The sequence below is a fragment of the Sorghum bicolor genome, chromosome 7 (genome assembly GCF_000003195.3).
Source record: "Sorghum bicolor cultivar BTx623 chromosome 7, Sorghum_bicolor_NCBIv3, whole genome shotgun sequence".
NCBI lineage: Eukaryota > Viridiplantae > Streptophyta > Magnoliopsida > Poales > Poaceae > Sorghum > Sorghum bicolor.
The window spans coordinates 59942624-60013331 of record NC_012876.2 but is presented as its reverse complement, the minus strand read 5'-3'; the positions used below and the strand labels follow the sequence as shown (position 1 = coordinate 60013331).

The following is a 70708-nucleotide window of genomic DNA, read 5'->3' as shown; positions in this document are numbered from 1 at the left end:
TCCCTTCCACTCTTGGTGTTTCTCGCCGGCCCATCCCCAGTACAATGTATCCGGTGCTAGCTAGGAGGCCCAATCGAGTCGGCATGGATGCAGACGTGGCCCAGCTCCGGACAGGAAGCTTCACAGGTGTAAAGTTTGTTCGTGAAGCCAGACGCTTCAAATGTTGATACTTTTAGGCCTTGTTCAGTTCAGAAAAAACCCCAAAATTTTTCGAGATTTCCCATCACATCAAATCTTGCGGCACATGCATGGAGCATTAAATATAGATGAAAATAAAAACTAATTACACAGTTTGCCTGTAAACCGCGAGATAAATCTTTTGAGTCTAGTTACTCCATGATTCGACAATATTTGTCAAATAAAAACGAAAGTGCTACAGTACTCCGAACCAAAAGTTTTCGCGAACTAAACAAGGCCTTATTGTCTAATAACTAAGAGTTCCGTAAATGTTTTCGATATGATGTTGTATATGTTTGGTTTGTTGCTCCTCCTGGTAGAATTTGTACTGAGCATCTCTAGGAGACTAGATAAAATTATATTCTAAATTATAAGATTTAGCTATTGTATAAAATAAAAAACTCACTTAAAGTATAGGGTTCCACAACAGCTTTTGTATAAGATAACTAGTGAGAACGACATGCTACATATGACAAACAAAAATTTAGGAATAGCAAGCTTGCTATTTTAGCAAATCAGATAGCATATCTGTTAGATTTTAATTTTTGCTTTAAATATATAAAAATAGTCTAAATAACATGAATAATATATATGTTGGAGTTGCTTATTTTGATGAATAAAGAAGGATGACGCTTTGTTAAAACAAATATAGCGCATGAGAACAAAAAAAAAGTGGCAAAATACATGAACTAATGAACGTGGACATTAAAAAAAGAATCATTGTTTATTCTCAATTAATTTTTTATTTCCAAAGTTTATGGATCATGGGAAAATCTTCTCTATAACATTGATAAAAAAATTATATAAATATTCCATGAAATTATAAGTTATTACTTTATACAAAGTTTATGTATTTGCAGTGATACATCATGACATATCAATACTAATAATACTTTAATTGTAAGCACCTATCTTTGTTATAAACAATACTATTACATATAATTTTTTGATAGAGAAAATTCAACATCTTAATTGCATCAGGCTAAAATGGCCATTTAAGCCATTGCAGTAAATAAGAGCGGAGTCTAGAACTTAGAACCCTTTTTAATAAATATATAATAAACACTATAGTTTGACCATAACACTTGATAAATTAATTGTAACAACCAATAATAAGATTAAAAGATGAAAGATAAAGTAGAGATTCAGGATGTCACAAAAAGATACAATAAAAGCTGCTAGAAATTAAGCAAAGGATTTCACTCTAACTTTGCTATTTTTCCATTATACTCTTTAACACCTAACTAATGTACTATAATGTAGTTAAATAGTAAATGGTCACCTATCGACATCTGGCCTCCTCTCCCTAAACCTACGTCCTGATTGACTTCACCACTAACTATATATATTCCCTCTATCCCAAAATAGAGATCGCAATGGGATGCGTGTAGAATTTTTCTAATCTTGATTAGGTTTATAGAAAATATGTACAACAGTTATATCTCTAAATAATCTTATTATAAAAGTATATTTAACAATAGTAATTATGTATTTTTAAATATTAAACTCTGATCAAAGTTAAAAAGTAACTCAAAAAATGAGAATGATATTTACTTTGGGACAGAGAGAGTATTATCTAAATAGGTATTGGGTTAGTAAATGAATAGGGAGAATATATAAAGATAATCAATTTTGATTAGTAACTTCGAACACTCATCTAATATAAGATTCTACGAATCTAGCAACTCGCGGAAGAGCATCATGACGTACAAGCTACTTCGAATTTACTAACTACTATATATACTACTATAATATATATTTTCCTTACCTGATTGAGCAGGGAGACTACAGTAAATTAAATATAAACTAGCTCTAGCTAGAGGTTAGGCAGATGGATAGAGAGCTAGTTTAAACAGAGGTTCGAATGGATTCTCAACGGTGGTGATGCATTTGCATTGGTATACAGTAGTAGTATAGTAGTATAACGTATAGGGCCGGGGGTGAGTAGTCCACCTCCACAGTCCCCAATTACATTGGAGATACCGTCCGTCACCCGTATGATCAAACTAATATAAGCCTTGTTTGTTTACCCCAAAATCTAAAAGTTTTTCAGGATTCCTCGTTACATTAAATCTTTAGACACATATATGAATAATTAAATGTAGATGAAAATAAAAACTAATTGCACAACTTACTTGTAATTTACGAGACAAATCCTTTAAGCCTAGTTAGTCCATGATTAGACAATAATTACCAAATATTTTCTCCATGTTAAATTGTAAGTCATTCCAAGAATCTTGTAGAGTCAAACTATCCTAAATTTGACCAAATTTATATGATAAAACAATAGTTATTATGATATCAACTAAGTATCATTAGATTCTTCCTTAATTATATTTTCATAGTATACTCATTTTATGTTACAAATCTTAGTATTTTTCTCTATAATTTTGGTCAAACTTGAAAATTTTTTGACTCTCTAATTAGAATGACTTACACTTTGGGATGGAGAGAGTACCAACGAAAATAGTACAGTAGCTAAATCCAAAAACTTTTCCCAACTAAATAAGTCCTAATAGAGTTTCCGCTGCTCCTCAAGTTCTCTCATTGACCAATTAGGTGTCGATATTGTTCGGTCTGTTTAAGAATACATGTTATATTAGTTTTGTTTAAGATATAATTTTACAATTTTATCCAGTTCATTTGGAATTATATTAACACCGCAGTACTAATTAAATAAATTATATCCATTTGTTTCAAATTTTAAGACATTTGGCTTTTTATTTTTTTTCTCTTATGTTGTTATGTATTTAGACATAGTGTACGTATAAGGACATTACAAAAAGTATGTATTTTGAAAAGCCAAAATATCTTATAATTTAGAATGAAGGGTATAGTATATATAGAAGTCGTATGGTTGTAGTTTTCTATAAAATTATATTAACATCCACGATACTAATTTAAGTTGGGTTCAAGTTTTGAAGTGTCGTCTGTTTTTTTTATACTCGATGGCTTTTAGGAGGCATTGTGTTGAAGTTTTCTTTTCATTTCTTTCTTCCATTTTCTTCCAATTATAGCTTCTCTAGGCTTTCGATCCAGCTATTGTACTCCCTCTATGCTCATAAAAAAAAGCATATTATGTTCTAAGTCGAAACATCGTAAATTTGACCAAATTTCATAAAAAAGATATCAACACAGATAAATAGATTTATCATGAAATATATTTTCATTGTGTATACTTTAACCTTAGTCAAGTTTAGGATGATTTAACAAAGAATAATAAGGGGATGTTTGGTTGGGGGTGCTAAAGTTTAACATGTACTATAGCACATTTGTAACTATATAGTAATTAGTGTCCAATCATAAACTAATTAGATAAAAAATCATCTCATAAATTATTCTCTAGCTGTATTTTTTATTTTATAAATAGTATATATTTAGTACTCCATACATATGTCCAAACATTCAATGAGATAATTGTTAGAAAAAAATAGCCTGAACCAAATAGGACCTACGTTAAATGACTAGGAGAGAGTCACCAATAAAATCATGCATAAATTCTCCATGGCAACTACTTAGTTTTTTTAGCTCCACAACTCAGCTAACTCTGACGATATTCATATGGGGCTGAGGGGCTCCTGCAGTAGGATGGAGAGTCGCATGTCTGCATACAGTGGAAATTAATTAAAGTATCAAAGTGTACACAAGTTTTGGTCGTACGGCAAACTGAAAAGCTAGTTTACCTCATGTAGTCATGCATGTTCTTTGTCCATGTGCCCATGAGTATACTTTATCAATTAACAAAGATTATTTAACCGCTGTCGCTGTGTGTCCTTTATTAATCTCAAAGATCTAGCATTCCATTCGAGCATCAGTGTTAATTAGTTTGCTGTGATGCATGGGCCGCCCGCACCGTACCGCGCGCGCATGCATGCCACTGTTCCATTTTTTTCCGTTCTAAAATGATAACATGTACACATGCATAGTGTGGATCTCTTAAAAAGGGCACCGCTTATATATAGTATCTCCATTGAGTAATAACTATCCTTTTCTAATCCATTATCAAATATAAACAAGAAGCTATCAGAGATGTACTAAAATTTCCTGTGTAAACATATGTCAACTTGTAAATTTGTCAAGTGGTTTTGGAAAAATAAATTTAGTTACCTTCGTTCTTCAATATATATAGGCACACACATAATATACACAGTGGCCATCGGCCAGGGGAGAGAGAGAGATGTGAAGAATGAAACATTTGCTGACATTTTAATTAATTAGCAAAAAAATATAGGGATGTCAGGCAGGTTGTTCGTGAACCCACAAATATATTATATGTTTAATTTTGCAGGTTACCCGCAAGACCCCAAAAATCAAGTCAACCTGCCTTGCATCCCTAAGAAAACATATCAAATACCTGTGAAGAATTAAAAGTTTGTAACCTAAATGTGAAGAATTAAACACACATGTGCTATACGTGCACATGTTATTAATTAACAACAATCATATAAATTGTCGATCTGTTTTATTATATGACTATACATATATCCATATGGTATGTGTTTAATTATTTGGAATATCGGTGCAACCTTTGAGAGCATATATATATATAGACATGTAAATATGAAGAAATCCCTCCCACATATAGTGTGTTCTGTTCTTTTAGTTTGTGGATCGGAGGTTGTTATTTTCTTCAGCAGGAGCTTGCATTGGTTGGTTTTATTACATTGTAGATGAAAGAAGTTTTTATCCCGAATCATTACATCATCCAACCAAGAGAAGCTATACCTCAGTAGTGCACATGTTATATACGATAGCCTAGATTTAGCATTAGTATATAGCAGTGTAAGCATTAATTGGCAGAAAACTGAGCTGATGATGTGTTTTCATCAAACAAATTAAGAAGGCTGCAGCATGGTGGCATATACCTCTTCCAGGGATTAAGCTAACAAAATGCATACACGAAGCCAAAGTTCATTACAAAAGAAATGCATTTGAGCCCTATATATATAGATTTCCTTATTGCCGGGACATGTACCAAGACATGAAATAATCTTTCTATAGAAGAGAGGATGCCTATTATGAATTAAAACAACGGTAGGAGCACCATATATAACAAGCAGAGGGGTGAAGCTATATTGTAATTAGGGGGGCGCACCTCCTAAAAAATACATATAAAAACAGTGACTTTAATTTAGCAAAATATATGTATCTCTATGACACAAGTCTATAAACCCACAAGGTAATTAAGTGGGATTATTCCCTCTTATTTATTCTACCTTCGCCACCGATAACAAGCATGATTAAAACATGTACCACACAGCCATTAAAACATATATATATATAGCAGACATTGTTATTATGTATATTAACCCCTTACGAGAGCTAGCATTTATAATCATCGCTGGCATGCATCCATTCACAAAAAAAAACCATATATACTGGGAATAGTAAGCTAGTTTGATATGAAGTTCATTTTTACCAAAAGGCTTCATTTTGTACTTCACCAGTGTCAGTATATATTGGCATCATATATATAAGACACAATATAATTGTTTGAAGTGATAAACAACACCGACACAAAAAAAAAAAAAAAATCTCACATGAGTGCATAGTAGTTGAGCTGATCATCTTAGCGGCAGAGTTTTGCACAAGAGAGAGATCAAAGAGACATACAGTATATAATAAGCATCCACCATCTATTTATCATGCTGCATCTTCTAATTAAATCAAACATCACAATGAGGAAACAATATATGCAAGCAGCAAGAAGCTCGATCGTATCTTGCGCTGACATTTGGCACATCCACACAGTCACATGCATGCAGTTTGCAGTAGCAGTATAATATATATAGTACTAGTGTAGTTTACCTTCTTCGCAGATTACTGTATTAGCTAGAATTGATCAATCGAAGAGCCTTTTATTAGCTCCTGGAAGCATGCTTAATTCGATCTTCAGTTCTAGCTAGAAGTAACTATATGATGATGAGTCGCAGTCGTCGTCGTCGTCCTTGAGCTGTCGGTGCAGCGATGAACGATCCTCCATTTCTACTTCCATTCCTCGGTCATGGCATGGAGATCCCCCTCCTAGTACGGCGGTGGCCGTGCATGAGCCCATGCAAGCCCCTCGTGCCCGAGCTGCAGGCCCGCACCGGAGGCGGCGCCGCCCCCTGGCATGAGGCTTGGCGGCACGCCGCCGACGCTACCGCCGAACATTGGCATCGCCGCCGAGGGATCGGCCATCCCGCCCATTATCAGAGGCGGCCCTCCGCCCGGGCCAGGAGGCAGCTGCGGCGGCGGCGCCTGCCCGGCGGGCTCCTCCTCGGCGTCGTCCAGCGGGAGCCTCTCGTAGGTGGCGTTGGCGAACGTGGACGCCATCACCATGACGGGCCCCGCCGCCGTGAGCGTGCCGACGACGCTGCCGCCGACGACCTGCCCCTGCCCGCCCGCGAGGTACACGGTGAGCCCCGTGGATCCCGGCGGCGCGGGGCCCGGCAGGAACGTGCCGGTGAGGGAGAGGATCTCGAAGCGGCCGCGGAGGGCCACCACGGCGCCCGGCGCGGCCGGCTGGCGGAGCGCGACGTCGGTGACGGTGCCCGCGCCGCTGAGCACGCACACGCCGCGCTGCCTGCGGCGCGCGAAGTGGGCGATGGACTCGGCCACGTCGGCCCCGCCGGCCACCTCCATCACGTGGCTGCGCAGCGCGTTGGGGCTGTCACGTGTCACGAAGATGGGGGGCTTGGGCTTGTTCTTGGACCCCGGCGGCCGCCCGCGGGGCCGCCGGTTGCCCGTCACCACGGCGCCTTCCTTGGGCTCGCCCGTGCCGTTCTCCCGGTCGTCGCCGCTCCCGCCGCTCGTCGGCTGCTCCGTGGCGCCGCCGTCCTTGGAGGAAAGTGCCATTTCTTCTTGGTTCTTGCCAAGGGATGGCTCCGGCAGGCCGAGCCGCCCCTCGTCCCACCACCTGTTCGCCAGCTTCAATTCTCTTCTACTCCTAGCTAGCTTGCTAGTAGGGTTTCGATTATCGAGCTGCTTCTTAATTACTTTCTTAGAACAGCCGGACTAGACGGATCCTCGATCGACTTCTTGCAGATTCTTCAAGAAATCTCTTGCTCCCTGCTCTACGCCTTTGCAGATGCAAAACAAAATATAAGAGAAACATATTAGCTAGCTAGCTAGCTAGTCGACCGCCATGTGTCAACTGTCAAGCAGATCCAAGCAGCATGTTTGGATCAAAAAAATATGGGAGCATATGAGTCTGAACGAGAAGATAACACTAGCGTTCGATTTGACCGAAGAATTGCTGGATTAAGGAAGCAAGAGCAAAGATCATGGAGAAACTTTTACCATGTGTTTTGCTGAATCCACCAAGAGCTGACCTCGAGAGAGGCAAGAACGAAATCAAAGGAGACTTGCCCCCTCCATCCCCTCCTCCTCCTCCCTCTTGTAATTCTCTTTTGCTACTTTTCCTTTGAGGTTTGGTGTGTATTCCCTCTGCTATATATGGGGGAGAAGACTTTGTAGGGAGAGGATGATGTCAGGGTGCAGTGGATTATATATCTATTTTCACTTGCCCTATTCCAAGTTGGTAGACATATGTAATATGTTTGTATGTGTACACAGGCGCATGAAGCACCATTTAAAAGAGAAGTAGCAGGACAAGAACGTGAAAATGCTATGGCCACCCTTGCAGAACTACACATATAAGTTGACTGGTGAACCCATGGGAAATATAACCTCATCATATATATGGTTTCATATGCATATGGACCACACAATGTAGTTTCTGAAAGTTGTGTTCTTAATTAGTTCCACGTAGACAACTTAGTGCGTATGTTACACTAAGATATATAGCCAAAGAAGTCTTTTTACCTGTCAACCATCTGTTGTCGTATACATATGGTTCAGATTTAATTTTAAGGTATGTGTCATAGTAACGTACCACCTAATCGAATGTGCAATATATTTTTATCTTATATACCTTCGTCGTCACCTAAGAGATGCGATCCTTGGGTGGTGCTTATCCAAAAGGAACATTACTTTTCACTTATTTGCAGTGTAATATTTCTTCAAACCAAATGAGCTTTAATTAATACGTATAAAAATGGTCAACAAAAAGTCATAGCTCAGGTTTAAAGAAAATATTAATGCAGCATGGTGAAAATCTAAAACAAACCTAACTGTTCCTATTTAACTTTAATTTGGTGCATCATGCATCTTTTGGCAGCATAAAAAAGAATTGCAGCATATTCGATCATCAATAGGTAGTGTGCAGGAGTCATGCATGGATCCCTGCTTCAGATTATTATTATAAGATGCTTTGGTGTGTTGCTGGTGAGGCATACTTTTACCTGGCAGCTGTGCTTTAGGTAGGATTTAGGACTCTGGAGGTTAGTATGTGGGAGACCAAGGTTCCTTATTAGCTAGCGTATGTGTCGTCGCATGCATAGGGGCTGCTGGGTGTAGGTGAGGTTAGCAAGTAATTCCTTTCTTTCTCACAAAAATTCAGTAGGATGTATATATATAGGGTATCTCAGTTTACACAGAACAAACAAAATCACAACATAACACCTGTAATATATATCCGGTTTCATTTTGTAGATGTACTTTCATGAAATATATATAATATGCATGGACAGCAGATGTTGCGGTCAATGCATACTTTCAAATATCCAACCTCTGTCACTAGATCCATCTTCTTGTAAGTCATAATAACCCTTCTTGTGAAATTTGAGGCACTTTATATGCATATGCAGGGCAAAAAAGAAAACAAAGTAAATGTCTATATTTGGATGTTGCATTTTTTAAATCCCTCTTGTCCTTCATTGAAAATCTTCAACAAATATGTAAATTAATAGAAAAGAGGATTAAATTTTAAAGTACATGGGGCTTGAACAATGGTGAGCTTATGGAATCATGTGTTTGTCTTCGAGATCATACTGCATTCAAGTTATTTAGGGCATGTTTGGATCCATTCGCTGCTAATAGTTAGCTAGCTAATAGGTCTGCCTATTATTAGCGGTTGTCGTTACCTACTTTTGGTTCAACTAGTGAAATACTAGTTGTTTTGTTACTATTAGTTAGACCAATTTAGGACCTTATTAGCTTGCTTAACAGCGCAGAAAGGGAGAGTTGGTTTAGGTACGGACACATTCAACTTGAGGACAGAGTGAAGAATTTATTAATTGTCGACTTGTGGATATATAAAGCATCCATGGATCATGAATAATAGCCTTTTCCTTGAGGCCCTTAATTTGTGTTAGAAAAATACAGAGTTATATTAGTGAATAAAACTAATACTCCATGAAAAAAATATTAAGATCCAATCATCCGTACTGCTGGATCGGATGGGATGTCAAACCATACATAACGGACGGAACCTTTGTTTTGCATTGCTTCAGAGATGCATGGCTTTGTCTGGTCAGTGGTCGGATCATATGATACATATATGCTTGTATATATCCAAAGCATCCATTAGCGTCCAAATCACTTGAAAGAATCTTAATTTCTTAACTGAAAATTGTTTTTTAATCAGCCTCCGACGGCTAAACTGGGTTATTTTTCTACTCCTACTTCTGAGCAAAAAAAGGAAAAGGACAGATTTGAGTTGAGAGGACCAACTGTGTTCAAGTTAAAAAATTGTGTTTTATGTATGGATAATATGAGGTTTGCAACTAAAGGTCATGTAAATGTGGGTACCCCAAAATTCTATACGTACTTGCTATGTCGACTTGTGGATTGTCATGCATGGAACATGAATGGCCTTTTCCTTGAGGCCCTTAATTTGTGTTAGAAAAATACAGTTACTTGATAAAACTAATGCTTCATTGGGGAAAAAATTAAGATCCGGATCATCCGTACTGCTGGATCCGGATCAGATGTCAACCCTGCACAACGGACGCAAACTTTGTTTTTTACTTCAAGAGATGGCTTGTCTGGTCGGATTCATATATGATATATAAAAATGCTTGTATATATATCCAAGCATCCGTCCAATCACTTGAAAGAATCTTAATTTCTTCACTGAAAATGTTTTTTTTTTATCAGCCTCCGACGGCTAAACTGGATTATTTTTCTACTCCTACTCTGAACATAAAGGAAAAGGACAGATTTGAGTTGAGGACGGACCCACTGTCCAGGCTAAAAATGGTTTCTGTATGCACTACTGGAAAATATTTTTTTTGTCGGGATTCGAAATTTTCTATCAGTTTTTAAACACACAGGGTTATTCTAGTTTCTAGTAGTGATGGATAATATGAGGTTTTCAACTAACGGTCTTGCACTGTACGTACGTGTGCGTGGGTACCCCAGAATTTTACTTGCTGCGTCGTTAGTGATGACAAACACCCCAACCCCAGGAAAGAAAATACAGTAATATATACTAATATATTGGGTAGTTTATAAAGTTCTGGTACATCTCCAAGTACTCTTATTATTAGCCCTAGTGTAGTGTAGGAGTACTTTAGCTAAGTTGGATGGATTATATAGGACCACATATACATCGGCGCCGGGGCAGCTAGCACAAATATATGAGATGATGAGAGAGCAAAGGGCAACAACACGAGGTGAATGATTAGTTTAGTGGCAACAGCCCATATAAAGCTCCTAATGATGCGTGAAAGGAGATCAAAGACGTGTTAGTGATCTTTAATGACAGCAGACAGCTGCGTGCTCATCATATATAAAATGCGCACAGATTCCTGTAGTGTGTGTGGCTAATGGTGGTCCATGCATATATATGCACAAGTTGCGCAACAGTACAAGCTGCAAGAGGGGTCGTCGGAGACGATGATCCTGCTGTCACGCCTCCTCCCCTTTCAGCTTTTAACTTAATCCCCCCTCGGATTAGATAGATTAAGATAAGCACCAAGCTCCGTTGGCACGACACGCGTACGTCAAAAGAAGCACAAATCCAACTACATCTAGAGCTGCTGCTCTGCTACTACTATACACATGTCTTCCTTTTCTTTTGTATTTTGTATATTTATATATATAAAGTAGCAAGCGAGTAGTTTTAAATTTGGCGATCTGGTGTAGATAGAACTAGCTAGTGTCATGCATGTTTAAATATGACATATATTTTGTGTTATATGTCTTTTTTTCCCTTCTAATTTACTCCTAGTAAAATGATATCTTAAGTGAAAATCTAGCTATCACACGATTCATTTTTTGTACTTGAGATCATGTCATTATCCAAAAACGTCACACGCTTTGTGAGAGTGCGAGAGGGAATGCATGGTTAGTGCAAGGCCACAGTACTACAAGATAGCTATTTCTTTTTTTCACGGTGCTGGGTGCTGTTGTTTCAGTGGAGTTGCTGTCTGTCTTGGTTGTGCAGCATGGCGTCAGTTGGAGCCTCAAGGTACACCGTACACACAAGTGCTCCTTTCACGGCGTCGCTTTTATTAAGGCCTTTGGATTAGGATAAGCACAAGTAGTAAAATTCATCTTCCCTCCCCGGGCATGCGATGTGTTGCTTTGCATCATCAAAGCTAATTTAACCCTTTCCCAGTAGTCTTTAGTTTTGAGACTGCCAGCAGTCATGTACAGGGAGATGGGTGCCTAACACATGTACACAGTAGATGTGCTATTTAAGGTTTGGTCAAGGTAGCCTAACACACAGCAAAACTTGCATCTCCTGCAGCCTGGAGTCGTCTGGTTAGGCGCAGGTTACACTACTACAGTAGCATGAATGTCTAGTCGCAATCACAGTGAAGGGGAAGGCAAAATGCTCCTAGGCAAAACAACACGGCATCGCCACCAAAATGCTGGTTGCGTCAGAGGAATGCATTAGACAAAACCAGGTTCAGGTTCAGGTTCGATTCACTCACCGCGCCAAAGTCAAATTTGGGATTTCTGCACCCACTTGCACCTTCTACAGTCCTTCGACAGGCTGCATCTCCGGCAGAAAAATCCGATGCCAGATACCCGAATTCCCAGCAGGAGCACAAATGATTACATGAAGTAAAAAAACAGAAAGAATTTGGTACAAATGCGGCAACAACGATGGTAAGTCATCGCATATCTTTTGCGGTTCACAAAGTTACGCAACATTTACCAGCCCCAGGTGGCTTCAGCGATGTACACCCATGTATATCTGGAAAACACCATGTGAGGGATTAGATCACAGCAGCACACTGCACACATCACCTCACAATCCCCAAATCCACCAATGCTCCGTTTCTTTTGAGAACCAACGCTCTGGTCATCAAGTGTGAAAAAATGGGACCATACAATCAGGCAATATACATCATCACACGCAGCGACACACAGGGGGGGCTGCAACCTTAAAGCCAGAACAGCCATGCTGCTACTTGGTAAGGTAGTATATGAGCAAGAAGACAGCAATGAAGGACGCCACCATGGTTGCCATCCTGCGGCTTGATTTCGTCTCGAAAACCTGTCAAGTGAAGTTATAATGAGAAAAAACAGGGTACTGGAGGGAGAAGATGACCTACAGATACAGAAATTCTCACCATCTTGAACTTGTCCACCGTCCCGGAAAGAAATCCTCTCGAAGCGTCCATATCATTACCCTGAACCAGAAATTAATGTATCAGGGTTTTATTGACAACAACAAAGTGTGTTGCAGGAAGGAAACTAGTACCATTCTATCCAGCATCCGGTTATGATTCTCCACTTCTTCATGTATATCACCAGTCAACTGAACATACAATAGATTCAGTAAAAACTTAGCACAATCACAATATAACTAACACTCAAAATGGCATCAATAAAATGTGTGAAACAGAGTAGAATAGAACACACAAAACTTAAACATGACGACCAGTATCACTGTATGCATAAATCCCAGATGGAAACGTTGAATTTTACTGTTGCAATTTAATGTGCTCTGCAAACACTATAACACCCAAATAGGAAGATGACATTTTAATTTTACTTAATCAATTTACTGATTGTATACATGAAACACCAGATAGAAAGTAATCTTAAGTCGATCCCTATGGCAGAAACACTGCAAAATGGTATATATAAAGATCTTCAGTACTAGCATACCTATATGAATTATATGAAAATTCCAACTGCGAAACTATTGCTTTATAGTCACCTTAAAGATCTTTGTACACAAATTAGTAATTTGTCAGGAGTTGCTAATTCTGTTCAACATCTGTCTATCAAATTGACAAATAATCTCATCTTTCCTTTTGGAGGATGTAGCATAAGTTTATTTATTTATCAACATTAAAGAAATCTGTTTCAAATATTTCCAATTATTAGCATACTCAACATTGTGGCACTTTGCTTTTCTGTTTTTAATAAGATACTAAGGTTCTGCCAGGTCCACTGAACCCAACAAAATGTTGAAATGGTCTGCAAAGATAGGAAAGTACAGCATACATACTCTTTTGAGAATGCTGACCCTATCGTGCAAACTGTCCATAGCTTGATCATTCTCATGCTCATGAATTTCACGAGAAGAATAAGCTGGAGCTCTCACCCCACCTTCTTCAATGCCATCAAATAAAGCAGCTCTATGGCTGCGGAAGTCCCTGCAGAGAACAAAAATGGATAAATGGCATCATTATGGTTTTGCTAACAACCAAAGTAGTGGAATTATCTATTGGTTGTCTGTACTTCCAATGACTGCATAAGGAATATAGGACAAAGTAGTCGTTTTTCATGGTATCTGTCTATTATTTTCTCACTTTTGTATAAAATAGGGCATTTTATAAATGCCTAGCCCCACATCTTATGGATCTTGTCAAATTTCACATAGATGGTATGTAACCACACCTTTTCCTTAGATCTTTAATGGAAAAAAGGTAATTTTGTACAAAGACATTATCACAAAACCTATAAATGAAATTAAGAGGAAAGAATGGTAAATTGGAAAAATAAGGATGAGCTACAGTCCAATGAGGAAACGGGAAGGCTGTATGCAAGCACTTGCTAATTGCTGCTCCGCTGATTTTCTTGAATTACTACTAGACTGCAATTCACCAATTAAACGGAAGGAATGCAAAGAAATTTTTTGACCAAAGTCAGCAGAGGAAACCCCAGCCTATTTTTTATTTTATTTTAGTGCAGACCTGTTTAAATTCACTCCCACGGGGAGTCGAACCCAGGCCTGCTGGATGCTACTCAGGTGCTCTAACCACTAGGCTAGAGGCCCTTTCGCAATGCAAAGCAATTTTCAGTAGGTAAGTTAAGCTACCAGTATACCAAGACCAGGGACAGTAACAGTCTGAATGAGTATGCCTGTGCAATTAGTTAGTATCGCCTCTGCCTTGCAAAGTGACTAGTGTTGGGAAAATATAAGAAGCTAATGAAAACACAACATTTACAAACACTGCCAGAACTAAATGCAACCATCCATCTGCAAGTAAAACGAGACACCATGACCAGTCAGGCTTAACTTAGTAACGGGATGAAATTGAAGATTGTCATATCCTACACTACTGCCATGCTCTGCTAGGAGGTGCAAACAAAAACACAGCATTACACAGCATTTAGCTTTGAATTAGTTCAATGAAAATGAGTCATAAGACTAAACCGGTTGTCTGGCTGCCCTGTCCCCTGGAGAAAGGATCATGCATGATTGATGGACAAAGAAGCCATAGATGTGGCAATCTACTGATTCTAAAGAACTCGCTGCTAAAGTTGGGCATCCAGAGGTGTAAACGGCATTAAATTCATAATTCGGCAACACCAAACACTAGTACTGGGGAAATTAGCTGACACGCCACAAGAACAATGGGATTTCCTTCCCCAGGCACAAAGGGACAAGTGTTGCGCAGCAGATAGTACTCAGCAGGTAAGGTATGGGTAACATGATCCACCAGACGGTGCAACGAACGGTATCAACTATACAGATTTGCATGAGCGCAGTCGTTTGGCACCAACACCACATATCTTTCATCCCAAAAACGCCACATTCCTAAACACCCAAGCTCACGTTATTATGACATCAAGCAAGCGCATCGAACCTGTAAGTAAAAAAAAAAACCGCGGAATGGTTCGAGCTATCCAGTAGCCAATACCCACTAATAACAGTCGAGATACATAGATAGATCATGGCCTGGGGATTTGCTAGCTAGGGTTGGGCAATTAAAGATCCTGACCTCCTCGAGTTCATCGGACGCGACCTCCACCCGCGGAAGAGTTCTCACGGGTGCGCGAAGATGCCGATGGAGCCTGCCTGCCTGCCTGCCGGTGCGGGTGGGCGGCGAGATCTGATGAAAAGCTTGGTGCGCCTCCTCCGTCCTTCCGGAGCAAGACGACGCGATGGGGGCCGGAGTGAGTGGGCCCAAATCGAAACCGACATTGGGCCCGCGGGCGGGCGGGCCTGCCTGCCTGTTTTCGGGTTGTGTGGTAGCTACGAGGGCTGGGCCCATCGCGTGCCGGTTACATTGCGGCCCATTTTCAATTGGATTGGAGAAGGAGTTCCATTTGTTCTGCGCGGCGGAGCGCTTCCGCCTCCGTTTTTCCGGCGATGGACGCCGCCGGGGAGGGGGAAGCCCTCCCGCGACCAAGCAACGCAGTCTCCAGCCCCGACGCCGAAACGAGACTTTCCTCTCCACCAGGTAACGCGCGACCTCACTCCCACGGAGACATTGCGATCCAACGATGCTGCATTGCATTTGCTGCGTTGGTGCTAGTTTTACACCGGCCACGCCAAACACCTGTTCGAGGATATGCTTGATCAGACCCGTAGAATAGTTGTCTGACAACTAGGTATATCTGCCATTGCCTGCTTAATTATTATTCTGCTCGACGCTGCTAGTGTGAAACGAGATTCCCAGGTGTTTTGCGCACTGTTATGGTTAGTGTATACCTGGGCCCACTTTTTTTCTCTCACGTCCTCTAAAGAGAACCAAAAGGCCTGTCTTGTATTGTTTCTTTGGTTTTCTTCTCAAAATCTGTAACTTACTTGGGTGACTTTTGCATAACATAAACAATAAAAAAGGCCTATCCTAGGTGATGTACATGGCTTGTGCTCTGATAAAAGGTCCAATTACTAAATATCCTGCAAAAAGACCAGACTAAATATATTATGGGTTGTTGCTGCAGGTAACACTAAATGAGAAATGATGTTGACATGTATGTAAGCACGGATTTCACTGATCCTATTATCACTAGCTTACAAGGTTCTATAGCTTTCACTTGAAGAGACTTTGTTCTGGAAAAAAAACTTGAGTCCGCCATCAGTTCCCCTTTGTTCAGGCTTACATAATGTTCTTGATTTTTCAGTCCATGTAAGCATACTTTATTAGCACCAATGTTTTCTGGTCGGCTGGTCGATCCTGGTCGATCTGGGACCGACCAGGCGATTAATCACGATTAATCAGCGTCCCTGGTCGTCCAGGCATATCAGCTGGTCGACCTATATATATATATACCTCTATATATACACTATATTTTACACAATAAAGGAAGCATCAAGACTGCATTACTGTAAACCAACATTCCTCTTCATCTTCAACTCTTTTTGATGTAAACCAACATCTCCTTCTTAACTATTTCTGGAGAACTGGGACAACCAACAGCATCTCCATACCCCCCACATATCTGCCCAGTCAAAAAAGCCCAAAAACAGAGCACACAACCTGGTCGTCCATGTCCTAATCAGACGATTAATCGCGATAAGTGGATGACTAATCGGACGACCAGGTTTCTGGTCGACCTGACCGACCAGGACGATTAATCGCGATTAATTGCGATTAATCGGACGACCTGAAAACATTGATTAGCACCATTGTTATCTTTTTTGGGAAAAAAAGAAGGATAACAAATAGCTAAAATACTTGCTTACAGAGTCCAACAGATGTTCAGTACAAGCACTAAAATTACAATTATACACTCAAGAACCATCTGGTTTCCACATAACAAACTGAAATGCAGTACCATTACTGTCTATTTATCTTCGATGTTCTATTTAGCTGCACCAAATGATGTGTTTCTAACCGAAAAATGATTTCAATTTAATTCTTCTGCAGGGCTTCAGCACGCAGAAACTAGGATTGCTAAACTACAAAAGTGCAGCTTGATGTTTTAATTATGAGTTCATCAACACACAGCTTCTTCAGTAACACAGTGCCCATGCTAGAAAATTTGATTGACATCTGTAAGATATTGTTACCAAAACTGTTCAAACTTGTACAATAGCTATCAAATGCCTCGTTTTGTCATGCTTCATGCAGATAGGCAAAGGCTACTGACTGAAGGTCATCCATATCATGATACCCACTCCCTTGCGTGGTGCAAGAAGGATTGCTATTGTTGTAGTAGTCAGGCATGCATAAATCTTGCTCATAACCTTCAGAATGTTGAGTTGACGCTGATGTGAAGCAGTCATTTGCAAAGTATAACTGCCTCTCACTCTTTACTGAAGAATTGTTTGCCGTTGTTGGGTGAAAAACGAGCTGCCCATCTTGAATGTAAGGTGCTAATCTTTCACAGTTTTCTTTCTGAGGGTTTGGTGGCAAGGATCCATCTCCATATCCTTGTGTTGCTAGAGCTTTGAAAGACTCTAGTTCTGCTTGCAGACTGACCACCTATGAAATGTCACACGTAATACACTTGTAAGTGTTGATTTCCTTGCAGTGTGAATTATTACGATAGGTAGAGCTTTTTTAAATAACCAAGAATACTTAAATTTATGCATTATAAAAAAAAAAATAAAGAAGCAGCAGTCTCATAAGACAGGAAGATATGACTATTATATCATCACACTTAATGGTTACCTGCATTAATGAAATTATATGATAATCCAAAAAATTTTCATGCTACAGTTAAGTTTGTTATGAGTGTTATTTCAGCTTATAGTTTTCAACATTTGCCAAACTATATCACATTTCTGTGAGGCTGCAGCTTGACTGCTCGAGTGACATTTCCCCTTTGTATATTGAATGTGAACCAAACACCTCATTTATGCATAACTTTAATTTTGGAAATGAGTGCTAATGTAGAATCTGCTTACCTGTTGTTGCAGAGAAAAGATGTGAGCAACACAGCCATATATTGGATCCTGAAGCCTAGCCTGTGCCTCATATGACATAGTGACTGCAGCCTCGCAGCGGTCACTTATCGGGAGATGCATTAGGAGCTTTGAGGCATTGCTAGCCCCAAAGACCTTATGTATAGCAGCAAAGTGTGCAGCCCCTTGCTCATGACTGAAATATGGAGCGAAGACACACCCCTTCACACACTTCCTCCGTAGGAACTTGCACGCACCACATGGTGAGCCAAGGCCTGTCATCTTTGATCTTCTTGTTGATGCTGTTGTTAGTCTTATTCTTACTCTTGATGTGAATGCTCTGAATCATGGGGTCATCATTCTCTGCTATTTATAGAGACTAGCTAATGATGTGAGTAGCTTAGTATATTGAATAATTAATTCATCGCGGTCTCCCTAATGGATTACAACTTCAATTATTTTAATCATGGTTGTTCCACTCCTTTCATGTTCATTTAACTCTGTATTCTGCTTCAGATTCCTTCCAAAGTGGTTAAATGACAACGATGTAACACTCCAAATTATTTATAGTTTTTTTGTTGATTGTTTATTAGTTGATAAACTTTACATTCTTTTCCCGGATGCAGGAGAGCTTGTTGCCATTTCATCAAGAGGAGGGAAAAAATACAAGGAGAGAGGCTGAGCCATCTCCCTAAACACCCATTTTCTGATAAACTTTACTCATATGCAAGTTATGTTAATCTCACCTCCTTTTGCTAGTTCAGTATGGACAGAAATATCAAAATGTGCTGAACAAAATTTATGTTTTCTATGTTGTTGTCATCTCTAAGTACATGTTTAGAAGCTTTGCATTTTGTTTCTGAGATGGATCACATGATTATATTAGAATTAGATAATCACTTCCCATCAAGTTTGTGTACCACCTATATGGCTAAACAGGTGGACCTCTGATGATATTTATTCTACTCTACTAGGCTGCCTAGACCACCACAAATATTAGCTTTATTCAATGTTGCTGTTTTTTTGGTGCTATTGTAGTACTAAGTACTAACACCAGTTAGTTTATTTAGTTAGAACCTTATGGAGGCCACACTGCTCATTATGTAAATTGTGGTGCTTCTGCTTGGCAATTTGCAGAAATAATGATAAAGCTTGCCCACAGCAAGTGTGCCACTTTCCAGACTAATGAAAGTATATAAAGGAAATGAAATGATCAGTTGTGACTACCTGCCACACCAGTGGCATGTATTTAGCCTTTACTATCATTCTCCTCTTCCCAACTAAATTGCGCTGTAGACCAAACGGAGCATAATTAATGATGCCTTTTCCTAATCTAAACTTTTCCCTTAGCTGGTTCCTGTTGATTAAATTCTGATGAGAAAGCTGATCCTTTTGTTGTTTTTACTTTACTGGTTATTTTAGTCGCCTATGTATTTTCATTTATATTGACTAGGCTATAGCATCACCTGTAAATGTAAAGAAACAAACATTTCTTTACTTTCCCTATAAGGCAGTATAATAAATATTCTCAATTTTGGATTTTTTTTATCAATAACGGAAATGGCCTTCTATTTCACTGTTTTCTGCATCATTCAAAAGCTAATGCACAACTCATAAATCAGCATCTTTTGTTGATGGTTGATCAGACACCTACTTGTTTGTGGATTGGCCTGCAGGGTCCATAAGCATAAGCATAATTTTCTTTTGGTTTGATTAAAGTAAAGCTTTCTTCTTCCTATTTGTTTATAAGTTTTATATTCATTATGCTGTACGTCAGTACTTCAGGATCCAAAATTTAAGAGCAACATGCAAATTGAACCAAATAAATAATTGCAACATATCATGGAAACAGTAGTTTGTTACTCCAGTACATTGTCATAGGCTCATAGCAAGCTAAAATATGAAGGCAACCAATCTGTGGTAACACATCACCACAGCCCTGGTTTCCTATGGGCAAGCAAAGTAGCAGACCACCTATAGGGGGGAAATGATGGATGGAGAAACAATCATGTCCTCATGAATTCTGTAGTTATCTGCGAAATTTGCATTCTCTAACTCATCTTAGATACCAAATCTTTAGTGAATAGAGACCCACGTGCAATTGTAAGTTAGTAATGGAATTTGTTATCTAATTTTCGGAGTATGGTGAAGGGCCCACTCTGTTTCTTTAGGGATAAGGGCCCACTCTGTTGTGGACGTGTAACCAGTTGAAGTGGTTGGTGTTGAGGATTAAAAGATTGGAACCATCCTAAAGCAATATTGTTCAGCTTTATGAGTGCATGCCATTAGTACGTTTGCAAGTATTATTAGTATCATGATATGCGTCATTTTTGTTACACAGAAAAGGAATCCAACCCCATAGCTTTAGTGGAGTGTTCATTTACATGGTTTCGTTGGCTGTTAGCTGGCAACGGAGGCGATTGGGCTGATATGACACATTTGATCTGAGAGGAACAGGTTTGTGTTGTGTTTCGGAAGAAGTAAGAGCCTCTGGCCTTGTGGGTAGTTAAAATGTGAACATCAATGAGTTGCAGCTGATTGCACGGGGCTCTGATTGGGTGGTCAAATTTGTCAGTATTAGGATGCACTAGCTAGCGCTAGGGTAAGCAGTGGATACATACATATAAATAATTAGATTAAGCTAGAGTTACCTGCACGCATACACCAAAGTAATAGCATAGGACCGGTCAAAGGTTCAAGATGGTGGACAGTAAGTAGATTAGAACCCCAATTGATCTGCACGTGTATGCATGATTGGCCGGCAGACATATCTGATACCTCTCTATCAGAGGTGTATGGCCGTATGAGGGAGGCCATTGCATAGACGCATACTCAAGTGGCGACTCATAAGCATCTATTTAACTGCTGGATATTGCTTGCTGTTACGACTAATTACTATTTAATAGTTTAATTAAGCTTGATTGGCAGACAAGCTATTGTGATCATCTCCTTGCTTGTATGCATGCAGGGCTCCACTGACCACTGTACCTGCGAGGCACGTCTTGCAGAAAACAAGTGTATGTTGGTCTTTGCTGAAATCCTGGAATCAGTTGTCCAGCTACTCCCTTCTCTGCCGTTGGATTACATCACCACAGGGACGACTGAGCTTGGTGCAGGGGACATGTGAGGCCCCCCGCCACTGGCATTGCCGGAGGTACGCACGACGCAGTGAGGTGAGGTCGTTTTCCTTCCTTGTCTTTCTCTCCTTCTCTCTTGGCCGGCCGGTGAGTTACTTTACTCTTACACGTACGGTTGTTATTAGTTTGTTGCCATTAGTAGATAGAGTACTTAAACAGGTGAGCCGGTTTCAATTTCAGCTTGTAGGACAGAGACAGCATTGCTTGGCTTATTCTGAGGCTATGCTGTAACCCATCACTGATAGGACTTGCTAACTCAATTTCTGTCCATGTTGATGATGGTGATGGAGCGGGGGGGAGAGCATTGGACTGAAGTAATAAGTATAGTGCATGCCAATTGCCAAAGGAGCAAAAGCTCTCCATCACAGTTCACAGCACATGCTGCAACTGCAAGCAAGCAGGTGTTAGGAAAGAAAACTACTTGTTGCATCGTCTGTATCTGTGTTAACCCGTGCCGTGCCGGAAGAGCAGGTAGCTATCTTTGACCAACCAACCGACTGACTGACTGCCGGATGTTGGTGCAGGTGCAGGACTCAAGAGACAGACGGGAGATGGCTTGGTCATGATCCTGGCATCTTGTGGTGTGGATGAGTATGCAAGCTAGTGCGTGGCTCAAGAAACCAAAAAAGGATTTAGGACATGACAAGTGCAGACAATTTAGTCCATTTCGCTGTATCAGGTCTGACCTCCGTCCCGTAGCCCGGCGGTGTGTCCCGTCCGGTCGCCGTTGTTGTATGTATGTACTCCAGTTCCTGCGATCTTGAACTGATGGGTTTCTGAAACTTTTGTTCTGATCTGGGACGGTGCTGGACACACGTGGAGCTTCAGGAGCGAAATGACGGTGCTATGTATGGTGGTCTTGGCGGTGATCAACTTCGAAACGCGCTTGTGAACAGCTATAACTCTGCTATGCAGTCCCAGATGCATGCATGGTAATGCACACTCTTGTTACCTGCTGGCTTTCGTGCTGGTTTTTTGCTAGCCGGCCATGCCCTGATGGTGGATCTCGTTTGAATTCACACTTTTGTGTGTTTTGTAGGCAACTAGTGGAGTGGAGTATGAACTCCAACAACCTGATGAACAGCTATCGGTGATGTCGCGTACGTGGAGAGGTAATTCACAATCCCAGTTTTTGCGCTGAATCCCTATCTGATGTATGGTCTATCTTGTTGCGTTGTTGACTGAATAAATAGTCCATTTGCGTCTGTATAAACCTATTTGTTATCTGAAGATACACAGCTCAGGCTGGAATAAAGACCATTCCTTTTTTTTAAGAACCACGTATACGGGTCTCTATCGCCGCGTGAAAAATTGAATACGAACCACGAACAAAGACACATGTATGTGTATAATGGGCTCAATTTGATTGGGCCCAACACAGCACTGAATATATTTTGGTGGGCTCAGCTTGGACTTGAGTTCATGTAATTAGCCCATGTCAACCGTCAACCCTCACTTGTCTGTCCGTCTGCATCCATCGACCCAAAGCATACGATGTAAGAGCAACTCAACAGTTTGCTAAAAGCATTTGCCATTCTTGTCATTTTTACCAAAATCAAAAAAAAAAACAGCCTCCAATAAATAAGTTGGTAAAACTACTTGATAATTTTGTGAGCTTGGCAAAATTCCCCCTTCACTTGGCAAATATGCTAAGTCTTCCATCGCTTGGCATCATGTGTATCCTAATTTGCCAACTAGTTTTGCCAATTGGAGGCTTAATTTTGTGATTTTGACAAAAATCATAGGATGCCAAATTCTTTTGCCAAGCCTAAATAACAAACTATTGGAGAATGCCTCTTTTTTTACTTGGCATTTAGTTTTAAGACTGGGCAAAACTATAGATTTGCCAAGTGAATGTTAGCAAACTGATATTTTCTTCTCTACAATAAGTCTCGTCATTTTTTTTTCTAAAAAAGAAGTCACATCTGTCTGGGATCCCAGTGCACTCAACTCAAACTCAACTGAATTGTGGGCCCAGTGACAGTAGCTGTTTAATCCTCATGCTCAGTTGCTCATCGTGTCATGTTATGATGCGTGCAACACGTAGTTGCTTCAATTGTTCATACTTTTTTTTGAGTCAATTGTTAATGTTTTTGTTCTTGAACACAACACAAGAGTGGTAGCATCTGCTTCTCTGCTTAGTGCTTCATTTGCGGTTCAGCGGTTGGTACTAATATTGTGTTTTGGCATGTGTTTCCGCGTACCCACCTAACAAATCTCTCATCATCTGTGTACGTCTCGCCTATCTGAGGCACTGCGTGTCTGCGTTGTCCTCCGACGTACAAAAGCCAAGGAATGTGCCTTTTTTTTTCTAATATTGCCAAAGATTGATTCGATGCTGGTTCAAGACGCCTTCTTTCTCTTTGACAAGACGCGCTGCAACAGAGAACACAGGGAAATGGATGAGCCATGAGCGAGGCCTTTTTTACTTCCATCCCAAAACCTAAAATTTTTCAAAATTTCCCGTCACATCGAATCTTTAGACATATACATAAAATATTAAATATAGATGAAGATAAAAATTAATTATATAGTTTGATCAAAATTTACGAGACGAATCTTTTGAACCTAGTTAGTCTATAGTTGAACAATATTTGTCACATACAAACAAAAGAATTACTATAGCAATTTTGCAAAAAAATTTCCAAGTAAACAAGGCCCGAGTTATTGCAGTTTTCACATTTGTAACTGCAATAAAATTAGATCACAATTGGGTTATCAACTCAAATATCCCGAGTTATTGCAATTTTCACAACTAGGTGAATTCTCCGCGCGTTGCTACGGGATTTTCTTAAAAATAAATCATTATATACATAGCATTACTATATGGTATTTAGTCTATTACATATGTACATATATGAATTTAACTTGCATGTATTTTATTATATTAAATCTAGTAAAAAATTGCTAAGCTAATAAAACAAAAACTAATATTTGGTTACATTATAGAGGAATTAATTGGTGATGAAACAAATAGTGTATGTACATGACTTGTATGTGAATATATTAAAGATTTAAAGTATTTCACATGATATAGATGACATGGTTATTTTTTATAATTAATATGGAATGACATGGACTTAGTGGGGAATGATGTGGACATCTTGCATGAAGAGATAAAAGATTTAGTGGGTCACTTAGTGGGGAATGATGTGGACACCTTGCATGAAGAGAGAATTCATCTAGTGGTATTTAGCTTTATAAGAGTTATAGATTGGGTTACCATCTCAAATTAGATCACAAGGCCCGAGTTATTGCAGTTTTCACAATTGGGTTACCAACTCAAATATCCCCGAATATGAAGAAAATTAGATCATTCGGATTTGAATTGGAATTTGGTTTTCTCACCCTTTAAATGATAAATTCCTTTTTTTTCATTTCTAACAATAAATAATAGTATTTAAATGTGAACATGAAGATACCAAAACTAAAATTTTGAACACTCATTGGGTTAATAATATTAAAACTATTATGAACAAAAACATTGACAACAATTTTAATCGATTATCGAGTTATATGAATAAACATATGCAACGATCATATTTTATTTGGTTTATATTTTTAAAATTATATATGTTTATTTATTTTGAATCATCATATTAAGAAATAAAAAAAGGTTTTGTCTAGATCTTATGCTAATATTTTATTTGGTTCATATTACCAAACAAGTTTGAGCCATGTAGCTGATTTCAAATGTGGTTTTGTATTTAAATAATAATAATAACCTCTTTATTTTCCAGAAATTCCTAATTCATTTTACACTAAAAAAAATGAAATTACTAAAAACATGAAGATGTGATGTGTCTATTGGTGTTAGAATTGGGGTTATGATCTTATTTGTGGTTCCTGGTGTTTTATTTCTTGTAGTTACCAAATATTACAGAGTTTAAGGATCAAATTAGGCCTTGTTTAGTTCCACCCAAAAACCAAAAAAATTTTAAGATTCCCCATCACATCGAATCTTGCGGCACATACATGGAGTATTAAATATAGATAAAAAATAACTAATTGTATAGTTTACCTGTAATTTGCGAGACGAATCTTTTTGAGTCTAGTTAGTCTATGGTTGGACAATAATTACCAAATACAAACGAAAGTGCTACAGTGACAAAAAATCGCGTAGTGAACTAAACAAGGCCTTATTTTTGAAGTGCCACCAATGACATAGTAGTTGCAATTGCTAAATATGATCTATATATGGTGGAGCATAGCAGTTGTGAGGTTGGTGTTGCTTTCCAGATTTTGTTACTCGTGGTACTATGAATTCTTTTGGTCAATCTCAAACGTGATTATGAGCAATAAAATACTAGGAATTGAAACAAATAAAATACCGATAACTCTAAACTGAGTACCAACATATATATGCTATATTTTAAAAATGACGCTTCATATTTTCTCTTATTTAAAATGAATGGGTCACAAATTTTTAGAAAAGAATCAAGTTATTATTATTGTAAAACCACCTTTTAAATAAATTAGCTATAACCAAATTTGTCTGGTATTCATAGTTCAATGGTAAAAGGTTTACGCGTTTACATTTGCATTTGCAATGGTTAAAAAAAACTTATAGTAATAATTTGATGGCTAAAAATGGAATTCTCTCATAAAACTAATGTAACCTATTAGTGTAGCTATTGGAAGTCGAAGGTTTTCCTAAAAAAGCTATTGTCATTAAGAATCGAACTGTTTTTTAAAAAAAACAATTAAGAATCGAACTTGCTCAACGCTATAGCTGTTAATTAAGTTACAGCATGCACACTTGTTCAGTCCAGATTTCACCGATCGCTCAAGTAGTCAAGTGGGAAAGAAAACAGTAAGCAATATGTATAGTATAGCGCATTATATTGTCAAGCAACTAAGCAAGTATAGTATCTAGCTACAGGTTAATCAAGGGGGAAAAAAAGAAAAGTTGAAGAATCGGTTGATTTTTTGGGATGATGATGCCGCCAATTCAGATTTCAGAGCGGCAGGACGGCACTTCGGGATCCCCTGCTCTGGCTGAACGAGAAGAAGGACCGGCGCAGCCTCCTCGACGATGGTGGGTCAGTGTCGGCGGCAGCGGCGGCGGCATTGCTGCTCTCCGCTTTGCCTTCCTCGTCTTCTGCGACAGCCAGTGAACTCTGCCGCAGGACGCCCTGCAGCGCGAGGTAGAAGCGCTTGTCGGTGCTGGAGTCCATGGACAGCGACCGGCGCACGGGCAAGAAGCAGCCGTCTCCTCCTCCTCCTCCTCCTCCTCCTCCTCCCATGCTGCAGCTGCGGCAGCTACTGTTCCGATGCGCGGCGGTCTCATGAGAATGCGCAGCCGCCGCTGGTTCGTCGGCGGCGGCTGGTGGGGAGATGGTAGCACTGATAACATCTATGGCAATGTCGTCGTCGGTGGCGGCGCGCGGGACCTGGAGCGGGAGCGGGACGTGGAGGTGGTGGTGGTGGTAGTGCAGGGCGGCGGGGTCGGAGACGGCGGCCCTGCAGAGCGGGCAGGTGGCGGCGGACTGGAGCCAGGCGTCGATGCAGTCGATGTGGAAGGCGTGGAGGCAGGGCGGCAGCACGCGGAGCCTCTCGCCGTCGCGGAAGTCGGCGAGGCACACGGCGCACTCGGCGGCTGCGGCGGCGGCCTGCTTGTCCTTGTTGTTGTTGTTGGCCTCCGACGACGTGAGTACGAGGTGGTGGCGCGCGCCGTGGCGGTACCGGAACGTGGGGATCCGGCGGATGGCCGCCTCCTCCAGCCCGCTCCGGCGAGGCGGCACGGGGTCGTGCACGGTGACGACGACGTGGCGGCGGTGGTGTCCGGCTAAGACGACGTCGTCGTCGTCGAAGTCGTGCGTGCCGCCCGGGCGCCAGAAGAAGAGGAGGCCGCAGCGGGTGAGGAAGAGGTAGTAGGCTAGGAGTAGGAGCGAGGTGGCGAGGATGCCGACGATGGAGACGGAGAGGATGACGAAGCTCGTGCCCGGGAAGGGCGAGGACGTCGTGGGCGCGTCCATGGAACTGGAAATGGATCAGGCGTAGCAGTGGCAGTGGCAATGGCAATGCAGCTGCGATGCGAGTGAGGAAGAAGCAGAAGCCAGAAGCAGCAGCTGTGGAGAGTGCAGTGCAGAGGCTGATGGGAGTGGAGACTGGTGGAATTGCTGGCGAACGCGGCGAGATATCGATGGCAGGCAGGCAGGCAGGCAGGCAGGCGTGCGTGTGAACGCGCAGGGGGCTGCCATTGACCGCGGGGAGCTGCAGCTGCTGCTAGTGGCAGCTGCAGCCTGCAGGCATGAGGTATTGTCGGTCAGCGTAGTGACGAATGACGACCTTGACCACCGTTGCCGTTGACGATCTTGTGTGATGGCAGGGAATGGGATTGCATGCACATTCCATGGCAGTGCCAGTTGCAGGGGAGGAAGAAGGGACGGCGCAGCTGCAGCTAGTCCTGGCCTGCCGCGTTAGAAACTTGCCATGCGCGGCGCGCCCACCCGCACCAGCCGTGCGCTGCTCCGGCCTTGCCGTCTGGTTTCATACGGCCCCGGCCGCCGGTGGAGACGCGTGCGTTTCCCATTCCCACCCAGCCGCGTTTCCCATCCACCAGCATGGGCATGGCGTCGCACCAACCAAATCTGCTCTGCTCTGCTTGCCGCTTCTCCGTCTCGTGGCCGGCGCATGCTCCCCGAAAACTACTTTTTCAAGTCACATCAAACCTTGCGGCATATGTATGGAGTATTAAATATAGATGAAAATAAAAATTAATTACACAGTTTGTCTGTAAATCGTGAGATGAATCTTTTAAACCTAGTTACTCTATGATTGGACAATATTTGTCAAATAAAAACGAAAGTAGTACAGTGTCGAAATCCAAACATTTTTCGGATCTAAACAAGGCCGAGATGACGCCGGATACATCAAGTTTCACTTGTATTGTCTGTTCACCTCTGGTGATTATGGACTCATGGGATCCTATTCATCGTCAGCAGCGTGACCGATCGAGTGGAAGCAAAGTCAAGCAACAGACTAGTACATTCTACAGAGCAACGCTTGTGCTCCTCGGCCAGTTTAGGCTTTGTTTAGTTCCTTGTCGAAATGTTTTCGCGACACTGTAGCACGTTCGTTTGTTTGTTGTAATTATTGTTTAATCATAGATTAACTAGGCTCAAAAGATTCGTCTCGTAAATTTCGACCAAATTATGCAATTAGTTTTTATTTTTGTTTTTATTTAATACTTTATGAATGCGTCTAAAGATTCGATATAACGGAGAATCTTGAAAAGTTTTTAGATTTTGGATGGAAGTAAACGAGGCCTTAATTACCACGCCTCGTACCAAAAATTAAAAAAAAGTTGTACTGTATAGTATAATGGAAGAATGTGAACGGCGGGGCACGGTCGGGAGAGCTGCGGTCAACAATTGGACTTGACGGCCAAGCAAGTGATCTGACACTCTAGTGATCTCAACACATGCACATGCCCTGATGCGCACACCGGCTGAGCACATGGCCGTGGCCGTTATCCTCTGACCATATGTCCGATCCTGCATTCCATGGCCTTGTTTAGGCCTTGTTTACTACCAAAATTTTTTGCAAAATAAAAATAATAGTATTTTCGTTTGTATTTGACAAAAATTGTTACTAACTAGATTCAAAAAATTCGTCTCATCAATTCCGACCAAACTGTGTAATTAGTTTTTATTTTCATCTATATTTAATACTCCATACATACGTCTAAAGATTCGATGTGACGGGGAATCTGAAAAATTTTGCAAAATTTTTTGGAACTAAACAAGGCCAAACCAAAAAGTTTTCAAGATTTTCCGTCACATCGAATCTTGCAACACATGTATAAACTAATTACACAGTTTAGCTGTAAATCACGAGATAAATTTTTTAATCCTAATTAGTACATAATTAAATAATATTTATCACAAACAAACAAAAGTGCTACGGTAGCGAAATAAAAAAAAATTCGCATCAAGACCCAGGTCTTGGCTCGCAGATCATGGACTCGCATTAGGCCAAGGCAGGCCTCATAGTCAGGCCGTTCATTTAGTATTAATTTTTCTCTTACAATAAATTAGATAGAATTAAATCTACAAGTTATATATATAGCTTCAGAAAAGATCAATGTGAGATAATGCCGCAAAAAAATCAGCTCAACTATGGACCTACGAGAGTACGGTGCATTTGTTTGAGTTAGCGATCAGTAAGTATTGTTTGTTAATTTATTATAAATAAAAATACTGCTAAATAGCTGATGAATTTTGCAGATAAACTTAAGTCAACTGGCTCTAGGAAAGACATCATTACTTGACGAAACGTGCACCATGCACACTGCCATCTTATTTTACCACCTACACAACTCTTCACAAGGCAACGTACTTAGGCCAGGTCTCAATGTATAGTTTCATGACACAGTTACTAAGACTATAAACTACGTAACCGAGCCACATGAGTTTTATAGAGATGAAAAACTCCTCTCTCATCTGATGAAACCCCTTCATTTAATGACTCTGCCAAGTCAGCAATTTTGCTTATGTGACACCCTATTTAATGTGTATGACACTCTCATGATGAAACATGCATTGAAACTGGCCTTAGCACTTCACAAGGCAAAACAAGGCCACGTACTTATCAGCTCCTTGCACCCAGCCAATAGGCAGTAGATCACATTGTCATATAATTCTCAACCAAAAATCATACACAAGTTGAGAAAACCAATAAAAATTAGAAGATAGTACACTAATGTAAATCTTAACCTGCTAAACAAACTATTTTCTCCGTAGTATATTTAATTTATGTATAGCATCTCCTTAAAATTTTGATTTTTTTAGGTATGCAACATGACATATCTATATTATTTTATATTATTAATATCCTGATATTTATATAATTTCATTAAGATATGCAGAATGGACCCTATGTTTCTATTTCATTCACATTTACCAACTCTTGATTTTATCTTGTGCAATAACTATGCCATACCGTTCATTATAGAAATGGAAAAAGAGCAAGTCAATTCAGATCAACAACTTGGGCCTTATTTACTTCATACCAAAATCCAAAAACTTTTCAAGATTCTCCGTCATATCGAATCTTACGGCACATGTATGGGACATTAAATATAGATAAAAAATAACCAATTGCACAGTTTACCTATAATTTGCGAGACAAATCTTTTGAGCCTAGCTAGTTAGTCCATGGTTGCACAATAATTACCAAATATAATAAAAGTGCTACAGTGTCAAAATCCAAAAGATTTTTAGATCTAAACAAGGCCTTGGTAGCACATAGAAACAAAAGTATTCTATGGACAAAAACAAGATACATGAGGAAATATAAGAGAGAAAACAGACCTTAGATGAAATGAAGAACAACTAGGTCTACATGAAGTTGTAAAACGAAGATGCTTACAAGAAGATCACAAACATGCACACTTACCTTTATCTCATGGCATGATATATTTCTCTCCTGAACAAATTCAATACCTGATTGAAACATATGGGCAAAGTTCATACCTAGGAATACCAAAATATAGTTGCAAAGACTACAACACAATTCATCTTTTATATATCCATAACACCGACATAGACACAATCAAACAAATGGCGTGGCAAGGCTGCACTTATTTTTCTAGTGCATCACTAGTTCAGTACTACATAATTGGTTTTCGCCATTAATATTTCTTGTGTGGACAATCGTTGCGTTGATCTCTTCGTTTTCCTTAGGCTTAGTCTGCTTGTTTGGGGTTGTGGCTAAGTCCTCTCCCCTACTTTTTCCTATTAGTCTTGATGTGCTATGAGTTTAGTGGTAATCCCTTTATTACCATTGTCTCTGTGTACTAAAACTCATACTTCTTAATGAAATACGTGTTGATTAGCCATGGTCACGAAAAAATGAACCAACAGTGAAAATGATACTCGCTCTTGGTTCAGAACATAAGCCCGTGGTGAAAAGTTCCTAGTCGTCATCAAATGGCATGGACTAACACCTTACTCTCTCCTAAACGTGGCCCTTGCCTTCTTCACCGTGACTAAGGGTCCCATGCGCTCATGTGTCACCATGTGACTCATGCTCTTGTGAAGCACATGAATTGCGGGCTGCATCTGCCGCGCTCTCTCCTCCCATTGTTACTTTTATCCTGTCTCTCTCCCAGGCTTCTGTTAGACGACATGACACCTATGGATATGGCCATAAAAATTAAACACAAGGTGGTGAGCTCGTTTCGATGTTTGCATAACGACAAAAGTAAGAATTTATTGCTGCATAATGTTGGCACTTCCAGTGATTGAGAGAATAATTTGATGCTAGGAACTTAATTTGGAGAGACTTCTTACATGGTCTCTATAACTCATAGGATGTGGATGCACCATGCTCAAGATCCATCTTGGGGTACAAGAGCATCAAAGCAGAACATTGGGTTCGTCAGTAGCGCGGGGCGATGTGGTGATGGTAGCTGTGCGAACTCTTTGTTCGCCATTGTGCATCCTTAGTGGGAGAAAATGGAAGAGAGGGTATTTTGAGAAAAAGTGTGGTTCTTCCATTTTCTTTAAGGAATGGAGGGAGTGGTCTTCTCAATTAAAAAATAGGGAAAGAGAAATAGGAAGCGGATCTGCTAGAGTATTTTTTTCCTAACCTCAATCCCTGATTTTAGGAAAAGGGGATTTATTTTACTTAATCTGATGGAGATGCTCTAAGAGGTGAATTTCATAATCCACTAGGTCCTTGTGAATTGAAGGATAAGCGGAGGACACCATCCTCAAGCTCAAAGCAATTAGCCACCTAGATATTCGGGTCATCATACATTATATATGTATAGTTCGGGGAACTAAAGTCTTAACATACTCAATTATAAATTTTTAAACAAAATTACAAAGTACAACATAGACACTCACAAACACACTAATCTCTATAAAAACACGCATGCAAACTTTACTCCTGTGAGCATATCCAGCAAATTCTTGAGGCGTCATCTCTTCTTCTCCATCCAAGCATTGGGCTCTACTCAAATTAATTGGTTGGCCACTTGTACCGCATTAGCCCAATAGACCGGCCCATTAGTGTTACATCCGTGTGCCGCAGCCTGCTGGTCGCCCCTGTGCCCCATCGCCCACGCGCCTCTGCACTGGTGTAGCCCGGCTGCTCGGCTCCTCGATCGGCATCCCAATCCCAACGACCTACGCCCATGCGCCCTGACCCGGTGGTTCCTTCTCCATGTCATGTGGCTGCACTCACGCCTGCCGGGCACTAACCGTGTCGATCTCTTAGTTAGATGAACCTCTAGATATAAATATAGATACAAAGCATATATGCATACAACTCACATACAAAACCTCCTCGCAAAAAAAAAATAAATCACATAGAAAAACGCAACGTGCATGTGTGTGTCACACACAGTGGCGGACGCAGGAATTGAAGATTGGGTGTACATGGTGTATATAAATACACATAAGAACCAAACCATTATAGCATACTATGTACTAAATGTCCATCAATTTAAAGCAAACAGTACTTGAGTATAAAGTACATTCGTACAATTAATTAGTTAATACATAGTATTTGTGAAGTCTCAACTGATAAAGGAACATTACAAATTTATTTGTGTCATGGTATGTTCTCTGTGCGGCTGTCGTGCCGCCTACTGGTGTCGACTTTGTGCCGATGCCATTGAAATCAAACCCTAGGTGGCCGAGCGGTGCAGGTGGGGAACAAAGTTTTTTGGTCAATTGGAAAAGGTGAGTTCAAGTAGAAAGGGCAAGTGCTTGAGGCACCGTCACGGACGAGCAGAGGGCATCACTCCTGGTTGGTTGGTTCCCCTGTGAGTTTGCTTCTTGAGCTAGCAGTCAGACCCAACTAGATGGTGGAGGCGAGGAGGCAAGAAACATGACTTTTTTACTCTTAGGCCCTGTTTGGTTACCCATATTAAACTTTAGTCTATATCACATCGAATGTTTGGACATATGCACGAAGTATTGAATATAGACTATTTATGAAACTAAAAACACAGTTAGAGAATAATTTGCGGGATAATTTTTTAAGCCTAATTAGTCTATAATTAGACATTAATTGTTATAGTTACAATACCTATTGAGCTTTAGTCCCTCCAATCAAACACTCCTTTACTTGGCTCAAATATACATAATTTGGTCTACTTATATGTACAATACATACAAATGTATAGTGCCTGTAATTTTTTTCTCAAAATTATTGGGTGTACATTTGTACACCCATGTCCATATACTGGGTCCGCCAGTGGTCACACACACATGTCCTAAATAACTTTTAAATTTTTGAAACAATTTATTAATCGTCCAACGGAACGTGCATGTGTGTATGTAATCACAATTTAGTTTTATCCTAAATTAACTTTTAAATTTTTGATCAAGCTCACAGAAACACACACTAACATCTACAACACTATATTAATTTTATTCAATTCCCTATCAAATATTTTGATAATTTTTTATTGAGCTTACATATAATTATATTTTTTTCTTAACTCTATTAAAATTATAAAAAGGGCTGGAGGTGTTTGGTTGGCTGTAAAAACAGTTAGTATTTGTTGTGAGAGAAAAATATTTCTAAATGGCTGGCTGGTTCTGGCTAATAATTTGGAACGTTCAGACTTGGGAGTAGAATGCATGTGACATGCATCCATATTCCATCAACCTACGAATCTACGCACCACTAGTCAATATATATAATCTACTTACCCCTGTCCCGCGTTACTATAACATAATCAAGCTAGCTACGTACCCCTGTCCCACAATTTGTCATCATAAACTATTCAATCTAGCAATTCAAACACGAGGTTTAACCATAAGCACATAAACTAAATACTGTCTACCTCTCATCACCACCAGATTAAATATGCTGAATTTAGTTACAATCCCCGGCCGTATGCATATTCTCTAGTACTATATGTTTGAGAAGTACAAGTAGAAATTTGAGTGTAAGATTCTTAGTGGTAGAAGAACATGAACTACTACATAATTGATTTTCACTGCCGACCCCATCATTGCCGGTTAAAAACTAACAGTGAAAGTGGCGGTTGGCGGCCCATCACTACTGGTTTTAGCTATGAACTGACAGTAATATTGAATTAAAAAATTAAGTAACTGTGTTGCTAGCTGGTGCCTGGTGGGGTCTCTCATAGTCATAAAAAAAATACTTTGCTATTTTTTCCAGCTCTTTTTTTATCTTGTTTTTAGGTTTTCTGAAACCTTATCGATCAATGTACTGCCGCTTTGGTTTGCAGCGGCAGCGATGAGGTTTTTGAGCCTGCAGTTATATAGTCGTCTATTCTAGGGTAGTGATGTCAAATCAAATCACCTAGTAAACCTCTAATAACTCTGGCACAGTTGCTCCATTCTTGCTTATTTGTTTTTCAGAATTCTAGTGCAGTGTGGCAAGATCAAGGACATATAATATAGATGAACCTTGTGCTTAATTGTGTGCCAACAATTAATAAGAAACTAGGCAAAGACCATATTACGATGACCGTCCACGTACAGCGCATTCAAGCCCAGCATATTGCATAGACGAGCTGATTTGCTAAATGATACAACCAACTTTTAAAGAAAATTCTTCATTAGTGTTGTTCTTAAAAATTACATATATATACACACACGCACAAATAGCTTCTGAAAAGAGAGTGAGCTGAGGGCCCCGTCTTCCACAATCTCTCTTTTCCATCCACCGCGAGAATCCGCATCTTTTCCTTTAATTGTCACACGAGCCATGACCTTCCATTAGCTAAGCTAGGGTTTGTGAGGGCTAGCTACTCACCTTAAATACGGCGCCACTACACTATCGCCATCACATCACAACACAACACAAGCAGCAGCAGCAAAACCACACAAACTATAGCTAGCTTGTTCTTGCCGCTGCATGCATGCACGCTAGCTTCAACACTTGTGCACTTGTGGTGCAGTGCCGTGTAATCTAGTTAGGGTTAACAGATCGATCCTCATAGATCCGGATGATTGATCAAGCTAGCTAGTCGAGATTTGCATATAACATCAGTTATCTTAGGACCACTGTGATCGATGGACGACGGCGGCGAGCCAACCAAGTACCGCGGCGTGCGGCGCCGGCCGTCGGGCAAGTTCGCCGCCGAGATCCGCGACTCCAGCCGGCAGAGCGTGCGCGTGTGGCTCGGCACCTTCGACACCGCTGAGGAGGCCGCGAGGGCCTACGACCGCGCGGCGTACGCCATGCGCGGCCACCTCGCCGTGCTCAACTTCCCCGCCGAGGCGCGCAACTACGTGCGCGGTGGCGGGTCGTCGTCGTCTTCCCGCCAGCAGCATCAGCAGCAGCAGCAGCAGGGAGGAGGAGGAGGAGGAGGAGGAAGCGGCGGCGGCCGGCAGGTGATCGAGCTGGAGTACCTGGACGACCAGGTGCTGCAGGAGATGCTCAAGGGTGGCGACGGGAAAAATAATTAGCGTATCTGATGATCAGGTGCACGTTGAACTTGTTGAATATGACCAAGCCTATCCATCTTCTGCATGCCCTGCCAAAGCTCATCTATGGACACCTATATGCTTCTTCATGCATGCACCGGTGTATCTTATTACAGGGTGCATGCATGTATCAAGTTTGGAATTATCATGCTCTTTGGTGCTCAATTAAAGTAGTATAGTGTGATCCATGTATTGAAAAGGTTGTTTTACTTAATAGCATCATGATTTGCATGTGCTTGTTTTGCTTAAACAACACATATAGCCTCTGAGAAAGGCTGTACTCCCAGCTCCTGATGTACATATCGGTAATTCATGCATGCATGAAAAGATCTACTTGGGGGCCATTTTTATGAATTCATTAATTTAGTTACTAAATTGACTGTATATATATTTGCAAATCAATTGAAGCATTTTCAGTAAGCACTGCAAATTGTAGATTAACCTGTCTTGCACCAGAGACAATCTGGAAAGGCCGCCAGACACTAATAAGGCATGTATGATCTGTTGGTTCCACACAAATAGAAGGGCCGGCGCGGCATAATGTTCTTGAAACCATATATATACTATGCAATTGTTACTGGTTGTCAGAAAGCCCAGTGCATATGCACACTGCACGGTTAATAATGGATGCATGAAGAGGCACGGCATAGATATACCTTGTTTTACCACGCAATCCTTACTCTCTAGCCTGTCTTATTCTTGAGCTTATCAGTCGAATCTATCAGTCATTCAACAATATTTTTCTCTCACAACAAATCAGCTAACAATACTTTCTGCCATGGCTTATCGGCCACAGTCTCTTTTCTAAGAAGTTGGCATTTAACTTCGTCATTTTGATGATTTGCATTTAATTACTTTGATGTTAACAATTAGAGCTGCATGCCTCTGAATTGGATAAAGTCGTACAATTTTAGGTTAATTTCATAATTGGACGCTCCATATTTGAAACATTTTTTTAAGCTGCATGCTACCCCCTCTGTCCTAGAAAACTTGATATTTTAAGATTCAAAATTTATTCTAGAAACTTGATTTTTTAACTCTTCAAACTAGGTTGGGCCACTGTTAACAAATAAGGGTACATGCATGGGTAATTTCAATTGAGCAGTAATATGTCTCAAAAATCTTACAACATCAAGTCTTTTTTTGGAACGTAGAGTATATGTGAAATTGTACTAACTAAAAGATTTATTATGTAATTTTGTATCTTATCATGTAATATATACTTTTAGGATCAATAGTAAATACTCCCTCAATTCACCCTTAAAAGACTCTATTTCTTGCTTTGCCCTATGTCAAACTATATCCTAAATCTGATCAAGTTTATACAAAAATATATCAATATTTATGATACCAGTGTGGTTGGATTCATAGTAAAATATATTTTCAGGGTTTACATATTTGGGGTTATAAATGTTTGCTCTTCTCAATAAACTTAGTGAAACTTAAGATAATTTGAGTTAGGAGCTAGAAAAAACTAGAAACAAATAGTCTTTTGGGGATAGATGGAGTAATAAATCCAACAAGGTAAGTGGTAATTTGGAGATAAGGTAATAATCCTAAGAATTTTAGAATTTTTCTTCTTCCTCAATCAGGAGTTTAAATGCAACAAAGGGATTAATTTATGAAGCTGTTGCAATAATATAAAAAGAGATCCAAAAAACAAAGAACATGTGCATCCTACATCATCTCAAGCAAACTTGCTGAACCTGAGAATATGAAGCGAACTTCCATTCAGGAGTTGGTGTAATCAGTAACACACAACACAAGTAGGAAGAAAACAGGTAACTATTGAGTATATATTAGCACAACCTGGAGCTGCATGCATCTAGTGAACACAAGGAGAGATAAACTAATTAAGTGAATAAAATATGGGAAGATCATTCATTCTTAAGAAAATCTGAACTTCTAAAGCTTGTTCGTTTGTCTAAAAAATCATGTCTTAAAGTACAGTTCACTGATTTATTGTTAGAGAAAAACATTGTTGGCTGGTAGAAAAAGTACGGCTAGACAAGCGAACCCCTATTGACCAATAACTGTAAGTAACTAACATGGCCAAGAAAAACCAAATATTTCCAAGAAGAAAATGATAAATATCATATCATGTAATTTGTATAAGTGTTGTATAGATAATTCTCATTTTATTAGCCCAGGCACACAATCATAAAACAACATTCACACTTTAGTTCTAGAGAGATTTACCTGTATGGCCCTAAAAAAATGGCTCTTCTTTATATGGTCTATTTTTTTTGAACTTACCTCTGTGACCCTAAAATAAACTTTTATTATTTCTATGGCCTTCCATCCGTTTTCAGCAGTTAATGGTGTTAACTGAAGGTAAAAAGACTATTTTGCCCCTGGTGTAAAAAAATCATAGATTTGTTTGTTTGTTGTATATTTGGAGTAATATTTAGTAAATAAATTCACACATAATATACAAACAAAACTATACAATTTTTTTGTGACAAATATGCCCGTACTATATATGAATTTATTTTCTAAAATATTACTCCAAATATACAACAAACAAACAAAACTCTGTAATTTTTTACGCCAGAGGCAAAACGGTCTTTTTTACCCTCCACTTAACACCGTTAACTGCTGAAAACGGACACAAGGCTATAAAAGTAATGAAAGTTTGTTTTAGGGCCATAGAGGTAAGTTCAAAAAATAAAGACCATATAAGGACGAGCCATTTTTTCAGGGTCATATAGGTAAATCTCTCTTAGTCCTAGCCTGTGTATTAGTTCCCAAGTATTATAGTTTTTGCTGTTCCCACACCTTTGATCTGTAGTGCATTTCCACATTCATCCTATTTTTTAGGACTTAATTTAGCTTTATAATCAATAGTTGTCGTCTCGCTGTTGAGAGGCACACTGAAAGAGACATTAACCGTAAATGAAATCACCTGTATTGAGTCAGAGAGTCAAACTCGAGTAATCAGCAGGCTCTCTCAGAACTCAAGCAAGAAACTTAAGTCTTTAATTTAGCTCAGTTTGCTTCTCTCTCCTATTTTTTGACGGAACTGGTTCTCTCTCTCCTATTCCCAACCTCATTCTTGGTTAGTAATTAAGGCCTGTGCATCCACAAAACCAGGTTACCAGAGAAGCTAGCACTAACTAATTAATAATACACAAACAATCCAATCAGATGGGAGAGAGATTTCAATTAATTTGACTTACAAATTCACTGTAGATTTTTTTTTCAACACCATGTTTGTTATTTACATATAAACATACCATGGTTTTCAGGTTCTAGCCCTCCGGATGATTATCAATGTCACATTTTTGGCGTTACCTTCGATCTGTCATCAGTTGAAATGACTATTTATATGTCATTTGGATGTGTTTTTTTGTTTATTTGGGCGTCGAGCATCAATCCTTTTACAAGATGGGACAGAGATCCATCACATGCGTAATTCATCGTCAGTTGATTGTTCCATAATAAGGTTAACACAACTTGGAGTGTTTAATTATAGCTATGAAAAGTATGAGCTTTACTGAACAAATTAACGCGCACAGCTCGCCTTTAATAAACATGTAAGAAGGTTGAACTTTGAATGATTGGTCCTCGTTCTCCCAAACAATGTTGATGGGCTGCCCAACAATAATCTCCTTTTTTTGGAGGAAACCACAACAATATCTTTACATCTTCTGTAGGTTCAGTGGATGCACTGGTTCTAGCAGCTAGCTGCTTGCTACTGCTAGTATAACCATGTTAAATGGTTGCAGGAGCCTGGAGATATAGTAATAGGTAATGAGCAAGTGGTCCATATTATGCAGAGGTTTCAAATCATGATTGTTTTTGCTTAATGCTGAATTGCTGTCTTGCTGATGCTGTAAAGGAGTGCTATGTATACGTAATCGAAATTACGTAAGATGAGGCGTAGGTGTTTAAACAAGAGTACAAAGTGGCCAGAGGGGTAAAGGCTTGAATTGATTCAGAGATAATTTAGTTGGAAACAACATAATGGCTATACATGATCTCTAACAGGAGGAATGAATAAACTAGTTGAAGCATGTAGGTACGGGTAGCAGAGACTTTTCTTGCTCTGAATAGCACATCAGCAAGAGGCATGGTTTCAGATTGATTTATGTGGCAGGCATATAGATACAAAACTATATAGTGAGTAACCAGTACTCTAGAATCAGATTCATTTTGAGCGTAGCTGGTCCTTGGGCTGAGTAAAGGCTAGGCTTTTTTGTGCTTTTGTTAGATTTGCGGATCAACCTTTTTCTAATCAGCCGGGAGCTGAGACTGAGAGTGGGCAAGCAATGCAAGCTTCTAGAAGGAATTATTAGCTGCCGGAGACATGGATCCTCCTGACATCAAAATTTTTGTTTGACGACATAAGCACAAAAAGAAGCGTCCTTGTGCGGTGTCTGGGCATAAACTAAAGTCAAATTTTAGTTATCTAAAAATAAACGTAGTAATATACTATGTAGCAGGAGGGAGCATGTGGAGGTATGGCGTTTTATATCATTATACATATATGCTATTATACTTGCATTGGTGAGAATTTGATGCTTGACTGATGACCGGGCCGGGCAAGTTGAAGCCAGTCAAAAGTCATGGTTATGGATGCATGCATGCAGGATGCAGCAGACTAGTCATGGGTGTACGTAGGGCATTTGCATTTCTCTCCTCTTCTTATCTGAATTATTAGAACCAAAGGAGACAGTAGCCCACTGTACTGCAATTCTATATCTCTAAAGTTGACGTGCACGTTGATACACACTTAGTGTGTTGCCATACTAATTAAAGGAGATCAAGAGGTATATACAAATACTATATATATAGGTGTGCCCTACAAATACTATATACAAACACTAAATACTGTAATACTTTATATATGAAAAAACCCACAGTATCTCTTTAAATTTGGGTGTACTGCAATCCTTGATTTCTTATTTTCTAGCTAGTATAGATTGTTATTTACTTATTTTAGTTTGTGTGCAGGTACTACGGCGTTTGAATGAAAATTGGCAGCATGCATGTGCGGTTGAGTTGGGTCGTCTGGCCTTGTTAAGCATAGTGGGTCATATTTCCCATTTGAATCGGCCCATAGGTATCTTCTCTTGGTCTTGGCCTATATAGCCTTAGTTAACCCCACCATGAATTCAGCTGTATTCCTTGTTCTGATCGCACATTCTGCGTTTTATTTCAGCTTCAAAAATTGAAAACGAAGCAACGTACCATTACTAACTAACTGGAAATAAATGAGATACTGTTGTTGAATCAGACGCCCATTGACCAAAAAATATCAGTCTCATCATTAATCAGAGAGTATACTTTGCTATCTTAGATTGTTTAGAACTCCCTGCAATATCAATGATAACAGGCAATGAATCTTGTGTTTGCCCAATTTTAGAGAAACAGAGAAAAAACAATGGCTAAGGTAAGTATGGAAACAAGACACATAAGGCTTGTTTCTTTTATTCATTGATGATACACAAACTTACCAAAGCATATACATGGATGATGGATCATGGATGCATGCTGATGGAAACACACGGGAAAAGGTTGGCACACACATCGTCCATACATAGTACGACAGTAGTACACACACTCTCTCTATATATTACTATATATAAAGAGAGAACTCACTCTTACACATAGTACTAGTCATAGCCTAAAGCTGTAGGTGGTATGCACGTTGATCTGTGCCACTATGCTCCTCTTAGTTCCCTTCCATGAGGCCCGCGCCAATGGGTGGTGGAAGAGACGGTGGCTCTGGTTTCGATGGTTCTGGTTGGGGTTTTGGCTCTGGTGTAGGTTTGGGCCTTGGCTGGGGCTCTGGCTTGGATGGTTCAGGTTGGGGTTTTGGGCTTGGTTGAGGCTCCAGCTGAGGTTTAGGTTCTGGCGTAGGTTTGGGGCTTGGCTCAGGCTCGGGCTTTGGTTCAGGTTGCGAGGAGGGTGGCTGTGGTGTTGGTTTTGGCTCGGGCTTTGGATCTGGTTGTGGTGTGGGTTTAGGTTCCGGTTTTGGGTCTGGTTGTGGTGTGGGTTTTGGTTCTGGTTGTGGGTCTGGTTGTGGTGTAGGTTTTGGTTTTGGTTGCGGTGTCGGTTTAGGTTCTGGCTTTGGATCTGGTTGTGGTGCGGGCTTTGGTTCAGGCTGTGGTGCCGGCTTGGGTTCTGGCTTTGGGTCTGGTTGTGGTGTGGGTTTTGGGTCAGGCTGCGGTGTTGGCTTGGGTTCTGGCTTTGGGTCTGGTTGTGGTGCAGGCTTTGGTTCAGGTTGCGGTATTGGTTTGGGTTGTAGCTTTAGATCAATCACCCTACTATGAACAAGGTCAGGAACACTTGTAGCCAGTGTAATGGCTAGGGCTAAGTGGAAACATAGTGAGAGGAGTCCGGACCTCATGGTCGCCACCAGTCCAGATGGGCGCTTGATCTCACTCCAATCTCTATCTATTCGATCTCCAGTGCAAGCTGCGGACGCTTGTTGTGCACAGATGGCATGGACGGCATGGGTGATTTATAGGCATTGAAAGCCAACCGAGGCTTGACGCGTGTCCATCTCCCTGTTCGTGATTTTGCCATGGCACTGGCCCGGTAGCATGCAGCTTTTGGATGTACATATACTTTAGCGCCCACCAGACAAATCACTGTGTCGGAAAGGAGAATTATCATTTGTGCAAAGGTCATTTTCATGCATGTTCCATTAGTGAAGTACTTGTTTCATTCTTCGTACGACGTAACTGCAGGGCATTGTTTAGTCTTAGAGGGTATTGGTAAACATTTGGGCTGTCATATAGGGTTTTATGATGTTCAAATACTAATAAAAAATAAATTGTAGAATTTATTAAACCTAATTAATCTATCATTACCTTAGGTGTTACTGTAGCACTTTATTGTTAAATTATGGACTAATTAGGCTTAAAAGATTCGTCTTGCAAATTAGTCATAATCTATGCAATTAATTATTTTTAGTCTATATTTAATACTTTATGCATGTGTCTAAACATTAGATAGGATAGGATGTAAACTTTTAGGTGAGAAACGAAACAAGGCCAAAAGTGCTGATGTTTTTATTGTGTAATAAGCATTATTTAGATTAGTCATGAAATATATTTTCATAATAAACTTATTTAGAGATCCAACTATAGACAACATCTCCTATAAATTTGGTCAAAGTTAAAGATTATTTGACTTTTTGAAAAATGAGATTTACACTTTTTTTTGAACGGAGTATAATATTTAGCATTATAAATATAGCTAGTGTACATAAGATGCATGCTACAGGTATCACGCGGTTACTTGATCACAAAGTCAGAAAAGAATAATTAATAAGAGAAGGAAATTGGAGAAAGCTAGTAGCTCGATGGATCGTGCGCGACAGATCAGACCTAACTTTGACAGTATCCGAGTAGTGCGGATCGTACATACGTGAACTAGTATAACTATAGGATATCAATAACGGAGATCGATGGAGCTGTGTGTGTGTGTGTGTGTTTCTTACGTGACAAGTTCATGATGCATATATAATCTGCACTGTTATGTACTCACTCGTGTATATGTAATTATGTATGTATATATAGTACAGTATAGCTTTCTTGGATGGCTTTGCTGGACGCACGGATGTGGATCGAGTGGACACGACGTACGGCACAACAGGCACGGTAGGTGGCTATGCATGTGCAAGCTAAGGCGGATGCATGGGTTGGAGATGACCGGCGCGGGCGCGGGCGCGGCGGCGCCCCCACAACCGCACTAGCTAATCGTCGATCGATCTCGGCAAAGCAAAGGCAAATTAAAAGCAGCAGTACAATGAGTGAAACACGACGGCCGGAGCGGACGACGAGACACAACTAACGTACGACGATGGATCGGAGTGAGTGATCATGTCATGCATCGAGCTAGCTAGCTAGTAGTGGCGCGTACGCGGAGAGGGAATTAATGCATGATCGATCGAGTTCATGGCCGGCGGCTGGGACGGCGGCCGGCAGGCGTGCCGGCGTGCGCGTGCGTGCGGTGCCTCTGTCATCGATCTACTGTCGATCATGCGAGCAAGCCGTGTGTGCCCCGCGCCCGCGCGCGCGTGCATAAAGCGAGCGAGCTAGCAGCTACTCGATCCGGTCCCTTTTGCTAGCTTTCCACCCATCAGCATTTACATCAGATCTACCTCATCCGATCCCCTTCACAAGCATAGATGGATTGGAGAACGTACGAAGGTCTCTCCAATTCCATGCCCCTGTTGCATTTGCATACATCTCAATTAGGCGTGCATTGACATATGTACTTCATGTAGAATAGGATCTTATTTATAGGTTTAGTACATGATGAGCACAATCTAATCTTATACATATATGTGTGCGGAATACTTAGATTGGATGCAGACTAGAGCTGTTGTAAATTAGTCATGCGTTCACCAGCTCAGGTTTCTTTCGATGACCCGAGGAAGATGCAGAATTGCAGATAGCAGCGGCTTTCTAGATGCCAACAGCAGACTTATTTGGGAACCAAATCCAAAATGGATCTCTAACACAATATCTATAGCCTCCAACAGAGTACTCATATAGAAGACCCACTTTGGGTACCAGGAGAGGCATAACCCAAATTTGGGTATCCTCTCTCCTCGAGACTCATTTGCAGAGAGTGTTGTCTTTTAGATCTGGTTGTTGAAGAAGACTAAAAATAGGTATGGAGCTTTTTACCTGTAGCGCTACCCAAAAGACAAATGGCTCTTGTATTTTAGGTGACGATTGTTGGAGATAGAAGATTGGCCTTGACGGGGTGTCGTACTTTTCCGTGAAGGACCAAACACGTCAGCGCCCATCCACTTCAGCCAAGAAGCCGCAGATTTTTGTTGGGAGAAGAGGGGAGAGAGTCCATAGCTCAGTTGGTTTGCTTCCTAGGTGTGGGAGTGGCCACTTGTTCTCTAGCTAGGGTGAACCTGCGCGCCTCGCCATGGATTTTCCCCTGAGGGCTTGTTTAGTTCCGAGGCCAAAAAAATTTCACTCATCACATTGAATATTTAGACACATACATAAAATATTAAATATAAATAAAAAAATAAAATAATTATATAGTTTAGTTGGCAATCAAGAGACGGATCTTTTAAGCCTAGTCAGTCCATGATTACACTAGTACAGGGGTACACTATACAGACGGTTGGTAACCTATTTCTACAGACGTTTTCTAGCACCGCCTGCGCTGGGGACCAGTAGAAATCATCTATTTCCACAGGTGGTTCCTTGAGAGCCGCCAGTACAAAACATTTCCACAGACGGTTCCCTAAGAGAGCCGTATGTGGAAACGTATTAAAAAATGTATTATTTATTTATTTATTTATATTGTTATTATTTAAATATATTGATATTGGTTGGTCTTCAAACATAGCAACATGCAATTTAAATATTTCATCTCATACATACATTTGTATACATCAAAGTTTGGTGCTCAAAGACATTAAGTTAGTTACAAGAGTATATCCATCATCACACATCATATCATATGTACATCAAAGTTTGTTTCTGTCCTCTAATAACCCTCTTTAGTAAGTTTGAGCTTACTAATCTCTGTTAGCACCCGGAACTGTGGCCTGGATAATTGGCTTTCATCATCATGATATTTGCCTTCACGTGGAATGACATGCTTCATGAGGAACGAGCAGATGTCCTCAACTATGTTGTCTAAAGCACGTTTGTCCATACGCTCTATCGTCCCTTACTTATATACCTGCAAAGAAAGTTTATAAACATTATATATTTTATGACTTCCAACTTTAATGTGTGAACTATATAATGGACTATTACTTATAGGGAAAATTGGCTACCGGACATGCAAAGTGGTGACCATTGCTGGAAGACACTTTTTCATATAACACTCACCACCAAAACAATTGTCATTTGTAAACCATAAGGCCAATGGCTATGAAATTTTAACAGCAACAAGATACGATAGTTATCTACAAATCATCTAATACTCACTTCCATAGAAAATCTCGTTAAGGACACGAAATCATGTCCACCAGCAAATCATGGTTGTTAAGGTTGCTGGTGGACATGATTTCATGTCCTTAACGAGATTTTCTATGGAAGTGAGTATTATATGATTTGTAGATAACTATCATATCTTGTTGCTATTAAAATTTCATAGCCATTGGCCTTATGGTTTACAAATGGCAACTGTTTTGGTGGTGAGTGTTACATGAAAAAGTGTCTTCCAGCAAATGCGCGCCACTTTGCATGTCTGGTAGCCAATTGTCCCTTACTTATATTACCTTGGCAGGGTTCCTTTCATATCGTCCGTTCTCTCTCATGTTCTCGCACACGTAGTAGCCACAGAGGACAGATAAGGGTGGTTGCTTCATGCACTGTATAGCAGGAGAGTGGTTATTTAATTATAGTTGCAACCGTGGTCTTATGTGTATGATTTGTATTCATAAGAGTAATTTTTTATACGTACTGGCCAGTTACGTATAACCTCTAATGGCTGCCCTGGTCTGTTAGACTCGCACTTTCTATGATTTATCTTATAGAACCTGTATGCCCTATGATCTCAAATAGAATCACCATGTTATTGTCAAATTCTCACTATGCTTAAGTATGCATGCATAGCTTGACTTACAACTCTAGCAGTTTGATGAATGGAGCATAGCTTTCTTTCGGGTAATCTGCGGAGTCTAGTACCAACACCCTTCCCTCCTTGGGATAAATGATGAAGCATATCCAGTGGTTCCTGCTCGAATTAAATCCATGATGCATTTGTGCATTGGAATAGTTTAGATAGATATTTGTAAACTCACACTTACCCAAAGTGGTACGGGGCCACCACCGCTTTCCTATCTTGAAACTTTATTAGTGAATGTCCAATGTAGAAGGCATATTTGGCTTCAAAATCAAGTTTCAACTTTTGGAGTTTCTCATCCCGTTCTGCACCTTACAAACCCTGTACCTCTGCGCTGGCATTCCCGATTCTAAATGTGTGCCAATTTTCGGCTATATCTATTGGGCAGAGATAGCCATTCCTTTCTTCGACACAATAATTAAAGTCCAAACCAAAATACAAATCTTGTTGATCATATAACATTCTGCAAGGCAGAAGCATGTCAGATATTGAAAATTGATGCAACTACAATGTGTGTAACTATGTAACACTTACAATGCAAATCCCGTTACGATCTGTACATCTAGCATCTCGTGGTAGATAAATTAAAAAACCTAAGTATAGCATAACTATATAAACACAACATTCATTATAAATAGATAGATGATGTGGAAGGTGATAATAAAAAACCTAACTACAATATAATTAAAAAATAAAAAAACAATTATCTCTCTACATAAATATACAAGAACACACCATTGGTTTAATCTTGTAAAAACTAGCTAAATTGAGAAACAAAACATGTTGAGAGGTATTATCCAACCATATTAAGCAACCCCATCTAACCATACCAACAAATAAAGACAAGAAGCTAGCTATTCTTCTCTCTCACTCATGATGAAACCTTAGATCCAAAAAGTGGCTCAAATTGAGCTATAATGAGCAAATTGAGGCAATAGGGACATAAACTTTTTAGCAACCTCCTTCCCAGAAATGAAGATCAAAACCTCCCCCTTGTATTTTGAGAAATATGAACCTCCAAAATCACCCCCAATGGAAGGTGGGTGCGAGATACTTTTCTGATCAGGGAGGAAGAAGGGGTATTTATACAGAGATACCACAGACGGTTGCTTAAGCCAACCGTCTGTGGAAACCTGTTTTACAGGCGGTTGACTTAAGCCAACCGCTAGTGTAAATGCTCCATTTACACAGGCGGTTGGCTTAAGCAAACCGCCTGTGCAAACTGATTATCACAGGCGATTGGCTTAAGTCAACTGCTTGTGTAAATGGAGCATTTACACAGACGGTTTGCTTAAGCCAGCCGCTTGTGATAATCAGTTTGCACAGGCGGCTGGGATCTCTGACACCGCCCCATTTATACCATAGGCGCGTCGTAACTGGAACCGTCTGTGGTATAAAAAGAGGACGCCAGCTATGAGCCTGATTCTACTAGTGTTAGCCTTAAGTGCTACTGTAATCTACATGTGCTAATGATGGATTAATTAGGCTTAATAAATTTGTCTCGCAGTTTCCAGCCGAGTTATTTAATTAGTTTTTTATTAGTATTCAAATGACCCTCCCGACATCCTACGAAACATCCGATGTGACATCCAAAAACTTTTCTCCCTCTAACTAAACAAGGCCTGAGAGAACTAAGATGGGTGTGTGTCTGTGTGAGTAATGTGTGTGTGTGCCAAATAGATGTGTTCCGAGATTTTTCGGGCAGTCTCATCCGTACTCGAGCATGGGGTCAATATATATAGGTGTCCAATATAAGATATACCAGTACTCTAGGCAGTGTTAAAGAAAAATTGGGAGAGAGGGACGAAGCTGGATAATTTTTTAAGGAACTGAAGGGGCTGAGGCCCCTGCAGAGAGCTTTATTAAAATAGAACAGAAAAAGTTACAATAAAAATAAAAAAGAAACAAAAACAACAGGCATGAAGAACTGAAAGGCCACACCCTTCAAGAGACAAAGCTGGACAATATAGATTCATCTAGCTTCCTCTCATGATGGTGGACCCCACGCATGGATGGAGGCAGATTTGCTCCCATGCCCAGGCGGGCATGGGTTGCCGAGGCGCGACGCGGGATGGACTCGTCGAATCTAGGGCGAGGGCAGCGTGCGACCCTAAGCTCCTTGGCGGATGTGAGTAGCGGTCCCTCATAGTATCACGACATGATGATGGCACCGAGCAATATGGTCTGCATGTCAGCAGGAGCAGGGGCAAAGGCAGAGAGTCACAGGGGACGAGCTAAGTGAGGAAGAGGATAAGATGACCGGATAAGATAAAGGGTGAAATAAAGATGAGAAAGAAATAAAAAAACAAAAAAGAGAGACAATATGGTCATTCGATCCTTTTTGTGCGATCCTGAGCTCCTCGGACGCGAGTAGCGGTCCCTCATAGGACCGCGACACGATTATGGCACTGAGCAACATGGTCTGCACGTTACCAGGAGAGGGGCAAGGGCAGAATTGTAGGGGGCGAGCGATGTGAAGAGGAGGATAAGATGACCGGATAAGATAAATGGTAAATAGAGATGGAAAAGAAAAGAAAGAAAAAAAAAAGATAATATGATCATTCCATCCTTTTTGCACGACCCTGAACTCCTCAGCAAACGCGAGTAGCAGCCCTTCATAACTAGGACTATGGCACCGCGATGGCGCGAGCAACATGGTCAGCATGCTGCCAGAAGCGGGGGCAAGGGTAGACTCACAGAAGACAAGCGGCGTGAGGAGGAGGATAAGATGACCAGATAAGATAAAGGGTGAAACATGATCTGCACGTCATTCCATCCTTTTTGCGTACATGGTCTGCATGTCATTCCATTTTTTTTTTGCGTACCTAGATAAGTTGTTTTAGCAAACGGCTTACCAAAATAGTTTCTGTTCTATCGATACAACTACTTTTGGAGCTGAATCCAAGAGAAATTGCTTCACTATTGAAACTGGATCTAAAGAATGGCTTGGATTTTGTTTTTTGGCATGGTAGTGATGCATGTGACGTCACTCTTATTTATATAGCACTGTGGAATAGGAGTCATTGTACCTAATAAACTAGGGTTATGGCATGAAAGAATCAAAATATGCCCAAGAGGAGGTAGGGTTGAATTAGACTAATCTAAAAATCTTATGGAATTTGAACCTATCGCTTGGCCAAATTCATCCTTGTGCCTAATAGCCCAAGTCATTGTTATATAAGGCACTATTAATCCCCCGTTCTAGAGTGAAGAAGGATCAATAACTAGAGATCATTACGTCCCTATGCATATCAGGGGGACGATATCCTTGTGCTCCAACGAGAACTAATAGAGAGTGTCGACTCTTCAATACCTTAGGAATATCGTCGTCTTTCCTTCCCTTCATACTATGCATTTACTTTCTTAGAATTAATATGCTAGTGTGGGGTTAGAACATAGGTACTAAACTTTTGTGTGGTACTCTCATAATCGCAACCGAGAGATCACCAAGCCCCTCAACGTCACCTAGACATCTAGGTGTGATGCCATTTAAGCACGAACTAACACTTCATCTGAACAAACCTAATGAGAAGAGTGGATGCACACTTACACTCCATAAACACTAACAGAGTACTTAATCTCCAATTATGAAATCCAAATCACTCCAATAAGCCTAAACCCTCTCTTGGATGCCAATTTTTGTAGCTAACTCATCATATATCGAAGAGATAATCTATGCATAAGATGGAAGGGTATATATATATGTCACACCCTAAAAACTAGCTGTTTGAACTCCACTCAGCAGAAATACGCATTCACTAGAAAGCTCTGGTGGTGCTTTGAACAAGCACCGAAGGGTTCCGGTGTCGTTTCAATGGCTATTTTCTAACAAGCCATTACTGTTGGTCGAGCTTCAATGATCTGGAGAGCTCATATTCACTTCGCAACCCTCTTTGTAAACATGGTATATGGTGAAGTACTCCGGTGAGATACCACCGGACAACTCCAGAGTGTAGAAGAGCTCTCTCCAGTGGTTTGCTAAAAATCATTTACCAAATCTTATGATTTGGCAAATGACTAAAACATATAGCAAGTGTAAATTCTTAGTATCTCCAGTGGTTTGCTATTTAGGCTTGGTAAATTAAGAAAAGTAGGTCCACTTCATCAACTAACTTTGACTGGACTTCTCCCTGCCCTTGAAGCTGCCGACCTCGACGCGCACGGGGACGTCGGCGCGGAACACGAGCGGCACGGCGCCCGTCCGCTGCGCGTCCTGCAAACCGGACACGACGGCAGTGGCCAGCTGCACCTCCCCGGCCAGTGCCGGCGGCAGCACCTTGGTGTTGCGGTGGCCCTGGTAGAACGCCGGCAGCGCGCCGCGCTCCAGGCGGTACGACTGGTACCACACCCCGAGGCTGGACCCGGGCTCGTACTGGATGCCGATCTGGGAGTTCGGGTTCGCCGCCGTCACCGTCACGTCGAACCTCGCCCGCGCCGTCACCGTCGACGGGTCGACCTGGAACGCAGACACGAAGAGGCGGTCCACCGAGTACCGCGGCGCCTTGGGGTCGAGCGCTAGGTACAGCGCGCCGACGGCCGCCGCGGCGAGCACCGCCAGCACGACCGCGGTGACCACCGCGCAGCAGAGGAGCCGGCAGCAGCAACCCTGGCCGTGCAAATTGAGTACTGCAAAAACTATTCCTTCTCATCCAAACAAAAAGAATCAGTGATTCCTCAAAAAGAAAAAAAGGATTAGCAGGGGGTGGGGACGAAACGACGGGTATCATCGCTTCACTTGTTGCGGTTCCTCACCGAGGACCCCTCCATAACCACCTTCCTCTCCGCCGTCTCCTCTTCCTCGGCGACGCTTGACGACGACGCGAGTCGACGGCGCCCTTCTTCTCCTTACGCGTCGTCGTCGCGGGCCGCCACCGCCGCGGGAAGAGGTAGAGCGCCGTGGACGTGAGCAGCGTGGCCCCGACGCGGCCGCAGAACACCACCATGAGGAGGCACAGCACCACGGCAGCCGCGCCCGCCGCCGGGGACGACGACGCGGGCCTCTTATTATTACTCGCCTGCCGCTTGACCGCCGGCGGGTAAAGCACCCCCGAGACCGACGGCGAGGACGAGGCCGTGGATGAGCGAGACGACGCCGACGACGACGACGACGCCGATGATGTGTTCGAGTCCAGCGACGACGCGGAGCTCAGCAGCGCCGACGACGCCCTGGACACGCCGTAGACGACGTCGTCTGCTGCGTCCATCCCCCGCTTCTTTGAGGACGCCGCCGACGGTTTCTTCTCGTTGCCTCCCTGCTTGTTGTTATTACCGGGCAAGAACTTCCCCTGGAACGACAGCGGGAACCGACGATGAAAATTCACTCGCGCGGGAGAGGAGGCCACGGCGTCCGGATCTCGCGATGGCAAGCGGAACGAGCCGCGCAAATTTGCGCGTCGATGGCTGCAGAATGGCAAGTTGCCATTTTTTGGCAAGTTGATTAGCAAACCATTGGAGGGGTCATTTGTCTAGTTTTGCCAAATTATACAAGATAACAAGTGTGTTTAGCAAACCACTGGAGATGCTCTCCAAGAGTTTGCCAAAAGCACTTGTCATCCTTGTTATTTTGGCAAAACTTGAAAAATACATGCTCCAACAGTTTGGCAAAGCACTTGGCAAAATTTGACAACTTGCCATCCACCTAGTGTTTTGGCGCATATTTGCGAGCACCGATCGGCTTGCCATCGTGATATTTTCGGCGCGGCTTTCCTCTCCCGCGCACAAAGTGAAAGTTCCCTCCCGGTTGTTCTTGGCCACCACGATGGTGATGTACCCGCCATCCTCCTCGGCAGTGGCCGCCGACGACCTTGGCGACCTCCGCGCCCTCATGGCCTCCTCCTCGGCGAGCGCGCGACGGTAGACCTTCTCCTCGGCATCCCGGAGGAACTCGAACTTGGGCGGTGGCGACACCGCCGGCGCAGTGCCCGGACCCGGGCTGGCCGCCGGGGACTCGAAGAGCGGGTTGTAGGAGTTGTCCATCGCGGCCGTGTGCAGCGGCGACAACGAGGTTCTGGGCGTGAGGAACGGTGGCGTCTCAGCGCAATGCAGCAGCTTGCCGAGGCTACGGCTGCGGCTACGGTTCCGGCTGCGCCGCCCTCCGTCCTCGGACTCGAGGTCCTCGCGGGTCTCCTCCTTGATGGTGAACAGCAGCCGCGTGGGCCCGACGAGGCTGCCGAGCCGCATCAGCTGCGCCTCCACCGTCTCGTCTTCGTCGTCGTCGGCACCGCCGCCGTCGCCGCTGACGCCGACGGCCACGGCCACGGCGGCGGCTGGCTCGGGGACGGCGTAGGTGGACGCGAGCGCCGCCGCCGGCGGCTTCTTGAAGCAGAAGAGCTGGAGCAGCTCGCGGGAGGACGAGGACGGGGACGACGCCGCGTCGGAGATGGCAGCCGCGCGCCGCCGCTGCCGGCGCTTGTGCACGAAGATGTAGTAGAGCTCCGCGGTGAGCGCTAGCAGGAGCAGCGACGACACCACGGCCAGCCCGACGCCGACGCTGCTTAGAGCTCTCATGTTTGCCGAGGAGATGGGGGCGCCTTGCAGATCGCCGGCAGGATGATCTCGCCGGCAAGATCAGGGAGGCGAAGGTGTGTTGAGGCGTGCGGCGCGGCCAGGCCAAGAGTCGCGGTTGCGGAAGGGCGGGGGGAGGCGCGATAAAATAGGTGTCGCAGGCGGCCAGCAGGTGAAGCGTCCAAGTTAGTTGACGGTGGTTTGGGTGGGCCTACTTTTTAATTTTTTGCTAAGCCCATATGGCAAACTATTGGAGAGACAACAATTTTTCACTTGCCAAATGTTTTATTCACTTGCCAAAATACAAGTTTTGCCAAGTGAGTTTTGGCAAACTCTTGGAGATGCACTGTGTAACACTACTATTACCTAAGCTCCAATGGTATAACTCAGGTGACCATCAGAAGTTAGGCTCATTGCACAGTTTCCTGTCTTTTTCACAACACATGGCCTAAGCTCCGGTGCCATTAAAAACCATCAATTTTCATCCAATTCAAACATCTTTGAAAATAACTTGATCTTTGAGCTACAACAGTAATACAAGATCAATGCATCGTTACATTTAATCGCTACTAGGACCCAATTACCCATGGTTCGATGGTTCTATGCTAGCTGTTCATAAAAACTAACGGGTGTCCAAGTCTTAACTTCAAGTATCTTGTCCGTTCTATTATGGTTTATTATAGCTTTGTTCTAAGTCAAAATTTCTCTAACTTTGAGTAAATTTATACAAAAGTTCATCAATATGTACTGTATTCACTTCGTTCAATTCTCCTTATTTTGATACTGTATTTATTTAAACTTATAAATTTTAGTGTATTTTTTAGTGGTCAAAATTAGATAAATCTAACTTTACACTAAGGTATATAAACTTATATAATTTGAAATGTATAAAGTATCTACTTTATCTTCTTGTCCATTTTGTGGATTCTTTCTTTATAGAAAACTCACCATCTTGTCAAATGGATTCAACTATTATATTTGCACCCGCCCTAATCATATCATAGAAAGCCATCTATTCTTTTTAAAACAGGGCCCATATATCTTGCAGACTCGCTTCATAGAAAGCCATCTATTCTTTTTAAAACAGGGCCCATATATCTTCAGACTCGCCGAACAAAGGGTGAAACCAGGAAAATAGGCCCATAATACAAATGGGCCCATCTATTGTGCTGAAAACACGCATTACCAAATTGGCGTTACGTTATCCACTTATTTAACAGTCGCAGGACGCTCACAATCCCAAAAACATCTCGATCGCTGAAGTCTGCAAATTGATCAGGCGTCTAGTGCTAGTTAAGGCCTTGTTTAGTTCAAAAAAAATTTGGGAAACCGACAATGTAGCATTTTCGTTTGTATTTGTCAAATATTGTCCAATCATGGACTAACTAGGCTCAAAAGATTCGTCTCGTCAATTTCGATCAAACTATGCAATTTGTTTTTATTTTCGTCTATATTTAATACTCCATGTATACGTCTAAAGATTCGATGTGACGGGGAATCTGAAAAATTTTGCAAAATTTTTTGGGAACTAAACAAGGCGTAACTGTACTGGCCTATAAGGCTGTAAGAGCATCTCCAAGAATTTGTCAAATCTTACTTGGCAAATCTTGTGATTTGGCAAGTGCTTAAACCATATGGCAAATGCAAAAAGATTGTATTTCCAATAGTTTGTTATTTAAGTTTCATAAAATTAAAAAACTAGGCCCACTTCCAAACCAGATCAACTAATTTTCATCGTCGTCTCATCTGACGGCGCGCCGTGCGGACTCTTTGAATGGCCGCACGTCTTGCTCACGTGATTGTGTGAAGGTCTGAGCCGCCGGGGTCTCTCCTTGCGATCGTGAAGGGATACGCCTCCAGGTATATCTTCTTGATTCAGTTTCAGCCTCCATCAAGGGATACGCCTCCAGGTATAGATCCATAGCTCTGCAAAAAATATTACAAAAAATACAATTCACAAGAACTGAAAAGAAATACTAGGTTGTTGTAATAAACAAAACAAAAATACTAGGTTGCTGAAAAAGAAGACAAAATTTCACAATACTAGCTTCATGACTGCAAAAGAAAAGAACAAGCCTAGCTTCTATACCTAGCTGGACACAGTCCATGCATGTCCTCTGAACAAATTAAGTGCTGATCTAATGGGAGTGATGGGATGGGATGGAGGCCAGCGCCACTTTCATCTGCTCATCATGGCATGCGTGCGTTGATCGGATCGCTAGACAGGTGAAGATTCCCGGCAAGCGGGGGAGATGAGCCGGCGGCGACTCTACACGTGATAGCAAGCGCAGTTCTGCGCGCAAATATGCGCGTATTCAGCCAGAAAATGCCAACTCCTCAGATTATGCCAAGCCAGTTACCAAACTATTGGACCATGATTTTTCATATTTTGTCAAAACAAACAAGGATAGCAAATGCTTTTAGAAATATATTTATAATGTGTCTAGTGGTAAAATTGATGTCATAAATATTGATGGTTTTTTATAGATTTAGTTAAATCTAAAAAAAAATTAGGACAACTCCAGAAATTAATTTGTTTTGGACAAAGGGAGTATAACATACTATTGTTGCACAACCAAATTACATTATTACACCCAGATATACGTACTGTAATGTAGAACTGTAGACAACACAGAAATGAATTAGTTATCTTCATCAGTTTTGTCTACAGGTAACAATAGAGGTGGAAAAGTTTGCCCACTTGCCCATCGTCGTCTGCGACGCGCTGCATAAAGTGGCAGCAATCTGGCTAGACACTCTTCTCAACCTGGATTTTCTGCGATAAAACGTTTGCGCCTTGTTTAGTTCCAAAATATTTTGCAAAATCGACACTGTAGCTTTTTCGTTTGTATTTGATAAATATTATCCAATCATAGACTAACTAGCCTCAAAAGATTCGTCTCGTCAATTTCGACCAAACTATACAATTAGTTTTTATTTTTGTCTATATTTATTACTTCATGCATGTGTCTAAAGATTCGATGTGATGGGGAATCTGAAAAATTTTGCAAAATTTTTTGGGAACTAAACAAGGCCTTGGCTGAAGAAAGCGAGCAGTAAAAAAAAGGTTTGAAGATATAAAAAAAACTAGTTAGAAAAATAATTGGCCACTTGAAAATGTCATTATCACAGCGGATTTCAGTACTTACCAGCTTGGATTATTAGTTATTTAGATCATCCAGGTTAATCTATCAAGATATATTGCATCTACATGTTTGTTACGTTTGCGTCACGGTAAAACCGGGCTCATGCGGGATGATGAATGACGATCAAGTCTATAACTAGGTCATTAAATTTGATTTGTGTCATGAGTACAACTCATACGTTTGATGTTCCTAGCTCATCCCATCAGAGAGCTAAACCTTCAAACCAAGACTGATGTATTTGGTTGCTGGCCACGGTGTGCCACGCTTTGGCTGCAGAGGTGCCGCACCTATGGCGAACGATTTGGACGCCACACCTATGGCAAAAGCTGTAGACTTGAAAAGCTATGACGGCCTAAAATAAATTAGGAACCAAACAGTTGTAGCCAAAAGTGTGTAGCCTTTAGGTCTTATAGCCGTGGCAAGTGGTGGCTGAGAACCAAACACATGTGCCCTAAATCATTTCTCGTGAAACCGTTAGTGGCGGATCTAAGATTTTGTCTTAGGGTATGTCATCTAAAAATTTTCATATATATAGTTCGGTAAAACCATTTACCAATTCGGTAACACAATCATAAAATTTGCAATATAACTTTTGCACTAAATAACATGATAAGTGTTAAATTTGAAGATTAAGTTGAAAAATTCTATTACTGACAATATCATAAATGATTCAAAAGTTAAAAATATAGGAGCCCATCGAGGATTCAGATGCGTGCGGCGAGGGTTACCGAAGGCTCATCACGGCGCGCCGCCGCAGGAGGCGGGTGCGTGAGGCAAGCAGCAGAAATCCGAGTGATTCATCAAATTAGCAGTTTTATATTATATTTTAAGAGATCATTGGATGTATACATGTATTGTATTTGGCTGAACTGCAGGTATGCCAGTGCATACCGGGTATACCCTATAGTCATTAAACCAAACGATCGATTCTGGATGTGACGACCACTCTCCAAACCAAACACCATGATCGTCATTAAGCCAACACGCACAATAATCATACATGCACACGTACTCTCTTTTTATTCATGGATACAGAGGTAATCCGACCGCACAACACGTACAACAAGCAGTGGCCTTTAGATAGTATATAAGTAGAGGCACAAGAAGCAAACAACTCACACATACACTCTTCACACGTACTACACAGTAGTGTGATGGAACATGACATGCACTGATACACTACGTGCGCATGCAGTAGTGTCATGACGCACGCAACGCACGAGCACGCGCACGTGTGCATAGTTAACAACAAACACATAACACAAACCGCAGCAGTTAGCCGAGCAAAGCCGACCTTTTCAGACAAGCGGACAGGCTAGAAATAAACCAGCATGCCACCAGCCGCTTATTTATACTATAAGCTCTTTCAGCTTGCTTTTTTATATATACAACACCCACCATCAAGGACCGGGCGTGCCCGGCGAGTATGCTGGGGGCTTCGGCTTGGGTTTGCCCGGGCCCGGCTGAGGCTCCGGCTTGGGCTGCGGTTGTGGCTTCGGTTTCGGCTCGGGCTGCGGCATGGGCTTTGGTTTAGTGGGTTCTGGAGTTGGGTTGGGCTGAGGTGTGGGCTTCGGGTGCCCTGGCTCTGGCTGTGGTTTGGGTTTGTAGGGCTGATCAGGCGTTGGTTTCGGCTGGTCAGGCTGTGGCTGTGGCTGTGGCTTTGGCTTTGGCTTTGGCTTTGGAGTGATCACTGGCCTCGGCTCTGGCTTGTCGTCGCCGGCGGCCGCCGCCGCAGCCATGACGACAAGATACAGCCATACCGCCAGTGTGCACCGCATCCTCATCCTAGCTAGCTATAGCAGTATGCTAGCTAGCTAGCTCACTCTGTCGAACGATGATCGATCGAGTCCTCCTTGTAGGTTTGTAGCTATGGAGTATATGATTATAATGTGTTTCACTGCATGCTGCTGGATCTGTGTGTGAGCACAAATGGCTGGCAAGGGCAAGGAAATTTATAGCCAGGCCGGCCAAACTGTCGTTGGACGCGTGTACGTGTTTTTTTTTTTACCATTACCACCCGGTCACTTACTGTGTGTGGTTTGCAATGTCATACCTAAAATATACCATTGTGGTTGTATATTATTATTTACTAGGTACGCGCTGGGGTACGCGCTGGCTCCTGCGCATTTCCGCGTCCACCAGCAGGCAGCAGCCAATATATAAAATAGTATTGTCTACTTGTTGGATTGGATCAAAAGATCAGAGGCGGAAGGCAAAGGATCGGACACCTGGCTCTTAAAAAACGAGTAATTACGTTTGTGTTACGTCGCTGTCATGTAAAATTGGAGGCACGCATTGTCCTGCGGTCCATATCCTGTTGGTGACACGCGTTTCACAGCTAGGTAAATTTGCATGCAGGTCTAAGGGCTCACAGTTCATGGAGACGTGTCAGCTGTTTTCAGATACAAGATATACGTGGATCAAGCATTATATTGATGTTAGGCATGCAAGCGAGGCTACCTACTCGCAGCGTGCAGTGTCAATCTAACCGTACCGTAGTTGGTTAGGTACCTCCACAAATTAAAGTGTGACCTAAAGCTAATTAACCCACAGTGTATTACATGGTTATATTATAGATGGCCCATTCGGGCACCCAGTATGGCACGACAGGGAAAAAATATGTACGGGATTCCCATACGCGGCACTGGGCGCTGCACACACAGATGACGACGTGTGGCAGTCTTGGAAAAATTAGCTCGGCAGTCTCGCAACTGAAGATTTAGGCTCTGTTTTGTTAGTCAAGCATCAAATATTTATACACATGTATAAAGTACTAAATATAGACTATTTATAAAACTAAAAACATAGCTAGAGAGTAATTTGCGAGACAAATTTTTTAAGGCTAATTAGTCCATGATTAGACACTAATTACCAAATAAGACGAAAATGCTAACCTATCTGTTAAACTTTAACCCCCAAACCAAACACCCCCTTACATGTCGTGGGTTCATTGAATAACCACGTACGGTACCGCTTACGCGAGTCCCATACCCACTTTTTTCCGCACACCATGTACTCGGCCAATGCATGGCGCTGGAGGAAGGCCAGGCAATAGGGCCACGGGCCTAAGCAACAGCCCAAGCATGACATTGTGGGCTATTTTTAGGGGGGGCTTGCCAAGCTGCCAACCCGATAAGCACAACCTACTCTGCAGGTTATGTTAGCCTTTTAGGCCCGTTTACCAGGTGGTGGTGCGGCGACCGATAGAACTGGGAAAGAGCATAGAGGAGTCGGTGCCTGGTGGGATGAAGAAGGAGAGGAGATGACGCTAATCAAGGCCAAGATGCGACCCTGGTCTCACGGTTGGGGCCGGGGAAGAAGAGAACCCGCGCCTAGCAGGAATCGAGGAGGGGAGAAGTATTTTAGCGGGCCACGTCGGTCTTAGAGTATTTTAGCAGCCCGTGTTGTGCTACCCAACTGCATTAAGAGCGGCTTAGACCCATATTACACCAGGCCATGCTATGCTTGGGCCGAGTAGCTTTGAGTCAGGCAAAAAAAAAGTGCTTTGGGCCGGGCTATCGGGGCGCAGGCTGCATGGCTATCTATAACTACCATGACACCAGAAACCACTAAATAGATGTGTAGAAAATGACTCCTTCAGTGCATTATTGTATTCATATTGTTGTTTCTCAAACCATTCAAAACAAGATTTTCATCTTTTAGATCATTCCTTTAGAAGCTGAAAATGATATTAAACTAAAAATATAAATGCAATCCAACATAAATGCTTTGAATGATTTAAAAGCTGAAAACATGGTTTTAGAATGGTTTTCAGTTTCAGTTTCAGTTTTGAATGGTTTTAGAAAATATAAATGCAATCCAACATGATCATTTTCAGTTTTGAATGGTTTTAGAAAATATAAATACTTTGTACTTTTAAAAGGCTAGGTCAACAATTGGGTTGGTTGTTTCAATTTCTGGCTTTTTTGTTGGCGGAAGCTAGATAAAAGATGAAACAAATAGGGCCAAGCTTTGATGCAAGAAACTATGGTCTGCATAAACAACTAAATAAAATCTATTGAAACGGATATCATAGATACCAAGACAACATAGAGGGGGAAAAAGAGGTTTGGAGGAGATAGAGGGGAAGATAGTTGGAGTTTATTTGGTAACTACAATTAGACATTGTGTAGTTGAAAGCCATATATTTGGTTTTGGTAATTGAGATAACTATTAGACTAACTTCTACTCTAAGTGTTGTGATTGAGATAGGTTATGTCCATTTGTCCACACCAAAGTTGAGCAAGGATGGCACTCATGGAGGTGATGATGGTGGCCACAAGGATACCAATGTTTCTGATTATTGTGATCTAGGATTTATATATATTTTTCATAGAACGTCCTGTAAAAAATAACAAGGAATCTCTGTTGTGTCCTCAAAATCATAATCAGTAACATAAGATAAGATGGTACATCCTGTGATCCAGTTGATTTTGAATAAGCAGCTGCAGCTCTGCGCGGCAGGGTCCAGTAGGCCGGCCTCCTCTCTTGGCCCAATTAATTGCTGGACTTCTCTGCAAATGCAGCTCTAAGGAAACAAAATTGGGCCTTGCACTGGAACAAGGAAGTCTTCAATCCAATCAAAATAGTTAATCTCTAAAATGTACTACTGTTCTCTTTTTTTTTTTTGCAACAAACAAAAGCACATTTTCATCAAGTTTGGGTCTAGGTAAGTCTGAGCTTAACCAAAAACAAACGGGACAGTGCTACACATGCCCACATCAATGGATGATCGTTTTGCGACCACGCAAGACGACCAAAGAGAAATGGAAGGGTCTGAATGAAGACGCAGGGACAGCAGTTAAGCTCGCCGGAGTTTGAACTATATTGCTCAGCATGATTGCTGGATCCTGACCCGCACCAGGTCACTTGACAATGACAAGGCAGGGCTACCTTGGCGGTTGAAAGTGCGCTCCTTCCGCAACATTCAATAGATCTTGAGTTCTTTGTGATGGAACATTTCTATCCGGGTTTAAGTTCTCGACTTGCTATGGGTGTTCGTATTTTTCATGGATTTATTTTAGGATTTAACAACATTATATTTTTAGTGATAGACGATATCTCCGTCGACATCAAGGCATCAGTGGCGTCGACATCAAGGCATCAGTGGTAACTCATCCAATGAACCAATAAACACAACTACACAAAGCCCCTTCTAAATGATTTATTAGGCAAGGAGAACGAAACCATCGTCGGCGGTGGTGACCTGTTGGAGCCCCAAAGGATGAAGAAGAGCACGCCACCACACCAAAACACACGAGCAACAAAGCAAGTTACCATTAGTCTCGACGCCCTGTTCACTGAGTAGGCAAGTATCCCTCCAAATAATGAAGCATGACTTTTTGCACGGTGATCGCACCAGATATATATTTATTTTTTGAAAATTGTTACATAAAGTTTCCCCTGCTTTTATATCTCAAAAAGCAAATTCGGTTCACAACATAGTTTTGGCTTATTGCCAATAAATTCAGGCCCTATGGCCATCCAGAGACACGAAAGAACTACTTGCAGCATTACATCTCCCACAAAGAACAACTTCGTTCTACGCTAAATGCACATTTGTATCCAAAGGCTGAGCAACCGATGGTACCAACTCTGATGATGATATCGCCACGCCCGTCTTCCATTGTAGTTGAGGTGGAGAGCTTGCGTGAATCTCCAAATGTCTTGCAAAATCCTCCACTTGCACTTCCATCTCCTGCTTGAACAGTGTATCCAACGCCGCAGCATTCTGACAGTCTTCAAGAATAGCATCGGCAGACCTGTCCACCTTACCCCCAGTAGTTTCCATATCGAACACGATATATATGGACCAGATATATATTTATATATCTTCACCCACGCCTCCTGTTACTTAACTAGGTCAGCCATGAGCCATCCCTTAGGGTCTTCAAGCTTGTTCGCTTGTGTTATAAATCGTATTTTTTCTCTAAGCTAACAATATTTTTTTTCATGATAAATTAGCGAATATTATTTTTACCTAAAATCTTTTCGGCACTGCATTAAATGAGCATAGCACAAGGTATTGGATCGATGAACCACCAAATGTACAGCCAACTGTCAGTCCAAAAATAGGCGTTGATCCTCCTGTCTAATCATGGAATGCCGAATGACCAGGAAACTTCCTTCCTTGCACGCACGTGCGTAACTGCGTATATACGATTGCACGTGCGTACGTAGTGTGTCCATACGTATACGTGCATCTACATCAATGTTGCAGATACTCTAACTCTCAAAGGTACCTCGAAAAATGAAGTGTGTCTGTCAACATATGACGACGAAAGGGAGCCACGATCTTTCTTTGTTGTTTCAGCAGTTTACAACAACTTTATGTTTTTTTTTGCCAAACACTCTTTTTCAAAACAGTTTTATTGGTGAAGCTTTTTTTCTTCTCCTTCTCATGAAGATATAAGTTGAGATAAAACTGAAAAAAGAGCTTATCCTAGCGCTCTCTCTCTCTCTCATTTTTTCTTTCATTCATGTATGAAGCTACTGGTGAAGCTATTTTATGAAACAACTTTTTCAAAACAGCTCAGCTTTACTTAGAATGTTATCCATAAAGCTTTTTTTTCTCTAAAAACCAACTTCATTGCTGAAGCTGAACTGTACCAAACGGAGTCTTATTAACCAATCAAATCATGGCCGACACAGTGAGGTCGATGGATCGTATTTGAGTCTTGGACCGGTCAAATATTACCATTGACTGTAAAGCAGCCACACTGCAGGAACGACCAAGATTTCTAGATGGGCAGACTTATATAAACTATATTGGGTTCTCAAACTTTCTGCACACCTACGGGCACCACTATTTTTTTTTCTGAAAGAGTGGCAAAAGATTTGCCGTGATTTTGTTAAACAAAGAAAGAGAAAAAGAGAGGATTACAAACTCAGCTTAGTCAAAACCCTAAAATAAGAAAGGAAATCAAAAACCACCCCAAACTGAAAAAAGGAAACGACTGAAGCATGTTGAACGAAACACCCAACTCGATCGGCACACTATTAAGTAAAATAAAACCAAACACTTTATTCGACTATTTTGTTCATGTACCTGGTTGCATCATATATCTAAACATGAGCACATATGCCAAAGCTATAACTTGAACCTAGGGGTGGATGCAAGGACTTATGGAAGGGGGCTCGGCTTCCCTTCTTCTTCTTTCCTCTCCTAGCTCTTTATCTTCTTTCTCCCCATTTCTCTTTCCTCCTCTTCATCCATGGCTACAAAATTAGGGGTGCAGGGGTTAGAGGTTAGGGAGGCTCCATGAGCAAATGGGGTTAGGGGGCCAGAGCCCCCACAACACTCACATTGGATCCGCCCCTGTTTGAACCTAGGTATAGTTAGATTTGATCACAAGGTAGTTACTTTTGTGCTGTCAATCCGCTAGTCTTCCTATTACTCTTTCTACTCCTTCTGTATGCATATTATATAACCATCTCCAAAGGCTTTGGCAAATTGACTTGGCATTTGTTGTTGTTTGCAAACTCCCATAACAAAATGCAAAGGATAAAAAATAGAACATCTCCAAGGGAATTGGTATTTGGACTTGGCAAAGGATAAAAATAGGAGGTCTCCAGGCGCGTGCGCTTTCCTCGCGTGTGACTTTCGCTCGTGCGATCGGGTTTGCAAAGCCGTCCACAGCTTGGCATTTTTGCCAAGTTTGCTCCCTCATTTGCCAAGTTGCCCAAATTACAAGCTTCAACTGTTGGATACCTCTTTTGGAGTTTTTGGCAAATTACTCAAATACAAACCTCAAATGCAAAACCCTTGGAGATGCTCAGTATTCAATAGTGGAGTATTTCCTCCGTTCCACAATATTCTCTCCGTATAGGATTTAGAAATCGTTTTGGACAAGGTTTGAGTCAAACATTGGGAATATAAATCATTAATAAATTTTAAATTGTTGAGTTTGCAAATGTGAAAATTATATGAATAGATTTATCTTGAAAAATACTTTCATAAAAGTATATATATATCGTTTGTTCCTAAATTTTTATAAAAATAAAAGGTCAAAGTTGTGTTTTGAAGACCGTGTCGCTGTCCTAAATGAGTACAAGACATGCACATACTTCAAAACTGAAATTTTGTTATATCTTTATATAACAATTAGCCATCATATGAAATTTTATATAGTATAAAGCATAATATTAGATTTGTATTAAAAATAGTTTCTAATGGTCACGCTGCCCCTTCATCAATCTCAAGGGGTCAGGTGCACACGCATCGATATCACACTTCAAAGGAACTTTTAGAGAACGAGCACATAATAAAGCAACGCAATTGAGTCTAATTGACTCGGAAATAAGCAAGGCGCCTTGGTTGTTCATTTCAGACGAAATATATAGCTAGGGCGTACCCTGAACTGAAGGTTCGTAAACTCAAGTGACTGAAAGTTTGAAACTGGAATATGGATTATATTGGATCATATGTCAATTGACTAGTGACTGAAGTTCAATTCTTTGTGACAACTGACAACCATATTTCAGGACGACGGAGTGCTAATATCTAACCAGAATCAACTCCTCGGAAATTGATGAGTCGAGAACAATGATGCATCAAGATTAAAAAAGAAACAAAAGATTGTATTGAGGAGGTAAAGCAAGGGACAATGCAAGAGAAAAATATCAGTATCAGAGAACGTGGCGTCTCGGTGAAGTGGCCGCTGGAGGGCAGCACATTGGGAGGACAGGAGCTAAAGCAGCATGGCTACAATAGCAACTCCCAAGTTAAATAACCTTCCAATCCGACCCTTGAGCATGCTTTTACATGCTATGTCTGCATATGCTTGTGCATCATTCTCCCCCAACGTACCTTCTCCAACAAGTAGCCCTCTCTCATCACCGCTTTAGCCTCATTTGACCACCTTATATTTCGTTATTATATATGATCATTACTGACAGTGCTCTACTTATTATACGGCTAATCTGACCGTCATCAGAATGCTTTGCTAGAGTTCAATCATTCCATCCCATATTGATAGTCCCAGCCCTTTTTGTTCTACACTGGTAGTTGAGTTCAGCATCACTACTTTCAGAAGAAAAGGATCCTTGTCAGTTGCAATGCAGCCAACAGAGCACCACATAATGACATACAGTGTCCCTGACAAATGAAGATGCTATGCTTCAGTTTTCTGACAAATGAAGGAGATGTAAACTATAGATTGCACGACCAAACAATTAAAAATCTGATAGATTTTCAAGTAAAAATCTATTGACAGATAAATGTATAGTAATTCTCGTAAAAAGAAACTTGCCTCTTAATTGAGATCTAACCATAAGTGATTTTTAACATCCTGGTCTTTCTTGGCCACTAGTTTGACATGAAAATCTTACCAATTCTCAGCCCCGCCTTCACCTATCTCCACCACTTATCCTATATTCTAGCCTGATTTTTGTTGGTGTTCAACTAATCGGCAAATTTGTCATTGACTATAAAAAAGTTATAAATTGTCACATGTAAGTTGTCTTGTACTATTTTTTGCAAAAGTTTTAAATTGCACTAATTAGTTGTATATCATCATTGTCTGGAATCATCTCAAAGTTCACACACTTGAAATATAGCAACTCCTTATCTTTTCTCCGTTGCTAATCAACCCATCTCTAATCACCACCACAACTGACACAACTTCTCTAGCACAGACTCACCGTCCTGTTCCTGCATGTTCGCTTGAGCTTATCTACCGAATCTGTCAGCCATTTAATAGTGCTTTTCTCTTACAACATGTCTTTTCAGCCAAGCGAACAGGTTGTGTTGGTTAATTAAGAGATAATATGCGCATTCTAAGAGCATCTCCAACGGTTTGCCATTCTAGTTTGGCATTTGTGTTATTTGACAAAAAAGTAAAAATTACTCCTCCAACGGTTTTGCAAACGGGTTTGCCATTTTAGTAAACTTGGCATTTGAGAGGCTCCCCTTGGCATATTTGGGAGTTGGCTTTTGGATTGGCAAACGCTTGCGGCCGGTTTTCCTGCGTCAATTCCGTGCGCGGCGTGGTCTGTTTGGCGTCATTTCCTTTGTCGGAGGGAGTCCTCGCGCCAAATAGAGTCCGCGCCGCCATTTGTTTGCCGCGACTCAAAGACGCAGATCGAGTTTGCTACGTCGTCCCTCCCTGAACGTGATTGAAATATGCCGATCGAATCTGCTACTTCCACCAGGAACGGTATGCATCACAAGGAAGATGAAGGCGACGACGGACACGAACCTGCAACTGCGAGCGACGGCGCCTCCGTTCGCTCGAAGGGAAACATGCGCGAAGAAACACGCGCGTGTGACAGAAAGACACGCGCAAAGATTTGGCTGGGTCCACTAGGTAATTGCCAAGTCTAAAATGTCAAACTATTGGGGATGGCCATATTTTTTCCTTTGCATTTGCAATTGGGAGTTGACAAACAACAACAAATGCCAAACCAAAATTGCCAAACCATTGGAGGTGCTCTAAAGTATAAGCTTTTAGTTTTTTTATACATAGCCTATGCTATGCACTTAGATATACACTTTATCTAGGTATATATAGTAATAAAAATAATATATCTAGAAACCAAACCATTTTATAATTTGGAACAGAGAGAGGTATATACATACTCCATACATGGGTTGCTATGTTTTATTAGCAGCTTCCTAAATTTCCTGAGAATAATATTAGAAAACCAACTAGTACAATTTAAAAGATAACTCACAAGAGAATTTATCTTTTTTTCCATGGTCAAAAAATGATAAAATTTATATTTTACTTGAAAAAAATGATACGCCTAAATATAGGAGAAATGATCCATGTATTATACAGTGCGTATCTTTTTCTTTTTTTTTTAGAATGCGCCTTCACGCGTTTTTCACTAATAAGTAGATCATATCTTGTTTTTTAGTGCAAACATATATGTTACTTGTTTGATTTAACCTGCATCAATGACACATAATCGTTCTTTTAGCAAGTATTAACGCAGAGCGTGTATAAACAGCTCATCTGTGAGATTTGACCCACCGAAATGCCTGCCAAGCAGCAAGGAAGGAAGTTGCTACAACAGTCAACAGGCTGTTCGTGGCGTGGGCCCCACAGACCACCAACAGCGCTCGACGGTCAAACGGCAATGGGGAAGGGGAAGAGGCGCGTCGAATATTCGGCCGCGGCGGGAAGAAGATCCCTTCGCCGCCGCGTATATATAGCCGCCGGCCTCCTCCCTCCCTCGCTGCAACCAGACACCAGACAGACCCAACCAGCCAAGCATTCAAGCCGCCGCCATCGCCGGACAAGAAAGGTTGAGGCGGGGCCGGCAACGGCAATGGCCGCCGGCGACCTTCAGGTGCTCACCGCGCTCGACACCGCCAAGACGCAATGGTACCACTTCACCGCCATCGTGGTCGCCGGCATGGGCTTCTTCACCGACGCCTACGACCTCTTCTGCATCTCCCTCGTGACCAAGCTCCTCGGCCGCATCTACTACCACGTCGAGGGCTCCGCGACGCCCGGCACCCTCCCGCCGCACGTGTCCGCGGCCGTCAACGGCGTGGCCTTCGTCGGCACGCTCTCAGGGCAGCTCTTCTTCGGCTGGCTGGGCGACAAGCTCGGCCGTAAGAAGGTCTATGGCATGACGCTCATGCTCATGGTCCTCTGCTCCGTGGCGTCGGGCCTCTCCTTCGGCCACACCCCGGCGTCCGTCATGGCGACGCTGTGCTTCTTCCGCTTCTGGCTCGGGTTCGGCATCGGCGGCGACTACCCGCTGTCGGCCACCATCATGTCCGAGTACGCCAGCAAGAAGACGCGCGGCGCGTTCATCGCCGCGGTCTTCGCGATGCAGGGCTTCGGCATCATGGCCGGCGGCCTCGTCGCCATCGTCGTGTCCGCCGCGTTCAAGGCCCGGTTCCCCGCCCCGCCCTACGCCGTCGACCCCGCCGCGTCCACGCCGCCGCAGGCCGACTTCGTGTGGCGGATCATCCTCATGCTGGGCGCCTTGCCCGCCGCGCTCACCTACTACTGGCGCACCAAGATGCCCGAGACGGCGCGCTACACGGCGCTGGTGGCCAAGAACGCCAAGCAGGCCGCGGCGGACATGTCCAAGGTTCTGCAGGTGGAGATCGACGAGCTTGCCGCGCCGGACAACAACAGCAACAGCAACAGCAGCGGCAGGGCCTCTTCGGCGGCGGCGTCCTTCGGGCTGTTCTCCGGTGAGTTCCTCCGCCGTCACGGGCTGCACCTCCTGGGCACGTCGGCGACGTGGTTCCTGCTGGACATCGCCTTCTACTCGCAGAACCTGTTCCAGAAGGACATCTTCAGCGCGGTGGGATGGATCCCGAAGGCGGCGACGATGAGCGCGCTGGAGGAGCTGTTCCGCATCGCGCGTGCGCAGTCTCTGATCGCGCTGTGCGGCACGGTGCCGGGCTACTGGTTCACGGTGGCGCTGATCGACGTGGTGGGGCGGTTCGCCATCCAGGCGACGGGGTTCCTGATGATGACGGTGTTCATGCTGGGCCTCGCCGTGCCGTACCACCACTGGGCGGGGAACCACCACATCGTCGGCTTCGTCGTCATGTACGGGCTCACCTTCTTCTTCGCCAACTTCGGGCCCAACGCCACCACGTTCATCGTGCCCGCCGAGATCTTCCCGGCGAGGCTGCGGTCGACGTGCCACGGCATCTCGGCGGCGTCGGGGAAGCTGGGCGCCATCGTGGGGTCCTTCGGGTTCCTGTACCTGGCGCAGAGCCGGGACCCGGGCAAGACGGAGCACGGGTACCCCGCGGGCATCGGCGTGCGCAACTCGCTATTCCTCCTGGCCGGCTGCAACCTGCTCGGCTTGGTGTTCACGTTCCTGGTGCCGGAGTCCAAGGGCAAGTCCCTGGAGGAGATGTCCGGCGAGAACGACGAGCCGGCCGGCGCCGCCGCGAGCTCCAACCGCACGGTGCCCGTGTAGTAGCCAGAGTAGATGCATATGCATGCATGCAAATGCTATATAAGTAAGGAACAATTACGTAGTAATGTGGCTGTTGCACGGTAGGGTACACGGTTCTCCTTCGATCTGGTCGAGGTTGTCGAGTCAAAGCCGTTGCCGTCGTACGTCATTGTTTTCGTTTTATCTGGTGCATGCATGTTTGGTCGAACGTGCAGGCTTGCAACGATCGATCGATCGACCGGGTCGGAGACGTGGTGCTAACTGTATCTTAAAGCACGTACGTGCTCCTAAATAATCGGAGGTCACCGTCGGATATCTGACCAGTGACCACATCAGTTTTTTTTTTTTACCACACATCAGATGTTGTACCCGCGTCATGCTGCTTTATATTAAAAATCAAATGCTGTTGTTTTCAGAAAAAGTTTAGTGCTGCACGTATTCGGAAAATGCAATTCGAAAGTATATAGCTTTATTAATTTTTTGCAGGAAAAAAGATGTTTTTTTAATAATTTCAAAATGCATCTCCCTCACTAATAGGCTGAGCATGTATACACAAACAAAGACATTTTTCAAATTAAATTCCATGTATTTATGCAGGCGTGGTTCATTTTCGCAACCAAAGATTTAAAACACAATTATATTATAGTTGGAGCTTAGTAGGGACGGCAGCTTTTTTGGCTGTCTGAGAGAGAGCGATAGATGGTTCATTCTCAAATTAGTAAAGTGTTAATTAGCGGTTCATGCATAGGGACGTCGAGTCGAGATCACAGTTCACAGGATGCTCACCGATGCGGCCCGTGCGTACGGTGGTGACAGCAATAACGCGTTCGATGCATGCGCCTCACGGCTTCGACGCGACTCCAAGATCATTTCAGATACTACCAGCTTCATTGCATGTCTGTCAAGGCCTTTTCACCCAAAAACTTTTCACTCATCCCATCAAATATTTAGACACATATATATAACATTAGATATAGACGAAAAAAATTAATTATACAATTTAGTTTTAAATCACGAAATAAATCTTTTAAGCTAAATTAGTCTATGATTAACTATAATCGCTACAGTAACCTACATATGCTAATAACGAATTAATTAAACTTAATAAATTCGTTTCGTAATTTTCAGACAAACTATGTAATTTGTTTTTCATTAATATCCGAAAACCCCTTCCAACACCTTTCTGAGACATCCAATGTGACATCAAAAACTTTTCTTTTCACAAACCAGGTCTTGTTTACTTCCAAAATTTTTTGTAAAATAGAAATTCTAGTACTTTCGTTTGTATTTGACAAATATTGTCCAATTATGGACTGACTAGGCTCAAAAGATTTGTCTCGTCAATTCCGACCAAACTGTGCAATTAGTTTTTATTTTCATCTATATTTAATACTCCATGTATACGTCTAAAGATTCAATGTGACGGGAAAACTGAAAAAACTAAATAAGGCCTAAACAAGGTCTGAAAAATCCTCTGCATCGTTTTTGCCTGCCAATTTCACGCGGTTTTGTGTGACAGGGCAAAATGGTAACATCGACCGATCTGTTGTTAGCAAGCAGCATATGAGTTTACAGATCATAGGCAACCAAAGGGAAAAATTGGACAGATCGAATGAATCTGGAGTTGCACGGCGATAAAGTTAAATGTGCCCGCATTGAGAAATACTATATTGAGATGTGTGTTTACACACTTCTCAATACAAAACTAACAGTGGATGAAGAACATATACTCTCACTCTTTCCACCATTGCATGGCTCACTAGCGAGTTTGAGTCGTGAAAAAAAAAAGAAAAAAAGGAGTCAGTTTTGTCAGTGCAATGTAGTGCGGCAGTGGATTGCAAAGCCCAGCTGGCACAAGCTGAACCATCAAAATTGTGTTACTGCCTGCCAAGCCAAGATGCATATTCCCAGCTGCGTGATGTGCCGTGTGCGGTGTGCCCTTTATGACGACTTACTCCTCTCTCGAGCCGTGCTTCTACACAAAAGATCGATTCATGTGCGTGCGTG

At 41.9% G+C, this 70708-nt stretch overlaps 10 protein-coding genes across 14 annotated transcripts; 3 read left to right on the top strand and 7 right to left on the bottom strand.

The window, feature by feature from the left end:
• On the bottom strand, nucleotides 5729-7779 carry LOC8054840 (AT-hook motif nuclear-localized protein 20). Its single transcript, XM_021464660.1, has 2 exons — nucleotides 7459-7779; nucleotides 5729-7238 (listed from the first exon to the last, which is right to left on the bottom strand). The coding sequence occupies exon 2, from the start codon at nucleotides 7012-7014 to the stop codon at nucleotides 6202-6204; it is 813 nt and encodes a 270-aa protein (XP_021320335.1). The 5' UTR covers nucleotides 7015-7238; nucleotides 7459-7779; the 3' UTR covers nucleotides 5729-6201.
• On the bottom strand, nucleotides 12077-15354 carry LOC8054839 (bet1-like SNARE 1-1). The gene is made up of 5 exons (XM_021465506.1): nucleotides 15195-15354; nucleotides 13475-13622; nucleotides 12719-12775; nucleotides 12588-12647; nucleotides 12077-12511 (listed from the first exon to the last, which is right to left on the bottom strand). Exons 1-5 carry the CDS (start codon nucleotides 15206-15208, stop codon nucleotides 12422-12424), a joined length of 369 nt encoding a protein of 122 aa, XP_021321181.1. The 5' UTR covers nucleotides 15209-15354; the 3' UTR covers nucleotides 12077-12421.
• Nucleotides 15241-22463, top strand: LOC110437170. Of its 5 annotated transcripts, XR_002455360.1 has the most exons (9): nucleotides 15456-15656; nucleotides 17070-17197; nucleotides 17274-17510; nucleotides 18065-18312; nucleotides 18676-20506; nucleotides 21018-21222; nucleotides 21711-21865; nucleotides 22015-22118; nucleotides 22226-22463. XR_002455360.1 is itself a non-coding variant. In XM_021465505.1 (2 exons), the coding sequence occupies exons 1-2, from the start codon at nucleotides 15255-15257 to the stop codon at nucleotides 17118-17120; spliced, it is 453 nt and encodes a 150-aa protein (XP_021321180.1). In that variant the 5' UTR covers nucleotides 15241-15254; the 3' UTR covers nucleotides 17121-17246. The 5 variants fall into 5 exon arrangements, 1 of the variants encoding a protein (XP_021321180.1); XR_002455359.1 differs by having other exon boundaries at nucleotides 18676-21222; XR_002455361.1 differs by lacking the exons at nucleotides 15456-15656; nucleotides 17070-17197; nucleotides 17274-17510 and adding an exon at nucleotides 17519-17654 and having other exon boundaries at nucleotides 18676-21222.
• LOC8054838 (LOB domain-containing protein 29) lies at nucleotides 16519-18407 on the bottom strand. The gene is made up of 2 exons (XM_002444519.2): nucleotides 18053-18407; nucleotides 16519-17627 (listed from the first exon to the last, which is right to left on the bottom strand). The coding sequence occupies exons 1-2, from the start codon at nucleotides 18329-18331 to the stop codon at nucleotides 17259-17261; spliced, it is 648 nt and encodes a 215-aa protein (XP_002444564.1). The 5' UTR covers nucleotides 18332-18407; the 3' UTR covers nucleotides 16519-17258.
• LOC8056932 (RING-H2 finger protein ATL1) lies at nucleotides 25986-27542 on the bottom strand. Its single transcript, XM_002444518.2, has one exon. It carries the CDS (start codon nucleotides 27162-27164, stop codon nucleotides 26145-26147), a length of 1020 nt encoding a protein of 339 aa, XP_002444563.2. The 5' UTR covers nucleotides 27165-27542; the 3' UTR covers nucleotides 25986-26144.
• On the top strand, nucleotides 35196-35591 carry LOC8054837 (ethylene-responsive transcription factor ERF096). Its single transcript, XM_002445624.2, has one exon. It carries the CDS (start codon nucleotides 35196-35198, stop codon nucleotides 35589-35591), a length of 396 nt encoding a protein of 131 aa, XP_002445669.2.
• LOC8054836 (protein TsetseEP) lies at nucleotides 41001-42047 on the bottom strand. The gene has a single exon (XM_002444517.2). It carries the CDS (start codon nucleotides 41962-41964, stop codon nucleotides 41287-41289), a length of 678 nt encoding a protein of 225 aa, XP_002444562.2. The 5' UTR covers nucleotides 41965-42047; the 3' UTR covers nucleotides 41001-41286.
• LOC8054835 (NDR1/HIN1-like protein 6) lies at nucleotides 50201-50899 on the bottom strand. The gene is made up of 2 exons (XM_002444516.2): nucleotides 50891-50899; nucleotides 50201-50778 (listed from the first exon to the last, which is right to left on the bottom strand). Exons 1-2 carry the CDS (start codon nucleotides 50897-50899, stop codon nucleotides 50281-50283), a joined length of 507 nt encoding a protein of 168 aa, XP_002444561.2. The 3' UTR covers nucleotides 50201-50280.
• On the bottom strand, nucleotides 50815-52679 carry LOC8054834. Its single transcript, XM_002444515.2, has 2 exons — nucleotides 51852-52679; nucleotides 50815-51637 (listed from the first exon to the last, which is right to left on the bottom strand). Exons 1-2 carry the CDS (start codon nucleotides 52677-52679, stop codon nucleotides 50921-50923), a joined length of 1545 nt encoding a protein of 514 aa, XP_002444560.2. The 3' UTR covers nucleotides 50815-50920.
• Nucleotides 67012-69018, top strand: LOC8054833 (inorganic phosphate transporter 1-6). The gene has a single exon (XM_002445623.2). It carries the CDS (start codon nucleotides 67097-67099, stop codon nucleotides 68720-68722), a length of 1626 nt encoding a protein of 541 aa, XP_002445668.1. The 5' UTR covers nucleotides 67012-67096; the 3' UTR covers nucleotides 68723-69018.

Bases quoted from the DNA above. Each gene is read 5' to 3' on its own strand.
- LOC8054840 (XM_021464660.1), bottom strand. From the start codon at position 7,014: ATGGCACTTTCCTCCAAGGACGGCGGCGCCACGGAGCAGCCGACGAGC.
- LOC8054839 (XM_021465506.1), bottom strand. The intron at 12,776-13,474 runs GTATGTATGCTG...TTGTATGTTCAG, and splicing joins GGGTCAGCATTCTCAAAAGA to TTGACTGGTGATATACATGA. The intron at 12,648-12,718 runs GTACTAGTTTCC...TTTCTGGTTCAG, and splicing joins ACCGGATGCTGGATAGAATG to GGTAATGATATGGACGCTTC.
- LOC110437170 (XM_021465505.1), top strand. From the start codon at position 15,255: ATGCCGATGGAGCCTGCCTGCCTGCCTGCCGGTGCGGGTGGGCGGCGA. The intron at 15,657-17,069 runs GTAACGCGCGAC...ATTCTTCTGCAG, and splicing joins GAGACTTTCCTCTCCACCAG to GGCTTCAGCACGCAGAAACT.
- LOC8054838 (XM_002444519.2), bottom strand. From the start codon at position 18,331: ATGACAGGCCTTGGCTCACCATGTGGTGCGTGCAAGTTCCTACGGAGG. The intron at 17,628-18,052 runs GTAAGCAGATTC...GACATTTCATAG, and splicing joins TCTTTTCTCTGCAACAACAG to GTGGTCAGTCTGCAAGCAGA.
- LOC8056932 (XM_002444518.2), bottom strand. From the start codon at position 27,164: ATGGACGCGCCCACGACGTCCTCGCCCTTCCCGGGCACGAGCTTCGTC.
- LOC8054837 (XM_002445624.2), top strand. From the start codon at position 35,196: ATGGACGACGGCGGCGAGCCAACCAAGTACCGCGGCGTGCGGCGCCGG.
- LOC8054836 (XM_002444517.2), bottom strand. From the start codon at position 41,964: ATGAGGTCCGGACTCCTCTCACTATGTTTCCACTTAGCCCTAGCCATT.
- LOC8054834 (XM_002444515.2), bottom strand. From the start codon at position 52,679: ATGAGAGCTCTAAGCAGCGTCGGCGTCGGGCTGGCCGTGGTGTCGTCG. The intron at 51,638-51,851 runs GCAAGCCGATCG...TGGCAAAACTAG, and splicing joins GCGCCGAAAATATCACGATG to ACAAATGACCCCTCCAATGG.
- LOC8054833 (XM_002445623.2), top strand. From the start codon at position 67,097: ATGGCCGCCGGCGACCTTCAGGTGCTCACCGCGCTCGACACCGCCAAG.